This window comes from Capricornis sumatraensis, chromosome 8 (assembly GCF_032405125.1).
Source record: "Capricornis sumatraensis isolate serow.1 chromosome 8, serow.2, whole genome shotgun sequence".
Lineage (NCBI taxonomy): Eukaryota > Metazoa > Chordata > Mammalia > Artiodactyla > Bovidae > Capricornis > Capricornis sumatraensis.
The window spans coordinates 65,876,447-65,946,624 of NC_091076.1; the positions used below are offsets into that span (position 1 = coordinate 65,876,447).

At 54.7% G+C, this 70,178-nt stretch overlaps 1 protein-coding gene across 1 annotated transcript; it reads right to left on the bottom strand.

Moving 5' to 3' along the window:
* Nucleotides 1–2,095: 2,095 nt before the first annotated feature.
* TMEM132E (transmembrane protein 132E) lies at nt 2,096–58,852 on the bottom strand. The gene is made up of 9 exons (XM_068977420.1): nt 58,786–58,852; nt 13,717–14,647; nt 11,553–11,699; nt 11,106–11,298; nt 10,281–10,424; nt 7,194–7,399; nt 5,064–5,349; nt 4,113–4,304; nt 2,096–3,151 (listed from the first exon to the last, which is right to left on the bottom strand). The coding sequence occupies exons 1-9, from the start codon at nt 58,850–58,852 to the stop codon at nt 2,096–2,098; spliced, it is 3,222 nt and encodes a 1,073-aa protein (XP_068833521.1).
* Nucleotides 58,853–70,178: the final 11,326 nt, after the last annotated feature.

Below are 70,178 nucleotides of genomic sequence, written 5' to 3' on the forward strand. Positions count from 1 at the left end.
GCTTTCTGGCGGCTCCCAGCTTCCCTGCTGCTGAGCCACACCTGTTCTTTGTTGCCAGCACATCTGGGGCAGAGCTAGCATTCTTTCAGGCTCACATATTACCTGAACACGAAGACCTGAATGTTGCAGTCTCCGTTTACTGAACATCTCTGCTTGCTAGGATCTGTGCCCACAGCTTTGCCTGCTGCTGGGCACTGTGCACAGCACTTTATAGACATGATCTCATCCAGTCCTCGCCCCAACCCCAGGGCTGCCCCTGTCGGTTGAGCAGAGGATCCTGGCCGGCAGTCTTCCTTTGGTCGTGGGCAACAGCCGTTTGGGGCAGTTGCACACACAGCTCTCGTCCTGCCTCTGATCCCTTCTGGGACAGATGCAACCAGCTGGAGCCACCTGTTCAGGGTGCTGAAGGCTGGCCAGGGCGCCTTGGCTGGGCTCTTGCTCCCCCCAGGCTTCCAGTGGTCCCCAGGGCTGCGGCCTGCACTGGAGAGAGGTCTCACAGGGACAAGGCAGGCCATGAGTAGCTGCAGAGGGGCTCACCCAGCAGCCATTGCTCTCTCCCACGTGGTTTTCTGACCCGGAGTCCCCCAGATTGTCCCATCAATCCCTGGAGAAGAGAGGCTTCCCTGGGAGAGGTTGATGGTGACAAGGAGGGTCACCCTCTGAAAGGTGGACTGAAGGCAGAGGAGGAAACTCGAGTGAGCTCAGCTGTGCACACAGCCCTCTCACCTCTCTCCTTAGTCTTCTGTCTCCCCTACCCCTCTCCGAGAGGAGGCATCTCTTTATAAGGGGACACTTCCGGGTCTAAGAGTCCTCCATCCCCGTGTGAGCATCCCTCCAGCACCAGGGGGTTTAAAGGGACCCGGATGTAGGAGAAGGAGGCGCAGAACCCCAGGCGGCTCAGCCGTGTTTCCGTCTCACGTCATTTAGTGTGACCTCCGTGTGTGTGTACACGCGCGCGTGCACGCACCTGCACGCACCTGCACCGCAAGGAAGGGACACAGAGCCAGCCACCACGCGCTGTCTGTTCTCCGGGAGCTGTTGCCCCACCCCCAGTCTTGTTGCCTCTGTTTATTTAAGAAAAATCCGACACAGTGGTGGGTAGAACCCGAGAGAAGGGCGGCCGTGGGATGAGGTCAGGAAGCCGCGGCTCCCTCTGCCTTGCTCATCCCACAGTCCTTCCCAGCAGTTGGGCGTCTTCTCCCACGGGATGCTGCCCTGTGGGAAGGGGGTGGCCACCGCTGCAGAGAGGAAGGAGGAGTGGGCGGAGCGGGAGGGGCGGCTAAGGCGTGGTGTTGATCTTGCTGAGGGGTGGGCGGGAGGCACCCAGGACTCCTGGGTGCCCAGACCACAGTGCTCTGGGGTGGACCCAGGACTCCTCCCCCTGAGGACCTGCCCACAGCCCTTGGGGGCAGAGGATGGAGTCCTGAGATCTCAGAGAGGGGCCTGGCTTGACCCCAGACTTCTCTATAGAGTCAGCTCCCAGATCCTAGGAAGGGACTTGGGGGGGGGCACCCGGAAGCCAGCAGATGCTACAAACATTCCCTGCCTCCACCCCCGCCCCCCTAAATGTTTTGTCCACAGCAAGATCCTCGGCAGGGCAGGCAGCCGCTGCTTCCCCACCCTGCAGGACAGAAATCCCTGAATAGTGGTTTGAGAAAAGTCTTTGTGCAGCTTGTAACACAAGGCTCCCCCCAGAACCCCTCCCCCTGAATGGGGGAAGCAGGAGATATGGGGGGGCGGGGCCCTCTCGGCCCAAACTTGACTTCCGTACCCCCGACTTGGGGCAGGGGGGTTGTCTAAGATGGGTGGAGGGTTGGAAAGGGGAGAAGGAGGGCTGGGATTGCTTTCCTCTTAGCCAGCTCCAGGAGGAAGGCGCCTCCACCTTTGGGGGCAGAGGAGTGGTAGGGGGAGGCAGGGAAGAAGAACCACCGTGAGGCGGGGCGGCCATCCCCACCCTGGAGGAGCAAAGCTGCAGGGGCCCGACTATAAAATCCACTCGCTCGCGCCAGCCCACATTACATGCGAGCAGGGTCCCGGCTGTGAATCATACAGAGCCCACCCTGCCCTGGTGGGGCAGGGGAGTCGGGACGCACCTCTACGCAATCTCTTTGATTCTGCGCATGTAATTGTGCAGGTCAGAGGGCGGGGCGGGCCGCGTGGTGCCCGTCACATCCGGGCAGCCCCATCCCAGGTCCTCTTCGTCTTCCTCGTCCTCTTCGCCGGCGGGCACCGAGTCATAGGCCAGCTCCTCCGAGGGCAGCGTGGTGAAGGTGGTGAACTTGACCCTCTTGCGCTTGGAGGTGGGCGAACTGGCGGGGTCCTCGGCCTGGTCCCGGGCCGAGCCGCCCGAGGAGCCGTCGCCCCGCCCGTGCACCTGACTCTGGACGCTGGTCTGCGAGCTGCCGCTGCTGTGGTGGTCACCGTGGCAGCAGGCGGGCACGGTCTCCATCGGGTTGCTGGCGGGCGGCGACAGCTCCCCCTGCACCCGCAGTGGCTGCCCGTTACCCAGGAACACCCAGTGGTGAGAGTGGTCCATGCTGGTCTGGCCCTCGGGCGGGATGCGCTTGTGCCGATAGCGCAGCACGAAGACGATGCAGTTGATGAGGAAGACGAGGATGGCCAGGCAGAAGACGCCCAGCAGCGCGTACATGCCGATCTCCAGGTCCGTCAGCCCCCGGGGCATCTGCAGGAAGCCGGTGGGCAGCGGCAGGAAGTCTTCTGTGGGTGGCACAGCCGGGCTGGCAGTGCCAGGGGCCGCGGCCTCGGGTCGCGGTCCCGCCGTGCCCGGCGGGCCAGCTCCCCGGGCCTCGTCCTCGCCCCCGCCGGGCCCTGGCTGGCTGGGGCCCGGGTAGTCATAGGTGGGGTCCTCCTCGTCCCGCCCAAAGTGCACCCGCAGGCCCACGGGGGTCGTGGCCAGCACACTTTTGCGCTTGGTCTTCTGGCAGCTCTCGGCGATGGTGAGCTCCGCGCGGAGCAGCTCTCCGGCCCCCTCGGCTTCCGCCACCACCAGCGGAAAGGCCCGGTCCTGGGTCACCGTGGCCACGCGCTCATCCAGGCTGCTCACCAGCAGCCCGTAGTCCCGGGGGCTGTAGAGGGAGAGTGGGGCCGTGGTTCCATCGCTGTAGGAGAGCCAGAGGCTCAGGAGGGCTTCCTGGAGGTGGAGGAGCAGGAGAGGACAGGAGTCAGGGAACTCCTCGGGCTGGCTTCCCTGCTGGATCCTGAGCTCCCTGAGGGTGGGGCCCAGGTGCTCTGGCTCCCTGCTGTATTCCCAGTGCTGGAACAGAGCCTGGTGGGTGGCCAGTGCTCGGAACCATTATTTGCATGGGAGTTCTCCTTTGGAGGTGGTGGAGAGGGTACATAGAAGTTTATAGACTTGTACCTCCCCGAGGATATCCTCTCCCACTTCACCCTTCTCCCCTGGATGAGCTGATGGTAAATCCCACCTTGGGTCTAACTCGAATCCTCCTTCCTGTTCTAGGAGCCACACCCCATCTCCATGCCTGACTTTGGGATCACCCCCAGCAGACACGTGGACATCGAGAACACAGCATACTCAACTTCAGCCTTGTCCTCTGTGTGTTACACCTCCTGAGAACTGACCTCCTTGTGGATGAAGAAGCAGGGCCCAGACACAAGCCACTGGCCTGGGGTCACAAAGCAAATTAAAGCCGAGAACTCCTGAGTCCTGACTTCTGGCTTGGTGCTCAATACCCACTGTTGCCCTCCCTGTGTCCCCACATGTAACTTTTCACCTTAGACCACGGCCAGTGTCCTGGTATATCTGTGGGGCGGGGCAGCTATAGTTGGGGGGGGGGGTCCAGAGATGGGTGAGGGTGATTCCTGGGGGTGGAGGAAAAGCTAACGGGCCTTCTGAGAATCCAGGAGGGAACCCTCCGCTGGAACGCCTTGAGGCGGCAGGTGCAGGATGTGAAGCCTTGGCCAGACTCCTGTGCAGATGGCAGGGCGATGGGGTGGGGCAGGCTTGCTGGGCATGAAGAGTAAACGGATCTTCCATTATCAGAGCCCCAATCTGGGGGGACCCGCAGCCAGAACCTGCAGGTTCTCCTTCCACACTCCAAGCCCCCAGGCTGGCCAGTTGGGCATCCAGTTACCTGCTTGAGGAAGCTGAGGGTCTGCTGGGCGGCAGCGGTGGCCAGGATGGTGTGGCTGCTCCCAGGGCTGGGTCGCAGGGAGAGGGCGAGGCTGGCCACCACCTGGGCCTGCAGCTGTGTGATGCTGACCTTCTCCTCTGTCACCGTCAGCAGCGTCTCCCCGAGCACGGACTCCGTCAGAGGGGACACCACCTGCAGCAGAGTGGGGTGAGAGTGGGTGACAGGTGAGAGGGGTAGGTTGAGTTTTAAAGAAAACAACAGCCCTTCCCCCGACCCCCACAGTGGTAAATAGCAATTGGTGGTCAGCTTCGATGTCAGGGAGACAAAAAGGAGTGGTGGGGACTGGGGCAGATGGGAGAATTTGTGACCATGTCAAAAAGGCATCAGTACTGACTCCGCCTGCTGACTGCCAGGTCAGAATGCAGACCCAGTGTGGCCAGATTCATAGTATCTAAAATCAGAAATTTACATTAAAAAAAAAGGGGGGGAATCTCCCAATTTTTAAATGGCGGATCCATTGGTTTTTAAACCAAATATGTCCACAAGCATATTCCAGCCCATGGGTCACTATTTATAATCCTTTAGGTGGATGATATCTGCTGAGGCACCCAGTTATCAAGGAGGAAGTTCAAAGTTGAGTTCCTAGATCTCCAAATTCCCTTTCCTGGCCTCTGGGTTGGCTGAGCCCTCCCCCCTGCCCCCATCCCCTCCTCATCCCCATCTACTCTCAGGGACCACATTGAGCCATGCAAGGTTGATGAGTCTGGGAGAGAGAACCTTCGCCAAGGTGAAGTTGACCTTGACCTTCGATGATGGAATTTCCAGCAAAAGGGCAGGCGGGGAAGCAAGTGTGTTTCGGGGGCCGTCTGGGGTTACTCCCTGAGGCTGAGGCCCCAGAAACCCTGTCTTGGGGATATCTGTATCATGGCGAACTCCCTACCCCATGCCTACCTTGAAGGGAGTGGTGCCCGGCTCCAGCCCAGCCAGCGTGCTGCTGTCTACCATGCGTGCCACTCGGGGGTCACCCACCCGCATGAAGTCGCTGACCAGGTCGGTGACCTCCACCAGCCAGTCGGGGCCCAGCATGGTGACCACCTGGTCGGTGCCCTCCGATGACGTCGTGTGGAACTGGGTGAAGACCTGCAGGGTGGCGTGCTGGTACTGCAAGGTGCAGCCACGGCTCGCACTCTGCGGCCGCTCCTCCTCCTCGTCCTCATCCTCGCTTTCCCGGGCTGACCTGGGTGGGCGAGGCTGGAGGTCAGGGCTCCCCACCTGGCTCGGACCTGCACAGGTTCCACTCTCTCCGTTGCCCTGCTGGCCCCTCCCCAGCTCCCATGGGTGGAAGCCTGGGCTCATCCCTTCTGTCTCTGCCAAGCTTGAAGCCCAGAGTCTCAGGCTTTGCTTTCCTAGATGGGTAACTTCTTGACCCTCCCCATCCACCCCAGGTCCCTCTCCACCCCTGCTTGGCTGAATCCACACCTGTGACTAACTGGCATCAAATATCAGCAAATACTGCCTCTTTCTCAGCACTAAGCACGTGCTGGGGCCTGGGCTCAGCTCTAAATTGGAGCAAAGGCGATCCTTGCTCGAGTGCCAGCAGGCTTAGCTGCCTCGTGTCCTACCTACAGCTGTGTGGCAGGCAGAATTTGGATGTTTAGCTGATGAGATTTCCAAGCGGCGTGTGTCCTGGCTTCCTGTGACTGCTCACAGTGAAATGCAAGAGGAGAGGGATAAATGGAGGGAGGAACTGGCAAGCAAAAGGGAACCCAGACTTGACAACTGGGGAAATTCTCAAACTCTCCAGATTGCCAAAAAATGTGAAAATCAGGAGGTTCACCCAGGAAAGCGGGCTTTGGAGAGAGAAGAGGGTGTGGCTAGTGCTTCACAAGGATCAAACCACTGGAAAATGCATTCACATAGAGGGTTCTTTATGCTAACTAATTTAATCCTCACAGCAGTCCTCTGAGTTAAGTGTTAATGTGCCCATTTCAGAGATGAGGAAACCGAGGCACAGTAGCCTTAGGTTGCCCAGTTAGCAAATGGCAGAGTCAGGATTTCAATCCAGGCCATCTGGCTTCAGAATTCTGGTTAATTCTGATAATGAATGAGAGTCTGGCATGCTAACTAGTTATGAGACCCAGGTGGCCAGTGTTCAAATTTTGTAGGGTTAGGGTCCTCACTACTCAAAGCAGCTTCAGCATCACCCAGGACCTGGCCTCAAATGCAGACTTACAAGCCCCGTCCCAGGCTCACAGAATCAGAATCTGCATTTTAACAGCGTCCTCAGGTAATTCATGTGCAAGTTTGAGAGGCTCTGGTCTACACGCCTTGCTTTTCCAAATCTCTGCAGAATAAAGCTGAGCCCAATTCTTACTGTGCCACCTGCTTCTCTCCCCAGCCTCACCCCTCCTGCGCTTAGCTGCCTGTCATTCTGCCTCTCTTCTCTTCTCTGCTGGCTTTTCTCTCCAGCAGTGATGAGTGGGTGAGTGAGCATGCTGAGTACCCATGGGTCTGCCCCACAGATGGGCACACATCCAGGTGTGTGAGCCTGGATCCCAGTGAGGGGGCCTAGTGTGAGTCACTGTGTACCTGGCTGACATACTCACAAGTGTGTCCCTAGTGTGCCCAGGCTGGGGCACGCGTGTACAGCTGTGGGTATGCCTGTGTTGGTGTTTCTACTCCATTCTGTCTGCTCCTTGACGGCTACTGGGCCAACTCCTTTTTCATGTATCCTTTAAAACTTAGCTACAGAGTCACCTCTTCCAGGAAGCCTGCTTTGATTTCTTCTGGAGGAAGAGGTGGTTTTTTCCTTTGTGCCACTTGATTCTCTGCACTTGGGGCTTCCCCCATCCACTGCTCAGCAGCATATATATGACGGCTTCCCTGATGGACCCAGAGCTCGGCTGGGTCAGGCTCTGGCCACACTGACCCCCTCCCCTCATCAGGGCCTTGGCACACAGTAGCTGCTCCATAAAAGTTTGTTGACTGCATAACTGACCTGCCGACTGTGTACACTGAGGGTCATAACACACACATGCAGATGAATCTTCCCAACATCTGTGGTGTGTGGTGGGGCCGTACCTTCGGTCGGGAAGGATAGGAACTCTCCAGCCCTTCACTTGGCTGAGGCGGGCATCCGAGAGCTCGATGTGCAGGGGCAGCTTGGGCACCCAGACGGTCATTTCCAGGGGGGCGTTGAGGACGTCGTAGCGGAAGGTGACCCTGGCGTTCATGGATCCGCGGGATTCCTTTCCGCTAACAAACACATAGTCACAGCTACTGGATACCTGGGGGTTAGGGGGTGGGGAGAGAGCTTGGTTGGCCTATTTTGCCCTACAGGTCATCCCGTGGGCAGAGCAGGGGAGGGACTTAAGTCTAACCCGGAAAGTCAGCCAGAAGCCCATTGGGTAGAGAAAGTGCCAGTCACAAGAGACTGAAGGGGCGGGACCGGGTGGGGGAAGGCTCCTAATTTAACTCCTCTGGCAGGAAGTGAAGTCCAAGTCGATCAGTCGTATCCGACTCTTTGAGACCTCATGGACTGTAGCCCGCTAGGCTTCTCCATCCATGGAATTTTCCAAGCAAGAGTACTGGAGTGGGTTGCCATTTCCTTCTCCTCTGGGAGGAGATGTCAGCTTTCCTCGTCTCCAGAGATCATCTCTTAGTGGCTCCTGTGGGAGGTTTTTTGCTCCCTGGCAAGAAGTCAATGTGCCATTCCTTTGAAAGGGGCTGCCTCTGATGTGCCAGGCCACACCGAGGGCAAGTCTGCATGCTGAGGGTCCCATGCACTGGCTCCCCTCCCCAGCATGACCGTCTGGGCTCTGGAGCAGGTGTCTGATGGGCAGAGGAGTGGTCTGTCCTGAGCAGGACACTCGGGTGTGACTGGGTGGGGAGGAGGTCATGGAGGAGTGGGTGGCGGAGAGGCAAGCCAACAGCTCCTCCGAGGTGCCTCTGGGCCTGAGGCTCCCAGGAGATAGGCCAGCTGGTTAATTTCAGGAGCGGGGCTGTTCCAGCCAGAGGTGGAGGTGAGGGGAAGAGAGAGGGAATTTCAGGACCAGAGAACCCTAAGCACAGACAGGTGGATGACTGCCATCAATGGGAGGAGCTTTTTTGCAAATGCATGCCCACCGGGACACCACCTTGCATTCTTAGAGGTTCCCCGGTGAGCATATGCTCTATGAACACATCTTGGCGGAGAGCTGTGCCCACTCACCGAGGTGCCCGTGCTAGTACTTCAGGGTAGATGCAGTTGGTGCGTGTGGAAATGCCCATGTACACACCTGGAGAGAATCCTGCGTGCGATGCATTTAGGTGCTTCTACCTGTGCACACCCAGGGGTGCCCATCCCTGCATTTGGAGGAGCGTGTACCAGGCAGCCTGTAGGCTGATGACACCTCGAAGTCTCCGGTGGGGGGTGGTGGGGAGGGGGCTGGGATGGCGGATCATCTGTGGAGAAGAGCCCCTGACGGTCCCAAGCTCCTCAAAGCTCTCTTAGTCATCTGGCGGTGGGTGGTGGGTGAAGGGGCGTGGGATGGTGACCCCGCCAGAAATGCTCATTTCCCACTTTGGAAGGCAGAGAATCCAGCTGAAGGCTGACAGATCCCATTTAGAATGTTGGCAAACTCCAGAAAGAACCTGAGCATATTTCGCTGAGAATGGAAACTAATTCCATTTAGAATCTTTGCTAATTCCCTTTGGTGTCTAAGCCATGGTGAGTCTTCTGGTCTACTCTGGGGTGGGCTGGGGGAGTCTGGGTGGCAGGGAAGGTGCTGGGTGAGGGCTCTCGGGGGCAGGCCCACTTCTCCCCATCCCAGCCTGCAAGCAGTGGAGAGCCCACAGACCTGGGCAAAGCTTCTGGTCCTCAGGAGGCTGTGGGGGTGTGGTGCCCAGCCATCTGCTTTGGCTCACTCTGGGGACGTTATTCCTGAATTCGGGGGAAGGAGGAGGTGAGCCTCGGGCACCCCCATTCCAAGAGGGATCTAGTGTAGAGCATGGAGAGAGAGAGCACACATTCCCAGGGAGGGAGAAGGAAACGCACATCCCAGGTGCCCCCACTGAAGGATTTACAGGAACAGAGACAGCTTCTGCTGTCTGATCATTTGATTTTGACACCAGCTGGAGGCTGCCATAGCAAGCAGCTCGCCCACTTCCAGGTACCGGAGCTGGATGCCTCTCATCACTGCCTTCTCCCCACATCTCTCCTCTGAGCACTGTCTAAAGCCAGGGGAAATCTGAAGGTCTTCAGGGATGAGATGGCAAACTGGGTGAGATGGCCCTCACTGGCCATCCATGACCACCATCCATGGAGGATGTTCGGCCCAGATGGGGTCTCTGGGGAGGAGCTCAGAGAGAGGTCTCCGGGAGTTGGAGGGATTGCAGTGGGTGTTCCCAGAGTGGGTCCTTTCATACAACCTTCACTCCTGGCCTAACTCATGAGCTGCTGCTTCTTCATTTTAAAAATATTTGTAATATTTATTTCTTTAAAATAATTTTAATAATATCAAATATAGTATTTAATATTTAAGTTAAAATAATATTTAATTAAAATTTAATTAAAATATTTAAAGTAAACATTTAACAATATTATTAAATGTTTTAATATTTATTTATTTGTTCTCATCAAGTCTTAGTTGTGGTGTGCAGGCTTCTCTAGTTGCTATTCATGGGCGTAGTTGCCCCACAGCATATGGGATCCTAGTTCCCCACCCAGGGATCAAACCTATGTCCCCTATGTTGCAAAGCAGATTCTTAACCAATGGACCACCAGGAAAGTCCCCTAACTCATGCTTTTCTGGAGGCTTCCACCCTGGGCTGGATCTCCATCTGTTTGCCAGCCCCCAGGTTTAGGGCCTGTCTCTGAGTCCCCCCAGGACCCCTCCCCTATTTTCTTACCCAGTGGTTGCCAGACAGCAGGCTCCATAGTGACTTGGGGATTGAATTCAAGTTGTCAACGCTGCCTTCTCCCATCAGCCTGCCAGAAGGGCTCTTCTAGGGCATCCCCTTGCTCAGGCTGGATGTGGGATGCTCTTCCTCCCCCATCCCCTACCACTTCCCTCCTCTTGTCTACCAAGGGAACCTGTCTGAGATGTGAATTCCTGTCTGGATTGGTGTCCTACGCCCCCTGAAGGTCTGAGGCCATTCTCCCAGGGCCCCCACCTCCAGGAAGCCCACCTTGATGATGTCCTCATTGTCAGATTCGCATTCCACCAGGGCGGAGACATCTAGGACAAGGCCAGTCACCTCGATGGCGATGACCTTGACCGGGATGGCCACTGTCCGGCCCGTCAGGATGGCTGTGTTGATGATCTCTGTGTCCTGCAGGGAGGAGAGGAGGGTGGGCTCTGTGAGTTGCCTGAGGCCCCCTGCTCTCCCAGGACCACCAGCCAAGGCCCCCGGCTCCTGGCTGCCCCCACCCCACAGATGCGTGTCCTTGGAAGGACACCGGTACACATGCACAGACAGATGCATCTGCCCAGCCTCATGTGTCTTCTCTGATGCTCTGCTCACGTGGACTCCCATGGGTGCCTTCAGGGTCTCCCCCACTCTGCTGCCAGAAAGCAATGCTTCCCCAATTCTGCACCGTCTTTTCAACGTCTTTGATGCTCATCCAGACTCAGAATAATATCCAGCACATTTGCCTGGCTCTTCCACGTTCCCCTAGGCTGGCTCCACTTCCTCCTGGCCATTCCAGATGCCCCTGGGCTGGTCCCAGACAATCATTCCAGTGCATTCTCCCTAAAACCCATTGCTTCTTTGAATAAACTATTCCCTTCCCCATCGCTGCACATTTGTGCACAAGATCCCCTGCCTAGAGCACCCTCATCATCTTCGCTGTGTGAGTTCTTCTTCCATGAGTCCTTCAAGGCGCCACTGTATGCTCACCTCCTCCAAGAAGCCCCCCATGGTGACATCTCTCACCTCCGTGCCCCTCAGCAGCCACTGTCCCACTCCAGCACCAGGCACAGAACTTGCCTGCCTTCTGCAAGGGCAACTCACCATGGCCAGGGGCAGGATGGCCTGCACGTCCCGCTGGATGACCGTCAGCTCGGTCACGGCCCGCTCCAGGTCCGGCAGGGCTCCGTGGCCCCGGTAGTCAATGTGCCACATGATCCTGCGCTTGACTGACTGGCTGGTGAAATTCTCCATCTCAAAGTCCAGCTGCAGAATCTCCAGGGGCCCCTGGCCCTCCCTGCATGGTGGGGGAAGGGACGAGAGCCCAGGAAGAAGGGCTGGGAGCAGCTCAGGGGCTCCGAAACCCTTGCTGGGGACTCTATCCCTCCTCAACAGCCTGCCCCGGGGCTCTTTGAGCCTTCCCCAGCCTGGGGAGTCCCCAGAAACTAAGCCCCAGCCCTTCTGCCGGCTTGGCCTCCTCCATCAAGACTTTCCCTCCCACTCCCTATGGTGTCCTGCAAAGAGGTGGATAGAGGAGCCACCCTGGCTCACCAGGGGGGCAGCGGTGTGCCCTGGGCCCAGGACACATCCACGGTGGCTGTTGAATGCTTGGCCCCAGTCAGCAGCTCCGAGGTCACGTGCCATTGGCCACTCCGCGACTTGGTTCCTAGAAGGGTCACACCCTTCTTGGCCTTCACCCTGGGACAAAGCAGGAAGAAGAAGAGGGAGAGGGTCAGCCTGGGGTCCCAAGGCTGCCCACCTGGCTACCAGACTTAGGCTGGGGCTGGGAGAAGGGGGAGCAGGTAAGTAAGTTACCCCGAGTTCTCGGCTCAAAGCTTGAAACTAATTTGGGGACTCTGGTATCACATAGCTGCAACCTCTGGCCCTCAGTGGAAGCTGTAGTCCCTTCTGTTATATCTCTACCAGGTCTTGCCATACTTCTATTTGCATACCGTAGTGACAGGGGACTCACTACTTCAGCACACATCACATTGCGTTTTCAGAAAGCCCCTAAAAGGAGAAACCTCTTCCCTATAATTAGCTGAAATAGAACAGTCATGGGCTCTGTTGGGGCAAGAGAGAACAGTTCTCCTCCACCTGAATAGACACCTGGGGAGGTGAGCAGGTATTCTTTTCTTCAGGCCTGAAATCATCAGGGCCTCCAACCGTCAATTTTGGCCATAGTTTCAAGTCACCCACAGCCTAGTCACCCTCCTCTGGACACTCTGAGATATACCTAGTGTCTTCAGCGGTGCTCTAATTAACACTAACTAAAGCAGAGTGATTATCACCTCCCTAATTCTACACTCTCTACTCCTATTAAAGTAGCCTGAGACCTCTGAGGACTGATTTAACTCACATTCACATTCAGGTATTAATCACTGAATTAGGTATCACCCTGGGCATGGCAACCCACTCCAGTACCCCTGCTTAGAGAATCCCATGGACAGAGGAGCCTGGCAGGCTGCAGTCCATAGGTTCGCACAGTGTCGGACACATCTAAAGCAACTAAGCAGCAGCTCTCCAGGAATATCTGTACTTCAGGGTAGTACATTCAGGAGAGAAGGCAATACTCGAAGAAGCTGGAGGTTAATGGTGCTGTTTTGGGCCCCATGTATAGTGTGCTTGGGTTGGTGGGGAGCATTTTGGTGGGACTTTTCTTATATCCTCAGAATCACTCAGTAAGGCTCAAACCATGGATTCTGCTTGTGAGACATCATTATATTTTGTGGGGAGGTGATATGATTGAAGGCAATTCTGAATCTGTGAACTGTATCATTCTCAGGGTATAGAAGAAGCTGGGACTCCCCCCAAGTTTTCTCCTAACCCCAGGATTAACCAAATGTCCTGACACGCGGACGGACACTCTCCTGTTCCTATTTTGGCTTGCAGTCAAGGGGCTGCTCTCTCATGTCCGTTTCTCCTCTTTGGCCTCAGTCTCATTATTTGTAAAATTGGGGAGTTGCACCCACTACTGTTTAAGGGCCCTTCCAGCCCCAGTTCTATCATTTTGGATGTCCTCGCTTGTGAAAATAGATATTCCCTCTCTACCATGACACTAAAGAAAGCTGAGCGCTGAAGAATTGATGCTTTTGAACTGTGGTGTTGGGGAGGACTCTTGAGAGTCCCTTGGACTGCAAGATCAAACCAGTCAATTATTCTAAAGGAAATCAATCCTGAATATTCACTGAAAGGACTGATACTGAAGCTGAAGCTCCAATATTTTGGTCACCTGATGTAAAGAACCAACTCATTGGAAAAGATCCTGATGCTGGGAAAGATTGAAGGCAGGAGGAGAAGGGGACGATAGAGGATGAGATGGTTGGATGGCATCACCGACTCAATGGACATGAGTTTGAGTAAGCTCCGGTAGTTGGTGATGGGCAGGGAAGCCTGGCGTGCTGCAGTGCATGGGGTCACAAAGAGACACGACTGAATGACTGAACTGGCCAACCACGACACTATGTTTGTGAGACAGGGAGGTCAGAGCTGATGTTTTGTGGCCATTAGGCAGATGAGAACACTGAGGCTCAGATCAGTGAGTTGTCTTTCTGAAGTTGCTAAAGTAATAACAGGAAGAATTGAGACTAGGATATTGGAGGAGCGGGTCTGGGCGCGCCCCCTACAAGGTTTTCAGGTGCACCTCAGACCTTGGGAGGAGGCCAGCCAGCCTCCCCCCGCCCCCGCCCCTCACCTCCCAGCCACAGCCCCCTACCTGAGAGTGAAGTGCTCCAGGCCGGGGCTGGAGGGAGAGGAGGAGTTGGGGGCCAGGTAGAGCACAATGCTGAGCACCTCCCCTGGCTTGAGGGGCCGGTCCGGCAGGCGGATCATCAGGTTGCTGTCCAGCCTGTGCTCCTGCAGGGTCCTCCTGGGGGGCGGGCGGAACAGGCTGATGCTTCCGATGCGCAGCAGCGGGTGCTGGGTGGGGCTTTCGGCCCGGGCCCCCGCTCCGGGCCCGGCGCCCCGTCGGGTCCCCCCACACCCACCAGAAGCATCGGGGGCATGAAGTGTGTAGTAGAGCTCGGCTTGCTGACTCTCCCCTGTCGCCTCGGGTTCCAGCCCATCCGGAGACTTGCGGCGGGCACTGGGCGGCACGGCCGGAGCCGGGGGCCCGAACCAGGCCAGGGGCAGCTCGGCCCGCACGAGACAGGTGGCCAGACCCCCGCTGAGGCGGCAGGAGCTCTTGACCTCCCGGGCGTCGCGGAAGGCGTGCAGGCGGACGCAGGGCAGCCGCTCGGTGACGCCGAAGTCATCCCAGTCGCGGCCGGCCACGTAGAACAGCACCTGCGCCACGGGCTGCGAGGCGGGCACGCGGGAGTGGACAATGAAGGCGCGCACTTTCCAGCTGACCGTCAGGCGCTCGGGGATGTCCAGAGTGCTGGACGGCTGCAGGAGCTCCCGGGCCACCACCTGGCTGGTGCTGAAGGGCCCCAGGGAGACGTTGAGGACGGGCAGCTCCTTGGTCTGGAACACCACGAAGGGCTCGGAGCGCTGCAGGGAGCCGTTGGCCACCGTGGGCGGCTGGGGTCGTGCCTCGCGCAGGAAGAAGGCCAGTCGTGTGTGCGACAGGCGGTAGCTGATCGGCAGCACAGGGCTGGCCTGCGGCCCTGGCGGACTGGGGCTGGCCGGGTGGGAGCGGCCAGAGGCTGGGGACAGACAGAAGAAAGACCCCAGAGTGGTCAGGAGAGGGGGCTCTCGGACCCCAGCGCACTCCGGCCTCTCACCTTGACAGGGGGCTGGCCCCTCCCCGCCAGACCGTGCTCCCCATCCTTGCGGCTCCAAGCCTGGCCCCGCCTTTACTGGCGTGTTAATTGCCCTCTTTGCTGATTCCTTCATCCCCGAGGAAAGGGTAAAGCTAATCCCTGAACAAAGCGCTGGGAAGCTTTAAAGAGGCTTTTTCCTCCCGCATCCTCATTTGTAAAATGACTATAAAAATTGTTTCTGCCTCCAAGTGCTACTGTGAGGACTTACCAGAGTCACGTGTGTAGAGGGCCCAGAGCACAGTGTGGTGCTGAGGCAGTGAGTTTTCCTTCTTACTGTTATTAATGGTACAGTGCAGTACATATTACCGGCTTTCCCAGTGGCTCAGCGGTAAAGAATCTGCCTGCAATGTAGGAGCCTCAGGAAATGTGGGTTCGATCCCTGGGTCAGGAAGATCCCCTGGAGGAGGGCATGGCAACCCACTCCAGTACTCTTGCCTGGAGAACGCCATGGACAGAGGAGCCAGGTGGGCCACAGTCCACAGGGTTGCAAAAAGTCAGACACGACTGAAATCACTTAGCATGCACACACAGTACATATTTCATGGTTTAAAATTATTAAAATAAAATGATTATTTGTGTATTATGACAGGCAATGACTTATTTGATCCTCCAATTAAGCCTTTGAACCAAGTATTATGATGATCTCCATTGATTCAACCAGTTTTCTATCAGCAAGTTCTCTTTTTTGAGGGCCTGTACTTAGCTCTTACAAATGAAGGGGCTGGAAGCTTAACTAACTTACTCAAGTCCACTTGAGTGAAAGGGGCCAGCAGTAGGATTCGAACCTGGGGCCACCTGGCTTTCAGACCCAAGGCTTTATGGCTCCGGCTGCCTCCGGTGGCACAGGGTCCCCAGGGCTTCCACGCGGCCCTCCCCACTCCCTTTAAGCTTACATGCAAGCTCAGTTGCTAAGCTGTGACCCCATGTACTATAGTCCACCAGGCTCCTCTGTCCATGGGATTTTTCTAGGCAAGAATACATGAGTGCATTACCATTTCCTTCTCCAGGGGATCTTCCCGACACAAGGATCGAACCCACATCTCCTGCATTGCAGGTGGATTCTTCACCACTGACCCACCTGGGAAGCCCTGCCAGCCCACAGATACACACAGGGAAGTGGATTGCCACTCCCCAAACCCAAGCGGGGGCCTCGGGTTCTTGGGCTTGACTTCTCCCTCCTCTTGGCCCCTCTCCCCATCCTCGCAGGATTGCGCCAGGTTCTAGCAAATCCACCTCTTGGTGCTCTGTTTCTGGGTTTGAAAGCCAGGTGGGCGCAGGTTCAAATCCTACTGCTGGCCCCCTCCCCAGGTTCCTGCTCCAGCTTTGGCTTCCCTCTTGTTGTTATGACAACATAACAGAATCTAACTGGGTCTGTCCTCTCTCCGGCTCTTCTCTCATCCCCTCCCTGCATCACAGCCAGAAGGATTTGTCTCCCCCAGACACCAATTCTTGGCTCCCCATTCCCAGCTCAGCACCTGTTGGACACTGTCAGGGGACAAGAAGGACCAATATGGGGAGGTCTGAGGTTTGAAAGTCAGTTCTGGACCTCCCGACGGACCTCTGAGCTGCGTTCTTCACTCTTGCTGTTGTGTGGTCGTTTTTGAGAATCAAGAAATCCCCCTGTAATTCATGCAACACGACGCACACGTGTGTACTGTGAAAGACTCTCTTCTTCCTTCTTACAGAATAAAATTCAAACTCACGTTGCGCCTGAGCATGGCATTCAGGGTCCTCTAATGGGGCTCTAGGCTTCCCATTCCCCAGCATTCCTCTTCCCAAGCCCCTGCTGCTAGCATAACGAAACAACTTCTGGCTTTAGTGCTTGCTGATGCTGCCTTCCCTGGAGAAGGCCATGGCAACCCACTCCAGTAGTCTAGCCTGGAGAATCCCTTGGACAGAGGAGTCTGGCAGGCTACAGTTCATAGGGCTGCACAGAGCTGGACACGACTGAAGCGACTTAGCATGATGCTGCCTTATCTCACCTCCTATGCGCATGCTGTGCCCTCTGCATTGGATTCTCTCCTTTCCTATCTGCCCACGTCCAAATCCAAACCTTCCTCCAAGGCCCTGCTCAAATGGCGCCTCCTCCACGAAGCCCTCCAAGATATGACCTCCACTCCTGGGAATTTCTTCAGAGTTCTGCCCTTCTCTGTGGGGACCTCTCATCCTGTCTGGTGGGACAGTTATCTGTGAGGCCTTGCACTCAGCAAGCCTTTAACAAATCACGATTGATTTACACCAAGTGGAGGTGGGGGCCGGGTCCCAGATGAGGATGGGAAGGTGTCTGGAGAGATGACAGAGCCTTCCTGGCTGGCGCCTGGAATCCCTGCCCGATGGTTACCACTGGAGTCTCTGAGAAGGTGTGTGTGTGGAGGGGCTGGTCCCAGGCACACAGGTGGGATCTGAGATGGTGACCTGGGCCAGGGCACACAGCCAACCAACTGCTTTGGAAGTAGCAGGAAGCAGTCAGACAGAAGCTTCGAGACTCAAATTCAAGGCTTATCCTCGCCACACTCAAACGGCAACTTGTTTCCTACTTTGAGCCTCAGTTTCCATCTCTAAAATTGAGGTGGTAACATCAAGCCCCTCATGGAGATGTTGAGGGGAGCTGAAAGACCAAGGGGGAGGGGTGGGGCACTGCTCCACGTGATGGGATGTCCAGGGCCTGTGGGTACTGAGCTGAGACGGGGAGAGGCCACCGTCCCCGTCCTGCGGGGCTGGAGCAGGGCAGCGGCTGTCAGGACCATGCTCGGGCTGGGTGGACAGGGCAGGGACATGGATGGCAGAACCACCACCCCTGCCTCGCTTATCATCCCCAGGAGACCCCGAAGGCTGCTAAGTGGCACTTAGTCCCCTTTGACCCGCTCACTGTCCCAACCTGAGGGCTGGCCATCTGGACCCCCTGGAGGCACAGTTGGGGTGGGACCGTCAGATGGGTAGCAGACGCAGAGGGGCATGGAGGAAGGGATTGGAAAAACATGCTTGCCTGCCCTCCTCCACCCTCAACAGATTTTAGTTGGACGAATGCAGTTCTCTGAATGAACCTCTCAGGACCAACTGGAAAACCACGGGCTAATGAGAGCACCCTCAATGGGGCTTCCAGGGGAGACCTGATGGCCAGTGGGCAGAGGGTTGCTGGCCCTAGGCTTGGGACTCCTGACCCTTCCCAGCAACCTTGCAGATAAGGAGACTGTGCTTCTGAAACAGGAAGCAACTTACCTTAAGAAACCAACTAGCATTTAGAAAAGGGAGCCAGGAAAGGTAGTGTTAGGGTACCACAGTGTACTGATGGCATCATGACACACAAACACTGTCCCCCCCCCCCCATCACCACCATGAATCATTCTATCCTCTGGGGCCCTGAGGACTTTCTGTGGGCTGAGCGGGGATGGGGGTGTCCCCGAGACCCCTGCGCTAATCTATGCTCTCCGCTCACTGATTCTGGAGCCTAAAGGAGGTGGCTTGATCTCTCTGGGCCTCAGTTTCCCCAGGGAGGTGGGGAAGGCCCTGAAGCAGTCTGGTGGGGCTGCGGGGAGGAAGGGGAGACCAGTGGAGCTGCCAACAGATCAAGTTTTCAGGGACGCGGTGTGTGAATGTGCGTGCACATGTGCGTGTGCCGACGTGCACACTGGCCTCCAATTCGAGCTAGGTCCTGAGGCGGGAAGGGGTCCTGCAGGGGTGGATGTGCTGGCCTGGATTCACCCTGCCTTGGAAACAGCTCAACTCCCTCCAGTCTAGTGGGAAGCATACACACACACACACACACACACACACACTCGTGCTCACATAGAGCTGGGAACACACCTGTCTGTCAAGCCCCACAGCAGGCACCCCTTGACAGGTTGTTCTGAACCCCTACTGCCCCGGCTCTCATTGGTTCCGCTCGACTTGCCAGACCCCAAACTCCACCAGCTGACTTCTGATTCGGCTCGCCCTGTGGACCAGACGGTATTGTCTTCCTGTCAGTGGCCTCCCCTCCCCGAGCAGCATCACTTGGATTCTCCCCTGCCCACCCCACCATCCACACAGCCTTGGGCCTGCAAAATCTGCTCCTGACCCCGTTGCTGTTTCCCTGGGAAGGCGGTTCTCCCCGTCTCATCATATCTCACCATCAGCATTATCTCACCATCAGCATTACGGGCTGAGTTGTGCCCCCTCCAAGATTCATACGTCCAAGTCCCAACCCCCCGACACCTCACAATGTAACAGTGTTCGGAGATGGCGATCTTTGAAAGAGGTGATTAAATTAAAATGAGGTCATACGGGTGGGCCCTAATCCAGTAGAACCGGTGGACTTAAAGGAGGAGATTAAGACACAGACACACACGAGACGAAGACCCACAGAGAAGGCGGACGTCTACAGGGCACAGCGTGAGGCCTCAGAAGGAACCCACCCTGCCATCACCTTGAGCCCAGACTTCCAGCCTCCCGAACTGCAAGGACGTAAGTTCCTGAGCTTTGCCACCCTGTTCTGGCAGCCCAAGCAGGTTAATGATAGGAGGGATGGGCTATTTCCGCCCCTCACAGTCTCAGTTTCCCCAGTGAGATGTGGAGTCACTGTAAGGGGGGTGGCGGAGGAAGACAGGCTGGAACCATGCAGTTTTTCTTCTTGGATGCTTGGCGTGTGTTCCCCTACCAGGGATCGAACCTGCAGCCCTTGTGTTGGAACTGTGGAGTCTTAACCACCGGACCACCAGGGAAATCCCGGGAATCATGCAGCTTTTTCCTTCGGTGATAATGATGGTACATTCCCAGCCCCCTCCCACGACTGTGCCTGGCCTGGGACCCTTCCCAGCTGAGCTGAGCTCACTCCTTCCTCCCACAGCCCCGGGAGGGTGCATCCAGGTCTTTACCATTTGGGGACTAAGGATGGGGCTTCCCTGGTGGCTCAGACAGTAACTAAGGATGGGGTGTCTGTGAATGTAAGAGGTCTGAACTCCCATCCCCCGACCTCCATCAATCTCCCGCCCCCTCCCCTGGGCTCTGAACCTGCCCAGGCTTGGGGACCCTTGGGAGCACCATCCTTGAGGCCGCTTCAGGACAATGCCCAGCTGGGAGGCAGCAGGCTTCATCCTTCCCCTCTTGTTCCAGAAAGAGACTGAGGCATCACTGGAGCGAGAACGACACTGGACCCCACCAGCACCGAAGAGGAGATTTGCACAGGGTGTGGGGGTGGGGGAGTGAGGACCCCGCATTCTGCCATGCCTGGCTCAGGCATCACCTCCTCCCTGAAGCCTTCCTGATATCTCTGCTGCCACCACCTGGGTGGTTAATTGTTCTGTGCCGCTCCAGCTCCGGCTGATCTGGAGCTTGGCCCTGAAATGCAAAATCGATGTTGTGTTTCATTGGTCACCTCTGTGAATGCTCCCTGGAGGGTGGAGTGGGCAGGATGCTGGTCCACGTGGCTCTTTGTCTCTCAAGTCACCTCCAGGACCAGCGGGCAGGTACTTATTTATGCTTTCACCTTTCCACCTGGCTTGGGATCTGGGCAGACACTGGACTTAACCAGTTTCACATAGTGCATGGCTTGGTACACACGTAGGTGTGTGTATGTGCTTAACGAATGTCAATTCTATCCTTTTCTAAGGCTTGGGGCACCTGCTTAGGGACGTCGGCTGGGACATAGGCCCTCCCTTTTCACCTCAGCCTGGCCCTAGGTGTCTAGGAGGGCAGTAGGGGCCTTTGCTACCCCCAGATATGCGTCATACCTTCTCCCCAGACACAAAGGCCACCTCCTTCCAAATCTATAAATGAATCTGCGTGGAGGCTAGGGCCAGGAGAGGGGGCACCTCTGGCCATCTCCCTGTCTCTAATCAAGATCAGATGCCTCCTGCTTCTATCTCTAATTGTCCCCAAATTAAAACTAATCACTTGCAAATCAGAAAAAAAAAAAGATTGTTATTAGCTTTATAAATTTGAGGCTGTGGGGTCACAGCAGGGCATGTCAGCAAGGCCAGAGGATGCAAGTTTGTGCTGGGAGAGGGCCTGCTCACGTGTGTTTTGGGTGTGTGTGTGTGTATGTAAGCACCACACCCAATGTCTGGTGCTTAGGGATCCTTCAACACTTACTCTTGAACTTGCCTGAATGTAAGACTCAGCCACAGAAAATAAAACAGCCACAGCAAACAGATTCTAGAAGAGCTGGACCCAGGGTGACACAGTCACAGTGTTCAGGGGAGAGATCTGGTCCCTTGTAGCTTATTAAGCCTCCCAGGCATTGCCATTATCATTTGGACCACAGGGCACTAAGCAGGAGGGATTGGGAGATGCTGAAGGGTTGCGACCGGCATGCCATCATGTGGCAGTGCTGACGGTGCAGGATGAAGCATCCAGAGCCTAGAACAGTGCCAGGCACACACTGGTGCCAAATCTACAGGCGGATGAATGACAGAAGAGAGGAAGCAAGAGGCGGGGTTGACGCAGGTGGTGAGAATGCTGGTGAAACTGAGCAGGACCCTGCAGCACCCTTCTGGGTACAAAAGCCTCTCCCTGCCCCCTCGTTTCTTGTCTGTAGGAAAAAGGCTTCAGTCTCCCAGTTGGAACTCGGGGAAATCTTCCCTGAGTTCTAAAGAGCAGGCACAAGCAGTTAATGATTCAGAGAATAGAGTCACAGAGCTCCTGGGTCCTCCTGCAAGGATGAAAATAACAGTCTGATGCATGTTGTTGAATTGTTCTGCAGAAACTAAGACTCCCCTCCTGACCCAGGTGGACGATGGTGACTATATGCTGACCACAAGCACGCAAATCCCAGAGTGGCTAGGACTAGAAGGTTGAGATTCCCAAAACATCACCCTATTACCTCACCATCAACCAATCAGAAGAAGGTCCATGAGCTGATCACCCATCCTCCAAACCTCTCCCTTAAATCATCTTTAAAAATCCTCGCCTGAAAGCCATTCAGGAATTTGGGTCTATTGAGCACAAGCCGCCTATTCTTCTTGCTTGGCCCTAGCAATGAAACTTTCTCTGCCCCAAATGCCAACATTTTAGTTTGTTTGGCCTTACTGGATATTGGGCACATGAACCAGGGTTTGACAATACTGGAGGCCATGTGGTCCAGAATCAAGAGCCCATGGATGGGCTATATCCAGTGACCCCTCCTAACCCTGACCTCCAGGCCCACAGGAGGGGTATGACCTGCAGAGTACACTCCCCTGGCCCAGGAGTTGGCACTGGAGGAAACTCCACTGAGACCCTGAAGAACTAGAAGAGAGAGGAGGGATGCCTGGCTGATGGGTGGATCTGATCCAGTGCAAGCGCGTCATTTCTGCATTCTGAGGCCCTATTTCCCCATCAGCAAAATGATGATTTAGGAACAAATGTACTAGTTACTAGGAGAAGGCAATGGCACCCCACTCCAGTACTCTTGCCTGGAAAATCCCATGGATGGAGGAGCCTGGTAGGCTGCAGTCCACGGGGTCGCACAGAGTCGGACACGACTGAAGCAACTTAGCAGCAGTAGCAGCAGCAGCAGTACTAGTTACCGGGCTTCCCTGGTGGCTCAGACAGTGAAGAATCTGCCTGCAATGCAGGAGACACAGGTTCGATCCCTGGGTCAGGAAGATCCCCTGGTGAAGAGATAGGCTACCCACCCCAGTGTTCTTGCCAGGAGAATTCCATGGACAGAGGAGCCTGGTGGGCTATAGTCCGTGGGGCTGCCAAGAGTCGGACATGACTGAGCAACTAACACATACACACACACGTACTAGTTACTCCAAAGTGAGTGTTGGAGTAGGAAAAACCTACATCTTGAGAAAGACTTTGTTTTTTAAATTAGTGATACGTAGTGTCAGTAAGGGCTTTAACATATAAGATGTTCACATGACCCATTACTGGGGGGTTAACTGGGCAAACTTTCTAGAACGCAATTTCAAAATATGTTTTGAAGGCTTTGAAATCATTCATGCTCCTTGCCCCAGTAACTCTGCCTTTGGGAATCTATTAAGCAGAAACTGGTTCAAAGATTTATGCTGAAAGATATTCACCACAATGCTATGCTTATTAGCAAAAAATTAGAGACAAGCTAAATGCCTAAAAGCAGGGTATCGTTCAATAAAAGCAAGCACCTGAGCATGGAGGTTTTCAAAAAATATTTGCTCAGGTGGGAAAATGCTCCCCTAATAGTTTGAACTAAACAAAGGAGGATGCAAAACTGGCAATATGGCAGCATATCAATTTTTTATAAAAATATGTAGACACTGGGAGGAAATACATCAAAATGCTAATGGTGGTTATCTCTGGGGGTGAGGATTATGCACGATGGTTATTTTTTACTTTATGCTTTTATGTATTTCTAGTTGTCTGCAAAGAACATGTATTGCTTGTAAAATTAGAAAGAAAACAATAAATGTCATTAAAAATGAAGGAAAGTGTTTGAAGCTGTTCCAAGAATTAAAAAAAAAAAATAAGGAAATTAAAAAATAAAAGGGAGAAGAATCTATGTGGTTTGGGAGCCACACAAACTCACATACAAATCCCAGACCTGACACTTCTTGGCTGTGTAAACTTGAGTCTGTTATATAACCTCTCGGAGCCTCTATTGCCACATTTGTAAAATGAGGATGTGCTGTGCTGTGCTTAGTCGTCTCCGACTCTTTTCGACCCCATGGACTATAGCCCTCCAGGCTTCTCTGTCCACGGGAATTGTCCAGGCAAGGATCCTGGAATGAGTCGCCACGCCCTCCTCCAGGGGATCTTCCCAACCCAGGGATCCAACCCAGGTTTCCTGCATTACAGGCGAATTCTTTACAGTCTGAGCCACCAGGGAAGCCCAAGAATACTGGAGTGGGTAGCCGTTCCCTTTTCCAGGGGATCTTCCTGACCCAGGAACTGAACTGGAGTCTCCTGCTTTGCAGGTGGATACTTTACCAGCTGAGCTATCAGGGAAGCCCAAAATGAGTGTAATAGACTCTATTTCATAGAGTTGTCATGACTAAATAAGCAGATTACTTGGCATAGTTTCTGGAACAGAGTCAGTGCTCAGTGCTTATTCATTCATTCATTCATCACTTACTGGTTCTTTGGTTCTGAGAGGAGGGAAGTGCTGACCTGCTTTTTTTAGCTCCTGGCAGGTTCCCTGCCAACATCTGTTAAGTTGAACAGGACAAGTGCTGAGGTGACAGGCACATGGAGCAGAATGTCCCGAGGACCTGGAGAGTGGCATCGAGGCTGGAACGAGGGCTCGGTGTTGGGGTCCCTGGAACCCAGCCCAGGAACCTGACCTTAGCAGCTTCCTCCTCCCTCTGGGCCTCAGTGTCCTCATCTGGGAGAAGAGGCTTAGTCCCTGCCCTGCCTGCCACCTGGGTGACCTCGGGCTGGGCAGGAGCCATGTGTGCAGGGAATCCTGGTGGGTTCTCATCCAGGCAGGGATGGCTGGATAAAAGGGAGGTGACAGCTGGGCCCAGCAGGCCCCAAACACGCCCCCCACCCCCACCCCTACGCTAAGATAGGGCTTCTATGTAATCTAGAGCAGTCTGGGTCTTGCACAAAGATGCTGAAACCCAGCCCCACCCCTGCTCATCAAACCCAGTGCCTAGTGCGAGGCTGCTTCTGTCTCTTTTCAAGTTGACAAAGATGCTTTATAGGCTGGTCCATATAGGCAAGACCCCACTTGAGGTGGGACGGTGATAATCCACCCCTTGGAGAAGGAGTCCAGCAGAGGAGAGGGAGGATCCCTGAGGTGTGGGGCCCGAGACAGATGTCCACCCCCACTCCAAGCACCCCTGCACCTCCCTCCTCCACTTAGCTCTACCCCTTCCCAAAGCAGCGCCCTTGGGGCAGGGCTGTGTGTCCCCCATCAACCTGGAGGCTCCCTGTCCTCTAGCCCCTGTGTCCCCAGCACTGAGGGCCCCTGTGTGCCGGCAGCCTGGGCTGGGCTGGGAGCAGCAGGAGCTGGTGGGGAGGACTTCCATTCAGTGAGTATATGTTAATAACTCACTGCAGGGGCGGGGGCAGGGGCAGGGTCTCCAGTGGCCCCTGTAACCCCCAGGGGCTCCCGCTGCCTCCTTGGAGGCTGCAAATCCTGGGGCAGCAGCTTCCCAATACTGTCCCATCCCCCATGGGGCAGGGGCACAACGCTGGAATAGTGAGCTGGGGGAGGGGCAAGTAGGAGGGGCCCCCTTCCCCCACGTTGGCCTGCTTAGTTCCAACAGCACTGGGTGATTGGCCAGGTCCTTTCCGGCCATCTGCCTGGGAACTCCCGGGAGTCTTAACTGAAGGATGGCAGGGCCCCTTCCCCCGTATTTTACAGATAAAGCAACTGAGGGTCAGACAGGCTCTGTCATTTATAAGTTGTGTGACCTTAGCCAAGAGGCCTAACATCCTTCTATTGGATTTCCTGGCTTCCCTGGTGGCTCAGCTAGTAAAGAATCTGCCTGCGGTGCAGGAGACCTGGGTTTGATCCCTGGGTTGGGAAGATCCCCTGGAGAAGAGAAGGGAAAGGCTACCCACTCCAGGATTCTGGCCTGGAGAATTCCATGAACTATACAGTTCATGGGATTGCAAAGAGGTGGACACGACTGAGTGACTTTTACTTTCACTTTCACTTTCACATTGAAAAACTGCAAAACGAGGTGACAGCAGTCTCTTTTTTAACTTAACTGTTAAAAATATTTACTAATTTCTAGCTGTGCTGGTCTTTGCTGCTACGCATGGGCTTCCTCTACTTGCAGAGAGTGGCGGCTACTCTCTAGCTGCAGTCTTGGGCTTCTTGTTGAGCTGGCTTCTCTCATCCCAGAGTTTGGGCTCGAGGGTGCTTGCGCTTCGTGGTTGTCACCCGTGGGCCTAGTTACCCCGTGGCATGTGTAATCTTCCCGGACCAGGGACTGAACCTGGGTCCCCTGCATAGGCAGGTGGATTCTTAACCCCTGGACCACCAGGAAAGTCAGAGATGCCTCTCTGAGAGGGTTACTTTGATAATTAAATGCTAGTGTTATAGGAAGTAAAGCATTTCAACAGTGCCTGACACCCAGCTGTTGTTGTTTAGTTGCTAAGTCGTGTCTGACTCTTTCGCGACCCTGTGGACTGCAGCCTGCCAGCTCCTCTGTCCATGGGATTTGCCAGGCAAGAAATACTGGAGTGGGCTGCCATTTCCTTCTCCGGGGACCTTCCCAACCCAGGGATTGAATCCACATCTTCGGGATTGCAGGTGGACTCTTTACCGCTGCACCACTTGGGAAGCCTAACACTCAGTTAGGCTTGAAATGTTAGCTATTGTTTGGGTGCTACTATCTTCATCATTAAATGGATCCCCACACAGCCTCCTGAGTCCAGGCCTGGAGATCTTGGAAACTCAGTGACGGGCTCCCCTTCCCCATGCATGGACCCCTACCCTAATCATCTCATGCTTTGACAGGTGGCTGACTGGCATGCCACTAAGGGCGGGTGCCTTGTTGCTTTCTTTCTCCCTGGCACCCTGCACAGAGCCATGAATGAATGAACAATGGCTGGGGTGGCCCTATCCTGGGCTGTCTCTCCTGACCTGGCCATCTCTCCTCTCCTGACCTTTTGCTTTCACAGCCTAAAATCCATCATTCCACTGCACCAGATACTGCAGGAAATCAGAAAGATACAGGTGAAAAAGAGAGGAGGGAAGGAATAGATGCTGGTGGATGAAAGAAGGAACCAAACTCAGCTAAGGTGGGAGGTAGGGATGCTTCCTGAGGGTCAAAAGAGGACCAGGGCACTGGAAGATCAGGCAGCCACGGGCCCCCAAGGAGGTGCTCCTGGGACAGCCCCTGTGTGCTGGATTTTTCCCTGTGTGCTGTCTAGTCCTGCTCCTGGGCCTGGGGGAGGGCACCTGAGGCTCCAGGATGGAAGGAAGATCTGCTGGGTACACAGTAAAGTAGGCCACAGGCCCAGGGGAACAGGGTTCTTATTCCACTGCTTCTCCCAGAAGCATCTTCTTACCGGCCCCAGAGCCTTGATGCTAGACAGAAGCAATCCCAATGGGAGATTGAGGAAATGTCTCCTGGTCCCGAGAGACTGGTTGGGCTGAGATCATTCCTTCCCCTCCAGCTTCTGCTCTCACGGAATCCTGTAAGCTGCTTCCCTGATAGCTCAGTTGGTAAAGAATATGCCTGCAGTGCAGCAGACCCCAGTCTGATCGATCCCTGGGTTGGGAGTATCCCCTGGAGAAGGGAATGGTTACCCACTCCAATGTTCTGGAGAATTTCATGGACTGCATAGTCCATGGGGTTGCAAAGAGTCGGACACGACTGAGTGACTTTTTCACTTTCATACATGACACCGAGGTGCAGAGCCTTGGGACCCACAACATAGAGGGAGGGTGAGAAAGGGCAGCCCAGGAGGTGAGGCTGTGGACTTGCTGGGAGGTGAGCACCTTGAGAAATGGACCACTCAGACGGTGAACCTGGGCTGAGGGTGGCCACCTCCCTCGTGCCTGCTCCGTGAGCCTGCCCTTGTGAGTTGTGAGCACATGTCTGTCTCTTTGTCGGCGTCTGTGACCTCACGATCAGAACCAGAGGCTCAAAACAGGCTCCTGAAGACAAGGAGGCCTGTATTTTCAGGCAAGCATCGCTCACCGCCCCCCTCCCGACCTGGAACAGCTCTTTCATTTACTTCTGAAAATCTGGAGGGACCCCATCCTCACCGCTGGCCCCGGTGACCACCCGCAAGGCCGGGGCACGACCTCGGGCCCCAGACTTCAGTCTGCCCCACCTAGTGGGCCGAATGTGATGCCTTTTCAGTGCCGCAAAAGGCTGTATGGGGACTCAGCCCCGCCTTCACCTCAAACACACTCACCTCTCCTGCAGCCTGGTTGCCCCCACTTCAGAAAGCCCCTCCCTGAGTGAGTGAGGGACGGAGCCTCACTGACGTGGGACGGGCCCTTTCAAGACAAAGGGCTGCCTTTGCCAGTCCAGTCCTTGAGCAAGCAAGCATCAGGGGCCTCGGGCAGGGAAGAGGGGTGGACAGCTGCGGGGCAGGGGCGGGGTACCCTCAAAGGGAGCAAGCCTGAGGGGGGTCACCCCACCCAGGAGGACCAGCCCCACCCCAAGGGCAAGGAAACCCGGCCTTGACCTGCTCACTGACCGACCTAACCAGACCACTGGTCAGGCTGCTAGGGAGGGCTTGGGGAGGGAGAGAGAAAGAGCAGAAATAAGGCAAGGATGGCAGGAGGTGGGAGGGAACAGCGGTGCGGGGAGAGTGGTGGGGGACAGAGAGGAGGTAACTCCATCTGAGTGGGTGGCCAGTGGGTGGAGGAGGAGGTGAGCAGAGGGCAGGGGATAAGGGGTGGGTATAGGACGGAGGCTGGGGGCTGGGGGCCCAGGCCCAGGACCGCCCGCCCCCCACAACCCAGGAACCTGGGCAAACCGGTACAACCCAGCCAGGGGCTGCAGCAGGAGCGGTGGGGGAGGGGAGCCCGGGGGAGGGGGCTGCTCTCCGAGTTTCACTAAATGACTAATGTGCATTATCCTAATTATAGCGGAGCAAGCTGAGCCTTCCCACTGGCGCAGCCGCCTGCATCTCCTAATAAACAATTAGCCGCAAACAACAGAAAAAGAAAGTGTGTGTGTGTGAGAGAGAGAGAGGGAGAGTGTTCCTGAGTGCGCCTGCGGTGAGTGGGGGTGGGTTTGGAGCTGGGCCTCCCTCTTCACACACACACTCTCCTCCCCCTGCTGCTCCTGTGGGGAAGGCTCTAGGGGAAGCTGGAGAACCACATCACTGTTCTAGCTCATTCCATCAGGTCGGGGGTCAGGGCTGTAGCCAACAGCAGCCCCCCACACACACTCTGGAGGTGGAGGGTGGTGGAGGGTGGTGGAGGGTGGTGGAGGGTGGTGGAAGGTGGGCCCAGGGTTCATATTTAGAGGCTGCTTATGGAGAGGAGGCACTTGGACTGGGTCCCAGATTCCTCACTGATAACCCTGGGGACTAGCATCCGTGCTTTTGCCTATGAAGGAACCCAAAGCTCAGAGAGGCTAAGGGGCTTGCCCAGGGACACACAGCTGGGGTGAGGCCCCACCGGCCCCTCTGAGTTCCCTGACCTCATTGAGAAGGAGCATTGGAGCCTGGAGGTTGGAGACCAGGCGATCAAATAAACTGTGTTCTCAGACTGGCACTGCAGGTGGGCATGACTGTTGCTGTTGCTCAGTTGCTAAGTCGTGTCCGACTCTTTGCGGCCTCATGAACCACAGCACGCCAGGCTTCCCTGTCCTTCACTCTCTTCCAGCTTGCTCAAAGCCATGTCAACTGAGTCAGTGATGCCATCCACCCATCTCATCCTCTGTCGCCCCCTTCTCCTCCTGCCCTCAATCTTTCCCAGCATCAGGGTCTTTTCTAATGAGTTGGCTCTTCTCATCAGGTGGCCAAAGTATTGGAGCTTCAGGCACGATTATGAAGTAAGATTTTGTTGCTGGTCCACAGAACCATCCCAAATGTCTTGACAGCAGTCCTGAGATGGAAGCCTTTTCCCTTGCACTTAGGCAGTTGGGAAGGAGGAAAGGGTGTGTGTGTGTGTGTGTGTTGGAAGAAACTCAAGGACCAGGGAACCACCACCTGCAAGGAGAGACCTGGGCTCCCATTCACCTTCTGCAGAATGCCCAGGGCACCAGTCTGTCTTGGTTTGCTCAAGACCGTCACGGTCTAATAGGCTTCCCTGATGGCTCAGGGGTAAAGACCCGCCTGCCTACATCGTGCTGGACTTTTCTTCCCCTTTGTACTGTTCATTTACAGGTTTTGCTTTCTCTTAGTTTTTCCTAAATAACTTATTTAGGCTGCACTGGGTCTTGGTTGCTGTGTGTGGGCTTTCTCTAGTTGTGGTGAGCAGGGGCTGCTCTCCAGCTGCGGTGCATAGGATTTTCCCTGAGGTGGTTTCTCTTGTTGAGCAGCATGGGTTCTAGGCACGCGGGCTTCAGTAGTTGTGGCGCGGGGCTCAGTTGCTCCACAGTGCTAACTCCTGGACCACCAGGCGAGTCCTCTGCTTTCTCGTAGACTGAAGCCTTGCTGCGGGCAGGCAGCGGGCCCTTCACTCTGCAGCCTGACTGCCTAGTACCGTATAGTAACCAACCCTCGATAAAGATAGTCAACAAATAAATATTTATTCAGCCCTTTCTCCGCGCAAGACCCTGCTGGGAACTGCCCAGGGAGACAGAGATAAAGAAGATGGTTTCTGCCCTTAAGGAATTTGCTGGCTAACAGCGAGGCCAGACAAGTACATAAATAACCATGCTACAAGGTAGGAAGTGCTGTAAGGCTTCCCAGAAGAGAAGAGCTCCCTGGGCATGGGAAGAAGGGTCAGATGCCTACACAAGCAATGCAGGAAGGAGGAGGAGGAGAAGGGATGGGACCATAGGGTCTTGAAGAATAAGCGGGAATTCAACAGCTGCCTGGATGTGTTGGGGACCTTTCAGGTGGAGAGAAGAGCGTGGCAAAGGGGCCAGGGGGGTTAACGGCCGCTTTGGATTGAGTGCCATGTCCCAGGGAGAGCTGAGACTGGGTGGGCATCAGGGAGCACAGGGTTTCGAATGCCAGGCAGAGGCATCTGTGGATTTCATCCTAGGGATTTTCAAACTGTATTCTGTGGAGCTCTGAGGCTCCATGGAAGCATCCAGGCCCAGCACAGGGAGGATTCACAGGCATCACCATCAGCTTTGGTAGTCGCGAATTTCCACCTAGGAAATAATGGCTCCTACGCCTTTGAACGTCTGTCCACCATGCCATGGATGATGGGGAGCCGCTAGGGTTCTTGAGCAGCGGGGAGAGACATCAGGAGGTGGTGCCTGGCCCTGTCTCCCTATCCCCTCCCTGCCATATACCCTCAAGATAGCGGGGCAAAAGCAGGGGAGATGGATAAAGCTGCTGCCGCAAGGGGCTGATACACAGCGTTGAGAAGCAAGCACTATGATTAATTTCCTGAGCTTCTGTTATCTCAACAACCTAGCAGGTTGGCCTGGGCTCCCTGCCCCGGGCTCAACTCCTGACCAGCAGACCCCTTCCCCAGCTCACCCCCCATTTCTGCTCACAGTCGCCTTCCCCTTCCTCCTTCTCCCATCCCCATTTCACCCTGCTTTAATCCATCCCCTCCTCTGTCCTTGCCCAGCACCTGTTATGAGAGTGCTGAGACAGCAGAGAGGCTGGTCCCCCAGCCCATGTGCAAAACCGAGCACAGGACGCTCCCCAGACATCCCCCCAAACTCCACGTCCAGATCACGCTTTCCCCACTTCCACTCACTGTGATTCACCCACCAATTTAAAAGATGCTGAAATCCCACCTCTTCCAGGAAGACTGTCTGGGCTGCTATAATAGAACCTGAGCTGAGAGTGGTTCGGAATCTGAGCCCTCACTCAGGGAAAAAGAGAGCGACAATCAGTGAATGACGTCTGCTCTGAGTGCCGGATGGGAACAGCGGTTTCAATGTCACATCTTCACAGTCTTCACCCTCCTGGCTCCTGGCATCAGATGGGCATACCCACCTAGACATTTCTGAAGTCCCTACAGCCCTAGATTCCAGAAGAGGCTGTATAAGCACAGAAGATATCCTCTTCAATGCTGAGTCCATTTGCTCCTCTGTTGGCCCCCTCCTCTCCTCCCCTCAGTTTTTCCTGAGAGGCAGAGCCAAACCAGAGCCCTGCGTGCCCAGCTCTGCCTAGCATCTGCTATGTGACATGGGCCCCTCCCCTCCCCTCCTGGGGCCTCAGCTTCTGTACCTGTGACCTCTCGGGCCCTTTCCACTTCGGACTCTGGACCACTCTCTCCCTGCCTGGTAGACAGAATTATCGTCTCTATTCGTCTGGGCTTTGCAATAATATGACACAGCCATGCCCCTGCCCCAGCCTGTGGGGAGTGGATTTACTTCCCCAAGTCCTGATTCGGGGCTTTGCCATGGGATTTGTCTAGGCCAATGAGATTTTAGCAAATGACACACACAAAGAGGCTTGAAATGTGCTTGCACAGTTGGGCCTTTTCATTAGAATAATAAGCCTCAAGTCGCACACAGTCCAAAGAAGCAAGAAACATGGACAAAAGGAGTAAACATCAGCTTGGAGTCCTGCCAGCCAATCCCAGTCCTGAACAGCCAAACCCCAGACAGCAGAAGTCTTGCAAGAAATAAATGTGTAGTATTTTATGCCATTGAATTTTGGGGGCAGTATGTTATGTGGCGTTATCATGGTCATAGCTGACTAATACATCTTTCCTAGGCGCATGGAATCCTGGTGCTGAGGGGAGGCTTTGAGGGGTTGGCTCAGCCCTTCTGCCTGTAGAGAAGGCCACAGCCTGTTGGAGGCACAGAGCGGCTCCCTGCAGCCCAAGGGGGACAGCAGGACAGGGCCAGGCTGCTCTGAGGCTGGGGGTGTCTTTGGGGAGCCTGGCCCACTGGAGCCTATTCTGGATAATGCAGAAGGGGCCGCTAACCCCACCACCGAGGCCCCTCTCATTCCAAAAGGAGGCATCTTTGCTGGGCTGAGCTTTGAAGAGCCACGTGGTTCTGGAGCCGTGCTGTCTCATCATACAGTTCATGCTCCGAGGGCCTCAATTGCCCGTGTGACAGTCAGGGACGAGGGACCTGAGTCTGCTCACTTAGGGCTTCGCGGCTGATTACATAAGGAAATGCAAGCAGCTCTTTAGGCAGCGGGGGACAGGCACATCTCTCTCAGTGCTGCCTAAGCATTCGCTGGCCCTCCGCCTTGGTATTCTGGGCAGCTAGGTTGCAGGCAGCAGAAGTCTGCAGCTTAGCTTCCAGACTCAGATAAACCTGGCTTTGAATACCTGTCCTACTTCTTTCCAGCTGTGTGACCCTGAGCAAGCAGCTCACCCTCGCTAAGCCTCTGCCATCTCTCCTCTAAAGGGCTCCTCTACAGTAGCAGACACTCCATGGGTTGCCTTGAGGACGAATGCAGGTCCTGTGCGTGAAGCTGGGCACAGAAGTGCTTGGTGATACATGTCAGCAAGGGCTATTAATAATATGCCAGGAACTTTCCTGGTGGTCCAGTGGTTAAGAATCTGCCTTGCAATGGAGGGGTCATGGGTTCGATCCCTGGTTGGGGAACTAAGATTCCATGTGGCATGGAGCAACTAAGCTGATGCCGCAATTATACAGTCCAAGCGCCACAATGAAAGAACTCGAATCCTGCAATGACAGTCCCCTGTGCTGCAATAAAGTCCTGACGCTGCCAAATAAATAAACATTAAAAATAACAAATCATCATTATTCAATAATTTTATAATAATTCAGTTCAGTTCAGTCACTCAGTTGTGTCCGACTCTTTGTGACCCCATGGACTACAGCACGTCAGGCTACCCGGTCCATCACCAACCCCTGAGGCTTGCTCAAACTCGTGTCCGTCAAGTCAGTGATGTCATCCCACCATCCCATCCTCTGTCGTCCCCTCCTCCTCCTTCCTTCAATCTTTCCCAGCATCAGGGTCTTTTCGATGAGTCAGTTCTTCACATCAGGTGGCCAAAGTAATGGAGTTTCAGCTTCAGCATCTGTCCTTCCAGTGACTATTCAGGGCTGATTTCCTTTAGGATGGACTGGTTGGATCTCCTTGCAGTCTTATTTAATTTATAATAATTAAAAAATAATAAATCATTGTCACTAGACTTGGGAATTTATCTTCCCCAAGAAGCATTCATTCCTTTACTTGGTCCTTTAAAGGCTTCCCATGGGCCGGGTGGGACACAGAGAGGTCACGGTTAGCCTCCGAGGGGGACGGATCCACAGGCAGCTAAGATGCTGAAGGTGTGCAGAGCGAGGAATGATGGAATTGGCCTGGAGAGTCAGCAGAGCCCTCAGCTGGGAAGGTGAGTAGGGCTCTGCCAGGAGGAGCAAGGGATGAGCGGGGCAGGGTGACAGCTCGGTACGTTCAGGCACTAGTGTGGGAGGAGCACTTTGAGTGTGTGTTTGGAGGGGAGAAGGCAGAGATGGGTGATGACACAGGAGAATAGGCAAGGCCAGATCATGGGGCATCAGGTATCACTAAGGCGAGCTCGGAGGAGCCATCCAAAACACACGCAACGGGAGATAGGAGCTATTAAAGGTGGAAGGGCAGTGGTGACCTAGTCAGATTTTCAATTTGAAAAGAAGCACTCTTGAGTTCCCTGATGGCCTAGTGGTTAACATTCTCAGCTTTCACAGCTACATCCTGGATTCCAGTCCCTAAGATCCTGCAAGCTGCGAGGCAAGGGAAAAAAGAAGAAGAGAAAAACTGACGTTCTCCAGGAGGGTGGTCCCAGGGGAGAGCTTGGGACCAGGCAGAGCACTGTGGATGTGACTGCAGTGGTCCAGGGGAGAGATGGGGGGCCTGAGCGGCATGGTGACAGTGAGGAAGGAGAGGACCCTTTGCGTAAAGCCATTCATTCTGAAGAGCACAGACTCCAGGGCCTGTCTGCCTGAGCCAGGTCTTGGCTCCACACTTAACTGCTGCTGTGTGACCTTTGGCAGGTTACCACCCTCTCTGGGCCTGCTTCCTTGTCTGCCAAGTGGAGACAGCACCGGGACCCACCTTGGAGGGCTGTTGTGAGGATTAAATGAGCTAATGTGCAAAGCCCTTAAAAAGATGCTTGGAAGTGGGTAAGCACAAGCTAGTGACAACTACTTTTGCTGTTACTTTAAAGCAGCACAGGGCTTCCCTGATAGCTCAGTTGGTAAAGAATCCGCCTGCAATGCAGGAGACCCCGGGTTGATTCCTGGGTCAGGAAGATCCGCTACAGAAGAGATAGGCTACCCACTCCTGTATTTTTGGGCTTCCCTTGTGGCTCAGCTGGTGAAGAATCCGCCTGCAAGGTGGGAGACCTGGGTTCGATTCCTGGGGTTGGGAAGGTCCCCTGGAGAATGGAAAGGCTACCCACTCCAGTGTCCTGGCTTGGAGAATTCCACGGACTGTATAGTCCACGGGGTTGCAAAGCGTTGGACATGACTGAGCGACTTTCACTTTCACTAAAGCAGCACAATCGACCAGATCCAAGGCCAGGCGTGGGGAGGGAGGAAGGGGGAGAGGGAGAGAGCGGGGGTGACGGGCAAGTGTCCCACTTTGACCTCTGGATGGAAGGAGGGCAGCTCCACCGGGTGAGATGGGGGAACAGCAGGGGGACCAGGCCTGGGGAAGTCATGGGAACCCAAAGGAGATGGTGGATGGGGCCAGGCCTGGCACTCGGGGCTCTGAGCATGGCTGAGATGCCACAGGGCAGGGCTGCCCAGAGAGGCCCATGGCTGAGACTGGTGGGCACTGAAGAGGAGCCACAGTGGGGCTAAGAAGGCAGGGTCAGAGGGCATGGAGACACCCAGAGGGAAGAGCTGGCCAGAGGAGGAGCATGCTACAGACCACACCAGGGAAGGACTGGCCCCTGAGGGCTCCCTCTGGGGTCCTGGCCAAGGTCCGCTCAGCATCACCACCTGCGCTGTCCACTGCATGTCCTGTCCACTTTATGCCCATGCAGAGGCAGGCGGGACAGGACACATCCCCGTTTCCCACGGAATCTGGCATGACGTGGTCGTGTCTGACTCTTTGCGACGCCATGGACTGTAGCACACCAGGCTTCCCTGTCCTTCAGCATCTCCCAGAGCTTGCTCAAATTCATGTCTTTTGAGTTGTTGATGCCATCCAACCATCTCATCCTCTGTTGTCCCCTCCAGGAAGATCCTGGAGGAAGGAAAACAGCCTCAGGGTGTTTTCTAATAAGTCAGCTCTTCGCATCAGGTGGCCAAATTATTGGAGCTTCAGCTTCAGCATCAGTCCTTCCAATGAATATTCAGGATTGATTTCCTTTAGGATTGACTGGTTTGATCTCCTTGCAGTCCAAGGAACTCTCGAGAGTTCTCCAAGCCATGGTTCAAAAGTATCAGTTCTTCAGCACTCAGCTTTCTTCATAGTCCAACTCTCACATCCAGACATGACTACTGGAAAAACCATAGCCTTGACTAGATGGACCTTTGTTGACAAAGTAATGTCTCTGTTTTTTAATATGCTGTCTACATTGGTCACAGCTTTTCTTCCAAGGAGCAAGTGTTTTTTAACTTCATGATTACAGTCACTGTCTGCAGTGATTTTGGAGCCCCCCAAAATAAAATCTGTCACTGTTTTCATTGTTTCTCTATCTATTTGCCTTGAAGTGATGGGACCAGATGCTATAATCTTAGTTTTTTGAATGTTGAATTTTAAGCCAGCTTTTTCACTCTCCTCTTTCACTTTTATTAAGAGGCTCTTTAGTTCCTTTTCACTTTCTGCCATAAGGGTGGTGTCATCTGCATGTCTGAGGTTATTGATATTTCTCCCAACAATCTTGATTCCAGTTTGTGCTTCATCCAGCCCAGCATTTCACATGATGTACTTACTCTGCATTTAAGTTAAATAAGCAGGGTGACAACATACAGCCTTGACATACTCCTTTCTCAATTTGAAACCAGTCCATTGTGGCATGGCGTGGAGGCTTATGAAATATGATTAAGAGAGCAACACTTGACTGAGCCTTGGGGTCATGAGCTGGCCTCCAGGGAGCACCTCTGTATGGTGTGACCTCAGACAGGCTGTGTACCATCTGGGCCTCAGTCTCCCCACCAGTAATAATAGGAGGGGGTTCCCTGAAAACCCGTCCAGCCCTGATGACCTCTGTCCTCGGGCTCTGAGTGGTCTGTCACCCTGAAGCCTCTTTCCATGGTGGCCCCCGTACCCATCGGCTGGGGACTCTGTGTTCACACAGGGTTGAGATGCAGCACTGGCTTATCCTCAAAGGGAATAAACCAGGAGACGATAAACAGGAGGGAACGGTCTCCTCCATTCGTCACCATCCTGCACCCTGACCCTCCCGATCCCACTCTCTATCAGCCAAGATGCAGCCACAGAGATGAATTAATCTAAGAACTTAACCCTCAGAAACTACCTCTGGGCCCTGCACAGACCATCCGGTCCATCTCCATCACATGCAAGCCAGGCCTCGGCCAGGGGGCCACATCTTGCAGGAGGACCCCCCGCCCCGGGAGGCAGTACTCCCGCCCTGCCTCCTGCAGCTGCTGCTGGTGTTTTGCATCAGCATTTCCCAAAAGATCTCCTGAGGGGTGGCTCTTTTCTCTCTGCGGACAGTCCGATTACTTCCATCCCGCTTAGACCCTGCTTCCCCACCTTCCGCTCTTGATGTACATGATTCTGGTCGCAAGATGGGTTAAAGGCAGCCAACTGGCAGGGTCTGAAAGGGAAGCTTAGCCAATTCCATAGTGGACGCTGGCCCCGCTGGTGCACGGTTCCCAGACTCTCTTCCCTGGATGACCTCCTCAGAAACCACTGCCTGGTTCGTGCCCTCCCTCTGCAATGAGAGTTAGGTTCTAACTGGTTCCACGGGGCTGAAACTTGAACTCAGGCTCCTGAAAGGGACACTGGAAAGCTCTGGATCTTCTTCATCCCTGCCGGTCTCCCAAGGTGACACGTGTCCCCCCTGCTCACACCTGTCGGGAATGGACATAGAGAGGGAGCACTTCACTTCCTAGCCTCTTCTCCCCCTCACCCCACCACCTGATGGGGTAGGGGAGTGGTTCCCAAACTGCGTTCCTGGGAACCCTCCGGGGCCAGGACTCCCCAGGGACCACAGACGGAGCACCTGGAGGTGATCTTGGAGCCCAAATGACGCAGCGAGGGGAGGACCAACCCAGGGTACAGGGCGCCGGGCTCAGATCTTTTCTCGTTCGCTAACCTAGAGATGCTTCCTCCCTGGAGGACCCTCAATTGCTCATCTGCCTGAGGAGGATTAACCCTGCCTGACCTGCCTTACAGGGCGGTTGCAGGGAGGAGAGCTGTGGAGTCTCCTGGGCAGTGTCACAGAAGGGGTCACAGGTTCAGGAATGTCCCTGAACCTAGGGCTTTGGGACAGGAAGGGGGAGAGAGGCAGCCGTGTAGCCAGGGCACTGCCCCCTCCTTCCCTCCTTCCCTTCTCGGAGGCCCCAGAGGGGACAGAGCCATTACTTGAGGAGGGACTTCAAGTCGACAAAGACAAATTGGCTTAATTGACCCAAATTAGCAGCAGGGAGGGCCCCGATGGACCAGCTGCCGGTACATTTAATCACTGTCACCCTGTGTGGTCGGGGCTGGCCCCCTCCCCCAAGGCCATCAGGGTCATCTTCCCTAATGAAAGCCACCTCTCTGGAGTGTCCTCCGTCAACAGGAAGTAGGGCTGGGACTTTGAGGACAAAGACAGCCTTAGTGGCCAGCGGTTGGCGCACCCTGCAGAGCGGAGCCTGGCTTCAGGAGAGAGAGCCTGATCTGAGACGGGGCAGCCCTGGGAGCTGGGGCTTCTTCCCAAACCCCTCATTCTGAGCTCCACGGCCACCCCTTGGAGCGAGAGGGCTCCCCTGGGGCCAGCTGACCAGCGCATCTTCTCCAAGATGCTGCCCAACGCATGCTCCTTGCAGAAGCTCACGGAAGGGCAGGTGGCCCGGGCCTCCAGACCGGCTTCACTTCTCTCCTTCTGCTTTCCACCATAATGGCCGGGGTGATGCTGGGGCGATGATCAAACTGGAGTCTCCTGCAAACCCTTAGAAGGCTTAGAGCTGGAGCCCTCCTTGGCCTCTGGTGACACTGTCACCAGGATCACTTTTGGCTATTACTGCCCAAGTCCCATATCACAAGAAGGCCGGCAGGACACTTCCCCCTCTCCCCCAAACCCCTCCTGGTGTCTACCTGCTGCTTGATGGGGACTGTCCCTCCTCCCTTCCCTTCCCACGGCACCCACGGGGGGCTGGGCCTGAGCTCAGCTGGCCCCACGACCGGGTCACTGGTCTTGGGACCTCAGGGCCTCCAGCTCACAGCTGCCCTCTCAGCTGCACGTGTCTTTCTCTTGCTGGGAATCTCTGATCTGCCAGGACTGTCCTTGCATCGCTGGCAGAGGCTGTGTGGAAAGTACCCCGATACTCTGTCCACTTCACAGATCCTTCCTGGGCTCCCACTCTAGCCCCTGCCCCTCCCTTCCACAGGTCTGCCTTCCTGTAAGGACCAACCCTTCCCTGGCTCTTCCCTCATGCTTCCCTCCCCAGCCATCGTTCAGGCCCACCTCCCTCTGGCTGTATTCCTCTTTTCATCTCCATAAACACTGTCGGGTTCAATCTGGGTGCCGGTATTACAAAGCACAGACCCCCAAGGGTGGAGTCCATGCTAGGTTCAATGAGGCCAGAACATTCTCTCTCACCCTCTCTCCAACTTGTCCATGGGCCACTTGAAAATTGGCTGTTAGAATTTGGAAACACATTTCCACCCCTTTCTCTATAGAGACAATATTATCAATAGCAGCTACCTCCCAGGGTAGTCCACCAAAGAGCTGTTACTTATCATCCATCCCATAAATATTTATGGAGCACCTACTATGCATTATCATGAGACTGAACAGTGGTTCTACACTGGTCTGGGTCCCAGGGCAGAGGCCTAAGTGAGGGAGAGAAAAGGAAAGAGAGAGAAAGAAGTTTCCCTGCAAATCATTTAAAAATAGGACAAGTCCAATCATCAACACCTTTTCCACATGCCTCCTCCTTCCCAGGGCCCTCTCCTCTGGTGCTTCCGAGTCCCCCCTCCCCAGTGGAACCCCCAGCATTGGGATGGCCCCTCTAGGATCATCCCAGTTTCAGAGAGCTTTATAAAATGCAGGTTCCCATGCTCCTCCCCAGCCGAATTAATCCAGAATTTCTGGGGGGGTCCTGAGAGGGGACTCCTACTCCATTTCCACTCCCCCTACCACATTTGGAGGGTCTTGCTCTAGCTGTTGCTGTTGCTCAGTCGCCAAGTCATGCCTGACAATTCGAGACCCCGTGAACTGCAGCATGACAGGCTTCCCTGTCCTTTACCATCTCCTGGAGTTTGCCCAAGTGCATGTCCTTTGGAATAGTTCTAAAAGTTTCATATTTAGGGAGGAAAAAAACCCTGAGTAGCTTGCTAATACAGAGCTATTTTTTTGAAACAGACTTTAGGATTTTTTAAAAATTAATTAATTTGGCTGTGCTGGGTCTTAGTTTTGGTGCCAGGGTTCTTTGGTCTTCGTTTTGGCATGGGCCCTTTAGTTGAGGCATGTGGGATCTAGTTCCTTGACTAGGGATCAAACCCGGGCCCCCTGCATTGGGGGTGCAGAGTCTTAGCCACTGGACCACCAGGGATGTCCCTAGGCTTTAGTTTTTAGACCAGTTTTAAGTTCACAGCAAAACCAAGTGGAAGGGAAGTCCATATACCCTCTGCCCCTACACTTGTTCAGCTCTAGTAGCGAGCCTCAATCATGGCTTCCCTTTAGAATCACCCAGGAGACCAGACTGTACCCCAGACTAGTGAATCCAGAATCCCTGGGGCTGGGATCCAAGGCACATGCATTTATTAGAAAACCGAATATTGTATATTGACACGTGTGTGGAATCTAGAACAATAGTACAGAGCCTAGTTCCAGGGCAGGAACAGAGTGTGGACACGTTGGGGGAAAGAGAGTGAAGGATAAATTGGGAGATTAGGCTTGACATATACACGCTACCACGTGCAAAACGGATAGCTTGTGGGAAGCCGCTGTGGAGCACAGGGAGCTCAGCTCGGTGCTCCGTGATGGCCCAGAGTGGGGATGGGGGTGTGTGAGGGAGGCCCAGAGGGAGGGGAATACGTAGAGACTAGCTGATTCACTTCGTTGTACAGCAGAAACTAACACAACCTTATAAAGCAACTATGAGAAAGCAAAAGCGTTAGTTGCTCAGTTGTGTCCGACTCTTGGCTCCTTGGCTCCTCCGTCCATGGAATTCTCCAGGCAAGAATACTGGAGTGGGTTGCTATTCCCTTCTCCAGGGGGTTTTCCTGACCCAGGGATCGAGTCCGGGTCTCCTGCATCTCAGGAGGATTCTTTGCCCTCTGAGCCACCAGGGTAAGCCCAAAGCAACTATACTCCAAAAAGAGGCAAAACCTGACTGTGTAGGCAACCCTGAGAATCACTTCTTGGGTTGTTCTATTTTTCACAGAAGCTTTTCCTTCCCTACCTCCGCATCCACAGATGACCAAAACTCATCCCTGCCCTCTCTGCCTACTCCCCTCCACCTCTCTCTTTCCCCTTGGGGCTCAGGTCCGTGCCTCCACGATGACCCTATTTCCATCTGCTGGGACCTGGGAGGGCAGGTCCACACCTTGGGTCAATACCGTGTGGCTCAGTGTGGTTACCAGAGGCTGGGGGCCCAAGGCTGTGTTCCAGCAGCAGGGGCTGGACTGGATTGCTCTGAAGCTCTTCCCATGGGGTGGTGTGGTCAGGAGTTCTGTAGGTCACCCCGTGGAAACCGTCAACTGCTGGGCCAGGGCCGGGTCCCAGCCTGGGTCCCACAGGCTCACGCTGAGCATGGGCTTCCATCCTCAGGTGGCTGGAAGGTGATTTCACATTTGTAACAATTACTCACTTAATTGGGTTCCCATTAAATCAGAGAGGGAGTGGAGGGCTATGTCTGTGTTTGTTCCCCCCCTTCCTCCTTCTGCACATCAAAGAGGGTGCAGGGAGGATGCCAAACAGGGCTTCGTGAATCTGAAACAGTCCTGCCTTCTTTTGGGGTGGGCGGGGCTGTCCTGGGGTGGGGCCCCCTGCCCCTTGCTGAGAGACTCTCAGGCCTGCATTTCTAACTGGTTGCTGGACTCATTCAACGGTCCTAGCGGGTGCTGGGTGCCCAGGCAAGAGCCGATTCTTCTTATGGGCTCCCTGCCCCCCAAACTGAGTAGGGTCCTAAAGAATCAGCGGCCAAAGTGAAGGGACCTCCCCCCATCAAGCAGCACCATCCAGATTCCTTGAATGGCAGAGCATCAGGGCCCCAGGGACAGGTTACAGCTGGGCTCACCGCGGTCTCCAGGGCTGCCACAGGGTGACAGCGTGGGACAGATAATAGGGAGACACTGCTGCTCTCCATCCAACCAGCGGCTCTGCTCTGATCTACATTATATATCACCTATATCACAAAGACCCTTTGCGATCCTGTGGACTGTAGCCCTCCAGCCTTCTCTGTCCATGGGATTTTCCAGGCAAGAATACTGAAGTGGGTTGCTCTGCCCTCCTCCAGGGGATCCTCCCGACACAGGGATCGAACCTGAGTCTCCTGCATTGCAGGTGGATTCTTTACTGCTGAGCCACCTGGGAAGCCCAATATGTTGTATAGTATAATGTATTATATGTTCTATGTACTATGCATTTTTCTGGTTAAAAAAAGAAAATCAATGATTGAGTGCGATGCTATCACATCTCAGAAAAGGAAACAGACCCAGAAAGTGGAAGGGACTTGTTCATGTCCACACACCACCACCATTTTAGAGGTTAGGCTGCTTGGATCAAGGTCTGCTGGCCCTGATCTCACTCCCTAGTGGCCAGGAGAGGTGGCGCTCCAGGGGCAGGAGGTGAGATGGGGATCGGATGAAAGGGTGAGCCGGGCTGGGGCCTACCTCTCACCTCTGGCCTCTGCCCTCCAAGAGGGACCCCTCTCTGGTCCACCCTGAAAAGAGGCCAGGAGGTCATGGGTGGTGACCAGGGGCTGAGGCTGGACTCATGCCCACAGGGCCCTTTGGCTGGATGCCCTACTCCATGGAGAACCAGGTCATGTCTGGGGGCTCTGGTCACAGGAGCACCTCAAAGGGGCCCCATCTACAGAAGGACATATGTCTGATGAGCATTTGGAACACAGCAAGTATTAAGGAAAGCTTTGCAGAATGAATGAATGAAGGAAGGAATAAACAAGGCAGATCTCAGTCTAGGAATCAAGACCTAGATTTCTAATCCAGAATGAAAGAAATGAGGCCCTGTTAGGGAGCAGGTTGCAGAACCAGGAAAGTTAGAATCAGAGGGGCTGCTGAATGCCCCCTGCAGCCCTGCCCAGAGAGAATCCCCTGGCAGGCACAGTCTCTCCTGGGGAAGCCCCTAGTAAGATGAGAGAGGCACAGCATTCTCTGGAGGTGCCCCAGAGTGATGATGGAACCCAGCTGTCTCCTGGGAGAGTCTGCAGTCTGGTGGGGGTGAGGGAAAGGAAGAGAAAGATGCTGCTGCCTGGGGGGAGCTCCTCGTCTAATGAGAGACGCACATGGGCAGCCTCCTGCCTCAGGGAGGAGGTGAGGCTGGGGCTCAGAGGCCATGCACCCCTTCCTGGGTTTGGAGCGGAGGAGCATGCATCTGGGTGCCTGGCAGCAAGGCGCTGGGAGCTGTGGCCAGGCAGGAGGGGAGCCATCAACATTCCGGTCAGGCAGCCAGTGGCTGAGTTATTATTATTTCTTTTTTTTTTTGGAGCTACTTAGAGCAATTTACAGAAATCATTTAGGGGCCGTTTAGGGAGAAGAGAAAAGATGAAGACTTTTAAAGGCAGGGCCTGGGGATGGCTTTATGCAGATGGGTTTTTCAGGGATATGGAGAAGGAAGGAGAGTCTGGATTCTTAAAGGTGTGGGAAGGAGGGGAGGACTCCAGTCTGATAAATCTTGCTGGGAGCACTCCCCACCCCCACCCCACCCTGCCCCCGCCCTAGGCAGCTGCCAGGGACCGAGGAAAAGGGATGAGTGGTGAGGGTGCCTTGAGCAGAGACTCAGGAGGAGGGGGAAGGGGGGTCACAGGTGGGTGAGCCAGCCACTCTGCCTCAGTTTCCTCCTCTGTAATCAGGACACCTGCAGGTGTGAACGAACCACACGGGGACCAAGCTGAAGGGGTGTGTCACTTCTAGGACATTGGGGCCCAGAGAAGGGGCCCTGGGACCTAGAGCTGCAGACTCAGGAGATTAGGGCCCAAGGGGAGTGGGAGACAGTCTCTCCGCCTCCTCTCTTCTGAGACCCGAGCCCATCACTTCCCCTCTCGAAGCCGCAGTTTCCTCGTCCATCCACATGACGGGCATGTCAGCCTCACAGGTGAGGCTTACCTGTGATAAGGTCGTAAAGTGTAGCCAGTTTTTCAACTGCCAGTGGCTCCAGGAGCCTTGGTCATGGTGGAGAACAGGGGGAAACTTCAGGGTTGAGGACCTCATTTCTTTCATCCTGGATTAGAAATCTAGGTCAAATACCCGCTCCTCGAGCCCACCCCCAAGATGGAGAACTCACACTCCTAGGCTGGATTAGGACAAAACTGGCCTTCCCCGAGCCGGGATCAGAGGCCTGATGGGGCTGCCTTGGGAATGCAGGGGTGTGGGTGTGTGTGTCCACACGCATGTGATATGGAAGAGGAGTGAGATCCTAGGGAGGGAGACGGAGGGAAAGTGAGAAAACCGGCCAATCATTTATCAAAGTCTTCCCTGCAGTTTATATTCAGGCTGCTTGTGATGTGATTATTGGCTATGGAATCTGGTTACGCCATGTAAACAGCATCCCGGCTGGCTCATCCCTTGGAAACGCCCCTGGGGAAGCGGAAGGTGGGGAGGGGGTGGTGCTCTGATCTGTGACCAATTAGTTTCCTCTAGTGGTGGCTGGCCCTGCTGACTCCTCAACCTCAAACACCCTCATGTAAAACCTCTGAAAACACTGGCTGGGAGAAGAGACCTGGGCCTCAGGTCTGGCTCTGCCACTTCTGACTGCTGTGTGTGTGGGGCTAAGATCAGTCCCCTCTCTGAACCTTAGTTTCCCCACCTTCCAAATACGGATGTTTCCAGGACGAGAGGTGCTGGAAGCTCCCATCTATCTCCCCCCACCACTGAGCAGCCCCTGTGTGCCACAGTCTAGAGAGGATTTCAGGGTGCAAGTCAGCTTCTAGTGCATCCAACAGGCGCTGATGGAGGGCCAGCTGCACGCAGGCGCTGCCCACAGAGGTTCACACACTCTCTTCCCTTTGGCCAGTACTTCTGCAGGGAGGGGACTGATAGCACCTCCTGTCTATCCAGCCTCTAGGCAGTGCTGGGCACTCTACGCACATCGGCTCATTGAATTCCCGTGATCTGAGATGCAGGTGGTATTTGCTGTCCTCCCACTTTACAGATAAGAAGCCTGAGGCTTAGGGAACAGAAGCAACTCCCTCTGGGTTGGTGGCAGAGTGGGGGTTCCTGGCTGCCGTACTGTGGACTTTTCACTGCTGTAGCAGGTGGACAAAGGTCACCCCATGTGGCTGCTGGAACTCATCACACCAGATCACAGAGATTTTGGCACTGGTTGCATCTCTCTGAAGTCCAGGTTAGCCAGTCTCTGGTTGCCTTCGCCTCTCCCCGCTTGCACTGGAGTTACTTGCATCCTCCACCCACATCAGCCAGTAACCATATCGCCCTGCCACGTGACTGGTATTTGTCACAGTGCTCGGCATGGAGCAGATACTCAAACACCCACGCTGAGTCAACCTGAAGCTACTTTTTATTGAGCACGTACTACAAGCCAGGCTCCGCTCCAAGCACACTCCATGAATTAATTATTTGTTCATTACTACAATCCTATGAGGAAAGAACTCTTATTATCCCACTTTATAGGTATGGAAACTAAGCCACGGCGTTGTAAAGTCATTTTCATGAGACCTCAAAGCCAAGACACAGCAGCTGAATGTTTGACTGAAGGCAGGCAGGTGGGGGGGGGGCGGTGCTTCCCAGGTGGTGCTAGTAATAAAGAATTTGTCTACAATGCAGGAGATGCAAGAGATGAGGGTTTGATCCCTGGGTCAGGAAGATACCCTGTAGTAGGGAATGGCAACCCACTCCAGTATTCTTGCCTGGAAAACTCCATGGATAGAGAGGAGCCTGGCAGGCTTCAGTCCATGGGATCCCAAAGCGTTGGACATGACTGAGTGAGCACAAGCAGGGGGAAAGAAATAAACATCACCCCTCTGGTCCCTGTCGTCCACTCAGTACCCAGATGTTTCTTCCTGGTGGTCCCCTGGGAAGAAACGCTGAGAGGAGGGGAAGGAGCAACCTTTCTGTTCATTCATTCCACACAATAGATGCTGAGCATCTCCTCTGGGTGAGGCGCCAGTCCAGGTGGTGGGGGTACAGCTGTGAACAGATGCTGCCCTGTTCGCGGGGGCTTCCATTCCAAGGGGAGTGGGTGTCAGTTATGAACAAGCAGAGACATAACTGTATCGTATGTCAGAACGAGGAAAATAGCGCAGGGTCGGGGCAGAGGAAGGTGTGAGCAGGGCTGTTTTATATAGAGGGTGGCCGGGGAGAGCCATTCTGGTAAGATGCACTCGAGCACACACGTGAGAGAGGGAGGGGGTGGTGAGTCATGCTTCTGTGGGGCAAAAGGCCAGGTGGAGGGGTAGCAAGGACCTGGGGCTTGGTGCCTGGCATGGGTATGGACTGCAAAAGGGACAGTGCAGCTGGAGCTGAGCGGGAGAGAGGAAGATACAGCAGAGAAGCATTGTCGGGGAAAGGGACAATCGAGTGGCCTTGTCTGCCCCGAAGGACTCAGGCTTTCACTCTCAGTGAGCTCAAGGGTTCTGAGCAGGAGGGTGACTTGATCAGACCTACGGTCTACAGGTCTACAGAATCTCCTGGTAGGAGGGGAAGCAGCTGAGAGCTGCTGCCTGCCTGAATGGGAGCCCCCAAGGCCAGCAGGCACCATGCCAGGGCTGGGGAGGAGCTGAGTGAGCTCCAGGCTGGGCAGGGAATCTCCGAGAAGGACCGCAGAGAGTCCCCAGGGCTCACAGGTCCCCAGAGCACTGAATCCTCACTCCCAAAATTACTTCTCAAGGGAAAGAAGGTGGTAGGGCCCTTGGGGATCACCCAGGCCTGCAACTTCCATGATGGCAGCCACTTGCCACGTGTGGCTACTGAGCAGCTGAAACGGGGCTAATTTGGAATTGCAATGTGTAAAAGGCATGGGGGATTTCAAAGGTGTAACACAAAGGGGAAAAAAAAAAAGAATGTAAAAATCTTTGCATATTGAAATGATCACCTTTTGAATATTCTGGTTGAAATATACTGTTAAAATTCATTTCACCTGTTTCTTTTTACTTTTTTATGTGATAACTAGAAAAACTGAAATTATATATGAGGCTCATGGTACATTTCTGTTGAACAGCACCGGCCCAGCATGGCAACCCTGGTCTCATGGGCAGGGAAGCTAAACTCCAAAAGAAGGGAAGGACTTGTCCAAAGACAAGTAATTGGCTGAGAGAACACCCGAGGCAGAGGAAGAACCTGGTAGGACACTGGGGAGACCAGGGCCCGCTGGGTGGATCGGGACATTTGAGGACTCCTAAGGGTTCATGACGAATTATAAATGGTTACAGAGACTGAGTTCTAACTATTTTCTCCTGTTATTCAATAACTAAGTTGTGTCCAACTCTTTGCAACCCCATGGACTGCAACCTTCCAGGCTCCTCTGTCCTTCACTGTCTCCCAGAATTGGCTCAAATTCATGTCCATTGAGTCAGTGTTGCTATCTAACCGTCTCATCCTCTGTCACCCCCTTCTCCTTTTGCCTTCAATCTTCCCCAGCATCAGGGTCTTTTCCAATGAGTTGGCTCTTCACATTAGCTGTCAAAAGTACTGGAGCTTCAGCTTCAGCATTAGTCCCTCTAATGAATATTCAGAGTTTATTTCCTTTAAGATTGACTGGTTGGCTCTCCTTGCAGTCCAAGGGACTCTCAAGAATCTTCTCTAGCACCACAATTCGAAAGCATCAGTTCTTTGGTGCTCAGCCTTCTTTATGTTCCAACACTCACATCTGTACATGACTACTGGAAAACCATAGCTTTGACTATATGGACCTTTGTCGGCAAGGTGATGTCTGCTTCCAGGCCCCAATAACCGTAGAGGATGCTTTTGTTTTTCTTCCCGCTTGCAGATGAGGAATCTGGAGACTGAAAAGCAGGAGGAGTCAGCTCTGGGATCGGGGTCTCCACAAGCTTTCAGGCTGCAGGAGGCACCAGAGGAAGAAGTTCAGGGGCCCCTGGGCTCTGTCAGAAACTTCTTACACCCCTAGATCTTATTTCTGGCAATGGCACTGGCTGCCTGCGATGATGGTATACAGGCAGCTTTTACACCCAGCTTGGGGCTGCTGTGGAGAAGATGCAAATATTAAGATGCCGTGGCCTTGAGGGCCAGGTACCACCTTGGCATTGCGTGGGCAGGGGCTAGCTGCGTTCCCAGGAAGGCCTCCTCCACTCAGGGATGCAGAGGTCCCGAGAAGGTGGGGCGAGACTGGAGACTGCTTTTCTAGGAAGGGAAGCCCTTCTGCTCTCTGGACTTTGGCTGCTAAAATAATAATAATAAACAAAAAAGCTCCAACTACTGAGCCACATGCTAGACTCCCCATTTGCCATCCAATGTGCTAAGTCACTTCAGTCGTGTCTGACTCTTTGTGACCCCATGGACTGTAGCCCGCCAGGCTCCTCTGTCCGTGGGATTCTCCAGGCAAGAATACTGGAGTGGGTTGCCATTTCCTTCTCCAGGGGATTGTCCCAATCCAGTGATCAATATCTTTTACTTTTCCTGCGTTGGCAGGTGGATTCTTTACCACTCACAGTAGCTGGGAAGCCCACCGTCCAGTCTCACAGAGGCAGAAACCAAGGAGTAGAAAAGAGGTCAGGCTGAAGCTAAGAGGCAGAGCCAGCTCTCAGATCCACCTCCCTGCTTCTCAGAGGGGGCCTTCTGCCACGTGGTGGCACCTCTGATGACTTCCAATGGCCATCGCCATCCCAAGAGCCCTTACTCTCAGCCCCGGAGATCGGCTCCTGGAACACCTTCCTTAGCATTGCTACCATCTGCAAACTGCCCCCAGTCAAGTCACTGTTGTTTGAGTTCTGCTTTGATCAAGCCACTCCCTCGCTCCACAAAGCTCCACAGCTCCCTAGTGCTCCATGGAACACAGGGCCAAAGTTCCGAGAAATCTGAAGAGATCATCCAGGTAGCCCTGCACTTAGCCCCCGGCCTGCTGCTCCCTCACAGGCGGCTGCGGCTCTTCCCATGCTGGACTCAGAGCCGGTAAGCCGGGGACCACTTTTGTCCTATGTTTCTGTCTCCCTCAGGGTCTTGAATACACAGTGGGTGCTGATCGATTAGTCTTGAGAGGCAGGATTCCTGAACTTGGTAAAGCCATCTGCAGCGGCATCTCCTCCCTGAAGCCTCCTCCGATTTCTCCAGCAGATTCAAGATTTCTCCCTTCACGCACTCTGTATCCCTTCCAGCACATCCGTGGCAGAATTTCATCACAGCCTGCACAGAAACGGCTCATCTCCTCGGGACACCACCTTAGAAGCTCCTCGTGGGACAGGCCTCATCTTGTCTTCATTGTCGCATTTTGAACACAGTGCCTGGCAGGCGCTGATAATATCAGTAACAATAATACTGAGAACTATCATTTTCGGACACTCTGTGCCAGGGACTATTCTAAATATTTGGCTTGGAATAATGACTCAATCGGAGAAGGCAATGGCATCCCACTCCAGTACTCTTGCCTGGAAAATCCCATGGACGGAGGAGCCTGGAAGGCTGCAGTCCATGGGGTCGCTGAGGGTCGGACATGACTGAGCGACTTCACTTTCACTTTTCACTTTCATGCATTGGAGAAGGAAATGGCAACCCACTCCAGTGTTCTTGCCTGGAGAATCCCAGGGATGGGGGAGCCTGGTGGGCTGCCGTCTGTGGGGTCGCACAGAGTCGGACACGACTAAAGTGACTTACCAGCAATGACTCAATCGTCACAACAGCCCTCTAAGCTGGATGTTTTTATAATCATTTTCAGATGAGGGAATCAGGCATAGTGGTTAAGCAACTGGCCCAGAAATCACAAGGGGATGGACAAAGCCAGGCAGTTTGGTGTGAGAGCTCAGTACAGGGAGAGGGTGGGGGTGGAAAAAGAGAATTTTGAGCGTCAGGAGAAACCGGACAGCCGACTGCTGGCTCCAAGGGTGCCCAGCACAGGCCATGGCACGTATTAGGCGCTCTGCTAGTAGTGAGTGACTGTGAAGGTAGCTAGATAGTCTGATAGCTGCTCAGACCCATGTGTGTGGTCAGTGGGGCTGGGTGGGGAAGGGCTTCCCAGACAGGAGGGTTGCAGCGAAGTGGAGAGCCCGGTCCTTTGTGCCAAGCAAGCCTGGCCCTTACCCCTGCTTCTCATCTGACCACTCCCTCCAGTTCCAGCCCCCTTTCCCCAGCATCAGGCCTCATGGAAGGAGCTGGTGGCTGGCAGTTTTTCTCCCGCAGAGAATAGCCACAGAAAATTTGAGATCATTTCTCTGCTGTGTTGGCAGCTGAGAAAATGGCAAATTTTCCTATTTCCTATCCAAGAGTTTCTTCCTATTGGACAAAGGCCCCACATGCCTCTCTCTTCCCAGGGGAGGCAGGGCAAGGGAGAGTGTAGGTCAGCCCGGGGGCAGTTCACCGTGTTGGCTAAGAGGCGTGGGCTGCTGTGGTCTTGCGGCGGCAGGGGGCTGGACGTGGGAGGAGGAGGTGACCAACCGGACCCTGGCAGACATGCAACAGGGACAGGCAGAGGGGGTCAAAGCAACAGGTAATCTGGAGTCGCCCGTGGGACTTCTCAGAGATCTGGACAGACTGGGTTTGGCTGCAGCCCCATTTTACAGACAGGAGGCCTGAGCCCACAAAATAGGCCTGTATGGCCGCTGCCAATTTGGCCGGACATGTCTGGAAGCCAGCCTTGTCAATCATTGGGTGGTCTCTGCAGCAGCCTGCCCCCTGCACACCGTGGTCCTGCCTCTGACAGGATGGCTGCAGGATGGCAGGAAAGACAGTCACAGCCAGGATGGTGAGGGGCAAGGGGTTATAAAGAGAGCAGAGGAAGGTCCCTCTCTGTGGCGCCAGGGGTAGGGTCTCCACCCTCGCTCTGCAAGCTTGCAGCTCCCAGCAGCTCAGGTCACTCCCGCTCCAAATCCTGCTGTCTCCCCATTTCACTCAGCTTACCAGTTCATCTTCTCCCAAGGGCCTCCCCGCTCCCCTAACCTCCCTGCACCCTCCCCAGCCCACAACACCTCCCCTGTGCTCAGCCCCTCTGGCTCCTTGCTGTCTGCAGTGGTACTCAGCCCTGCCCTAAGACGGGCCCCAGTGTGATATTCAGGCATTCGCTTAGTTTGTCCTCTTGCCTCGTTCATGTCTGCTTAATGACACTGAATCAAGTGACCATTCGTTTAAATACTGCACAACCCCTTCCCACAGACTCACACACACTGGAATCCCCAATTCCCATACCCTACCTTTTTCTTATTTTCCTTGGTTCTCATTGCCTTCTAACACATCATATAATTCATTTATCGTATGTGTTTATTACTTGGGTTTCCCTTGTGGCTCAGCTGGTAAAGAATCTGCCTGCAATGCGGGAGATCTGGGTTCAATCCCTGGGTTGGGAAGATCCCCTGAAGAAGGGAAAGGCTACCCACAACTCCAGCATCTTGGCCTGGGAATTCCATGAACTGTACAGTCCATGGGGTCACAAAGAGTCGAACGCGACTGAGTGACTAGCACTTTCACATGTATTACTTACTATCTGCCTCCCTTGCACCTGCACAGGAATAAGGCTCCAGGAGTACAGGACTTTTTGCTATATTCATGGATTAAGACCAAGTACCTAGAACAGTGGCCACTAGCTGAATACTTGCTGAGAGACAAGGAAGAGGTCTCTACCACATGTATTTGAGTGACTGACTGTATGTTCAGTGACTCATCTGACACACCGTTAAATGCCTACTTTATTCCTAACATCTTGATAGACCCCAGGGGATATAGCAGCAGGCAAGTGGTCCGTATTTTCCAGGTCCATCCAAGTTTACAGCCAGCAGGGAGGCTAGGCTGTGCAGTTTACAAAGAAGGCAAAGCGAAAGGGTGGGAGGGGATGGTGGGTGTGTGTTCAACTCAGAATCTGGCGGGCTTCCAGGAGGAAGTGTGGATACACTTGGGCCTGAAGGCTAAGTAGGAGATGGGGTGGGAGAGTGTTCTGGTCAGAGGGAACAGGATGTACAGAGGCTCTGACATAAAAAAGAATGTGATTCATTTAAAGGACTGGTGAGCTGAGTGGGGTGGGATAGGTGGGCCTCACTCAGGTACGTGGGCATGTGGCTGTCGGTCCCTGTCTGGGCTGATTCCCTGTATGCATGAAACAGAGAGGTAGGGCAAGAAGACCTCCATATTCAGGGTCAGAAAACCTGACGGCAAGAACTGGTATGGCCAGGACTCTGTTGGGCCTCAGCTTTGCCCTCTGTAAAATAGGATCATAGTTGCTGCCTTTACCTGGCGGCTGCTGGGAGAATCAAATGAGATCATGAAGCTAAACTCCAAAGGACTGTTGGGACCCTCAAGCGACCGGGTGAGTGCCCGTGACTGTGGGCGCGCGTTTGAGCGCATTGTACTGCCAGCTCCCACCGACACCGTTCTCCTGCCGTGACAAGTCTGTGGCATCATCTGTCCCAAGATGCCAAAAATACACTTGCTTCTGGCCCCAAGCCAGGCTCCTCAACAGCCCTGGAGGCTGGGGGGAAGGAGAAGAGAAGCCTGAAGAGTGGGGTCCTACAACTGCTGGGCCAACGAGGCCATCTTGTTTCTCACCATTGGACCCCCAACGTGCAGGAGGACAAAGGCCACCCTTGAGGGCTGGGGCAGTGCCTCTCCTGTCATACGGGGGCCTCTCTCGTCAGACTGGGGCCTCCCTCATCAGACTGGGGCCTCTCTGAAGATGAGACTGCCTCCCTTGCCATAGGAGGCCCTCCCCGTGGGCAGGAATCATTTCCCCTCTTCCCTCAGAATAGCAGTGAGGTTGTCACTCAATGTGACTCTGGCTGATTCTGTTTAAGGGCTGACCACCTCTGGGGTAGTGTCCTTGGGAAGGAGGTCAGGCTTAAGGGTGCCCTGGCTGCCTGTTCTCTCCCAGAGTGAGGGGCCCGTCCTATAGGGTCTGATGATGTTCAGACCTGGATCCTTGGATGAGATGCTTCTGAGAACCTGGACCATTTTGAGCATCATCCTCTATCCAGGTGACTCTCCTAGCCCCAAGGATCCTAAATGGTGGGCTCAGGAAACAGACACAAACTGAGAAATTCCTCCAGCAAGCACACAGCCTGCCCACTGCCCTACAGCTTGAACGGCCCAGGAAGTCACACAAGAGAAGAGAGTAACCAGTTGTCCACCCTCATGGGCCAAAAAAAGTGTGGGCAAGAATGAAGCAGAAAGGACTCAAGTTTGATAAAAAGCAGAACTTTGCAAAAGCAGATAATTATCTAGATAATTTGGACAAAAAATTTTTTTTCTTCAATTACCTTTTCTATCTTTTTTTTTTGCACTGAATTATTCATTCTTGCATTCATTCATTTGTGTAACAAGCATTGAATAATCCAGGTAATTGCTTCCATTTTCCACTTCATCCTGCTGGGTTGTCTGCCAGCCAGCAGGGCCTGGGGTGGAGGTGTGGGAAGGCGGAGCTGGGAGGTGGTGGTGGATCAGAAAGGGGTGAACACATCAGAGGAAAGGAGATAATGACTTTCGAACCCTCAGCTTGTCTCCCACGAGGCCACATCTGTCTTAGGGCACGCTTCCCCACCCTGGCAGCCTCGTGATCCTCTGGAGATGGATGCGGTAGCTGACAGAGCGTTGGCACTCCCTGATACACTGCCCCATCCTTGGGAACTGCTGGAGTATGGCATCGCCAGCTGAACTGATGATAAGGAGGCCCACTTTTCGTTTAAAAAGACAGAACAGGAAAAAAAAAGATTATTTTCAAGAAAAAAAAAACACAACAAACCCACAACTGGTTCATTCATCTCTTATTAAAATTCTGTGCTGAGCACTGGCAAAGAAGAAGTAAAGAAGACCTGGGGAGGAGACAAAGAGGAAGAGTCGTATCCAGTCATTAGCATCTGTGGCTGGTCTCCAAGGATGGGCAGACCAGGGAGGTGATCAGAGGCTTCTCCGTGGCACAGCCTATGAACTGGAAGGGGGCAGGCTGGGCATCACCCGCTCTCACTTGGCAGGGGAGAAAAGCAAGACTTGGAGAGGGAGTGACTGTCCTGTGGCACACAGCAGGTGATGACCAAGTCCGGATTTGAAGCCCTATCTGTTGGATCCTGGGGACTCTGATTCCAGACTGCCTCGAACATCAGAATCAGAGTTTTTTTTCTCCTCTCCCCAACTGGACTTCAAGTTCATGAAAAGGAGTTGACGACTAGGTTTTGAGCCCATCCACGTGCCCTCTGGAGTACTTGGCAAGGTTTGTTAACACTACTGGTGATTGATTATCTTGACTGTGTGGGACCCGAGGCTAGCTTGAGGCCGGAAGTGTATCTTTGCACGAAGCCGAAGCCGCAGACAGAGGGTATGACAGAGGAGGTGGAACCTCTGCCGCGGGGCCAGGAGCAGACTGCCAGTCTCAAAGGCTGGACTCCGGTGCTAGTTCTGCTTCCAGAATGAACTGGCAGGATGACCTTGGCTGGTCCTTCCCCGAGTGTCCATTTCCACCTCCACACGAGGGCTGGATTGAAGCTTCTGTGATCTCTTTTAGTTTCAGGGTTGTGAATGGACATCACTGTGGGCAGGGCAACAAAGAGAGACCCCTCTCCCCCGGTCACTCCATCCCTCTGCCCTGGTGCCTCTCTGGGTCTCAGTCTGCAGCATCACAAGTACTTAAGACTGATCTCAGGCTTGGGGGATCTTGGGGTTTCAGACAGGCCCCCACTGAGGACCTAGGAGACACCCAGGCCCTGCCCTGGTATTCCAAAGTGGCCTTACCTCCCGCAGCCAAGCATTGAGCTATCTTCAGAATGGATTCCAATAAAGCTCATTTTCTGCCACCAAGTTTATAACACATCCCCACCTACTGGTCTTAAACATTAACAAGGCTGTGTTGTGTAGGGCTCCATGTGGCCTGGAAGATGGGTGTGTGTGTTGGGGGGTGCGGGGGAGCATCATTTCTCACTTCCAGCAGCGAAGGAGCCTCCCAAGGCCAGCAGTGACCCTGTCCTCCTGCCATGTCCTTCCTGCATCTCCAAAGGAGCCCGGAGCTTGGGCGATCAGTGGGGTGGGGAGAGCACAGGCCTGGAAGAGAAGCCAGGCTGGTGACCACAAAGGTGAGGACACAGACACTTGAGGGCACGTACTCGGAGCATCATGAGACATTACCTTCACGTCTGTGTTATGTAACATGTCACCCCAGACACGTGTATCCTGTGTATGCCACTTAAGGGGTGTGGTACAGCCCTGGCCCACCCCCTTGCTCTCTTCCTGGTGTCTCTGTCCCTTCCCTCTGCCCTCTTATGCTCCACACCCCAGAGCTCCCTTCTCAATTAATACTGTGAGGGCCCCACAATAGAGTTGTCTTCCCACACCATTCATCTCTTCTGAGTGCCTACTATGTGTCAAGAACTGGAGAGTGGGGCAAAAACAAGACATGGCTCTTGTCCCAAATGCAGGTATGTGGGGATCTGGAGGGGTACATATATAAATATTACTGTAAATATGCCCACACATACCCTTCACACACACACTGCTGTCCCTGAGGAGTGCTGAGAAGGCAGCATGGGGGGCCAAAGCCTCACCAGAAAGAGACCAATTATTTCTGTTGGGGGTTTGATGCTGCTGCTGAGAAGCCAAGGAGTAATCTAGGCAGACTCCCTGGAGGAGGTGACATTTCAGCTGGGCTTTGAAGGCAATGTAAGGATTTCTGGAGGCAAGGTATTCCAGATAGAGAGGGGCTGGTGGGTGCAAAAGCAGAAAGGCAGAAAGGTGAGAAAAATGATATCTCATAAGATGCACGGAGGATGAAGAGAGGACAGTACCACAGAAGTGAAGATGTAAATTGAGACATAAACAGAAAAGGCTTTGTATGTTAAGAAAGCAAAGGGTATATCCTTGATCGTACAGGGAGTGGGGAACCAGTGAGGGCTACTCAGTGGGAAGCTGACATAATCAGTCCTTGAATAGGTTAAACCACCACCAGGCCTCACTAAACTCCTATCCAAACTAAAAATGGAGCAGAAGGCCTCCCCAGAGACCAGATGCAGGGAAGTGGCCTTCTCAGATGGCTTCTGGCAGAAGCCTTGCCGGTGACAGCAGCGTCGGGACTGCCACCCCCGGGGCGAGCTGGGCCCTGAAAGGTAGCAGGACTCTGTTCCCAGACGCCATTGGCTCAGGAGTCTTGACAGACAGTGAGGAGGGATGGGCCAGAGGGCACTCTGCTTGGGAAAGATGGGGAACATGAGGGAGGCAGCCCAAGGTCACCCCACCCGATGGCGCCAGAGTCAGAAACCCAGGCTATTTGGCTCCCAGTCTGGCTGTGTGGTCAGATCCCTGCGGCCTCAGGAGCCTGCCAGGCATGAAAAGCTGCAACTGCACCCCCACCTCCACCCCAGCATCTTCGAAGAGCCCAGAACCCAATGAAGAGTGAGCTTGAAATGAGACTAAATCCATGTATCCTTTTCCTGATAGAGGCATGCTTCCGGTGGGTGGGTGTTAGGTATTCCTGAAGAAGGAAGGCCCAGGGGAGATGATATTTTGGGGGGAGGAACTTCTTTGGCCTTATCCATCTGGGGGTGGTTCCCAAGCTTTGAACATCTGCTGGTACCTTCCCCTAGGGAAGTGAAGACTGAGGCATGGGATGGGGATTCAGGGAAGAAACTTGGAAAGGGAGACATAAAACCAGGAGGGGGAAATGCCTGCTCGATGGGGGTGGGGGGGGGACCCTGCTCCATCTCCTCAAATTGCTTCCTTCTGACCACCCGTCTAGGGTCTCCCTGGTGGCAGTGGGAAAGAACCCACCTGCCAAGGCAGGACACTAGGGTTTGATCCCCGGGTTGGGAAGATGCCCTGGAGAAGGAAGTGGGAACCCACTGCAGTATTCTTTTCTTTTTTTAGCAAAATGTGTCCACGTTACAGTTTTCTCTTTTTTAAAATCTATTTTTAGTTGAAGGATAATTACAATATTGTGATAGTTTCTGCCATACATCAACACGGATCAGCCACAGGTATATATATGTCCCCTCCCTCTTGAGCCTTGCGCCCCATCTCCCACTCCCTCCCACCCCTCTAGGTTGTCACAGAGCCCAGGTTTGAGTTCCCTGAGTCTCACAGCAAGTTTCCCCTGGCTATCTATTTTACATATGTTAGTGTATATGTTTCCACTCCAGTATTCTTGCCTGGAGAATCCCAAGGGCAGAGGAGCCTGGCAGGCTACAGTCCATGGGGTTGCGAAGAGTCGGACATGACTTAGAGACTGGAAACAACAAATCACCTGTCCACCCAGGGCCCCAAGTGTCCCGGGCACTGTGCTAAGCCCTGGCGGTGTGGGGGACAGAGCAGAAAAAGGCCACCACCTGCCTGCACTACTCAGAACTAACTGAGCACAGAGAAGACACCGATATCCAAGGAGAAGGCAAGGTAGATAGATTTACTCCAAGAGAAGCAAAGCCAGGACACCGAGGCCCTACTGGAGCTGGGTTTTAGGAAGCAGGTGAGATTCTAGCCGGTGAGGGAGGCCAAAGGATCCTTAATAGGAGGCTCAGAGGTAGGAGGGTGCACCGTGGGAACCTATTGAGAATGTCTGAGCTGCCTGGAGGTGGGACCCTCGCTTGGCTTTTGGAAGGGAATTCTGGTAGCAAGACACAGTGGGTGGGGGCAGAACCATGCCTAGACCCAGCCTTGAGCTGTGTTTCCTTCCTACTGTACCCCAAAGGCCCTGGGAACGGGCCACAAGCACAGCCCCTGCGGGTCCAGTGCTCAGGCATCCAGGGCCCCCCTCCCCAGCTCCCCCCCAACCCGCAGTCTTGCATGCAGAGCCCCGGATTTCTTGTTCCCACCTGCGTTCCCCCAGCCCATTCTTCTGATAAAGCACCGAGGTTGGCTGTTCTTGGTGAAATGAACGCAAAATAGCCCCCCACCCTGAGCCACCCCCTTCCCCTGAAGCCGGGGAGAATCAATCTTCTAGTAGAGGGAAGTCGACCGTTCCCCACCCACTCCTAGCCTCAGGACCCTAGATTCCCAGAGCCTATTCCTGTTTTTCTTTCAGGGTAAGAGAGGCCGCCGGTTAGAGACCTTGACCGCGCTCACGGCCTGCCTGGTCAGGTTCCTAAGAACCCGGTCGACGTGGGCAAAAGCTGAGCGTGGCACATGGATTTTCCTCCCCCCATGCGGAGAGCCCTCTGCCCCCTCTATCCTAGCCCCCCTCCAGGTTGGCCAGGCTCACCCCTCGGTGTGGGGCAACCAGGTCCCCCACCCCCTTGAGGGTTGGCTAAAGGTGTCCCAGCTCCGCTCGTCTCCCGCTGGAAGGGGTCGGAGGCTCTCTTCATTCTTCCTCCCCAACCCCAGCTCTCTCCCTCCCTGCTTGGTCAGCGCCCCCGACCCCCTGGAGCGCCTCCAGCTTGCGTAAGGCCCGCTGCAGCCTCCTTCCGTCGGATCTGAGTTCCCACTCCGGGGGTGAGGGGTGCTCTTCCGCGACCCTCGGGCCCCCATCCGTATCCCTGCTGTCCCACTGCCAAAGCGCGCCAACCCCGGCTCCTCCCTCTCCCACCCGCTTTACCGCGGAGCCCGAGGCGAGCCTGGGGAGCAGACGCAACAGATTGCAGAACCCGAGCGAGAGAGAACACGGAGCCCGCTCCCTCCGCTCGCCGCCCCGGCCTGCGCCCGCGGCCCAGACCCCCGCCCTCCGGCTGGGCTCAGCCGGCCATTTATATGCAGCTCACAGGACGGCGGGCGGGCGAGTCGCCGCGGCTCCCCGGGCCCCTGTCAGTCCACTCCCCTTCTCCAACACCGCCGCAGGGAGCGAGGCAGTGGGCGGCGCGGCAGCGGCGGGCTAGACACGATCCCCGCGGACCCCAGCAGCTCCCCGGGGCCCCGCCGGTTGCCAGGTTGGGAGCGACAGGAGGGGTGGCCCGAACGCGATCCGCCGGATCCCTCGGGTCCCTTTAGATTTCCGTGGGTGGACACGCCCCCAAGACTCCCGGGTTTGGACCTTTCTTTCTAATCCGGGGAGGGTTGAAGGGATACCCCCCCCCACCCTCCCGCCCTTTTCCGGGGCCGTATTCGGCTCCCCAGGGCGGGGCTCGCAGCCAAAGGGTTTGCGGGGGCCAGAGGTAACTCGAGCTGCAGCCCGAGATGCTAAGCCGGGAGCGGCGGCTGCGAGTCCAGGGGGTGGGGGTTCGTCTTCTCCAGGCTCCTGTCTGCCGGCTCCAGCGGTACCCGCCGCATCTTCACTCCCGAGTCCGCGCCGCGACACTTACCGTGGGCGAGCAGCGCCGAGAGGCAGAGCAGGGCGGCGCCGCCGCGGCCCGGCATCCCTGGGGCCATGGCCGGCCGAGGAGGGGGCGGCAGGGGGCAGCGGTCGACGACGACTTGGTCCCAGGCTGGGCTTGTTCACATCCAACTTCAGGTGGCCGTGGGCGCCCGGCTGTCTCTGCTGAGGCTCCGGGGGCCAGGGAGTGCAATTTGGGGGCACTTTGAGGGGAGGGGGCGTCCCAGGCGCCGCCGGCTACACCCTCAGAACTGGTGGGGGCGCCGCTCGGGGCGGGAGGAGCCTCTAACTACCCCCGTCTGGTGCCCCCTGCAGGATCAGTGCGGCTAGTAGAGGGGGGAGTCGCACGTGCGGTCCCCGGGCCGGGTGGCCACTAGCGTCTCGCAGGCTTGCCTAAAGCCCAGTGTCCGTTTCCCCAGCCCCGCGGCCCAGCTCGAATCCGAACTCGCTGGAGGGTGTAGATTTCCAAAGCAAGCCCCAGTTTCTTCGGCTTCGGTAGTAACCCCACATGGATGGCTCGGCTTTCTTCCTCCCGAACAGCCTGCAACAGCAGCAGGAGCTCCAGCATAAAAATCCCAGGTTAGGCGCAAATGAATAATTTCTTTCGCAATGAAAGAGAAAATCCAAGCAACTTTAATCCATCTAGAGAAGGAAAAGTTTCCGTGCAGAGACCGGCGGCGCGGGTCGCCACGACCCTAGACAACGCCCGCACCGAGGGCCCCGGGGTGGGCGGCCAGTGGCTGGTCCCCTCGCCGAGCTCCCTTGCTTGGCTCGCTCTCCAGTCTCGACCAGGGCCCGGGCTCCAAACGGGCAGGCTCAGCGCCGCCTGCCCGGGCAGCGGCACCGCGGCTGGGGCGAGGGTGGGGCGGCCGGAACGAGCTGCCCCATGAAGATGGGGTTTGGAGAAGCTACGGAGCGGGAAGGCGGGCTACATCGCCCGAGCCTATCCTTTCCTGCCCCGGGCTCCGACTCCAGCCTCCTGGCCGCGAGAGTAGTGGGATGGAGAGGGGTTCGGTCAGCCCGCGGCAACCCCGGGAAGCCTCCCTCTCCTCCTGGGTCTCGCTGTCTCAGCCGAGGGGCGCGCTGCTCCGCCGCGCTCCTCGCCTTCCCCGCGGGAGCCTGCACAAACCTTGAACTTTTCCGGGGTTCAGAGTCTTCGACGCCTCCTTCTCCCCGCCGCCCCCGCCCTGCCCCCGGACGCCCGAGGTCTCGGTGCAGCCGGGCATCCGCTCGTGCTCTCTCTTCCTCTCGCGGAGTCAGTTTGGGTGAGCGGAGCGCCGCGCCAGCCTGGGCTGCAGGCGGCGAGACCCGGGCGCCACGCCAGGGGCCGGGGCACCGGGCGCCGGCGCAGCCCGCGGCCGGGGAGGCGGCAGCTGGTGCCTACCGGGCCAAGCGGAGAGGAGGTGCCGGCAGGAGGGCCGGCTCCCCATGGACGAATGTGGTGGGGGGGGGGGGAGAAGAAAAATCAAGGAGCAAAAAGGAAGAGGAGGTGGGGGGGGCACAGTTGCACGAAGCAGCCGCCGCCGCCGCCGCCGCCACCTCCTCGGAGATCGCGCCGGCTGCTCCGCCGTAAATGACTCGAGAGAGACACACACACTAGCGCTCTCCCGCCCTCCTCCCCCGTCCGGGATCGAGCGCCCACCCCGGCGGCGGCAGCGGGCGCCGAGCCGGGCGCGCTCGCTCTGCTGCCCTCCCCTCCCAGATTCCCCGTGGTCACGTGGCCTCGGAGCGCGCGGCCCACGACTCGCGCGCCACGGAGACCCCCCCTCCCCCGCCCGGACTCCCCCTCCCCAGTCCACGTGTCCATTCCGCATTCCCAGCCTGGGGGCGCGCGCGGTTCCTTAATGAGACTTGGGCGAGGGCCGACCTCGCGATTCCGCGAGCCCCTGTTTTTTTCCTCCCCAGTGTAGGCTAGCGCTGGGGCCCGAGTGGGGCCCGCCGGCCGGCTGCGGCGGCCGCGTTTCGCCCCGGGTGGACGCCAACCGCAGCCTCCCGCTGTTCCTTTTCAAAGGATGCTCGCTCTTCGCCGGGCGTCAGAGCCGTTTTGCAGCCTCTCGACCAGAGGCGCGGGGCGAGGGTACCCTATCCACACCCCCAGCTCTCCAGAGCTCCGGATGGCAATCAGCCTGGCCGCGCCCAGCTTCGTTTGGGGATGGGGTCTGGGGCGCCGGTCCCCGGAAAACCTCTAGGTTGCTGGCGATGGAGGGGGCGCGGAGAGGAGGGAATGTGCCTTCCCACAAGTTGTTTTGCAAACCTTTAAAGGGACGTGGCGTGGGGGTGGGGAACTGCCCTCCTGCACACTCACCCAGGCACCTGCTGATAGTGGGTGGGGAGAGGGGCTAGGGTGGCGTTCTCTCCCACCAACAGGCCCGTTCCATTAGAGCGCAACCCAGATCAGACCAGACAAGTCAACCGTCAGCTGTCAGCCAGGCATCGGATCAACAGAAATGATTTTACAGCCTCGTTGGGTATCAAGCCCCAACACTCCAAGGACTGGGTCTCAATCCCACTCTAATTTGGAGGAAGAGGGTCTTTAGTCCTATGGACATAGCTCTTTTGGGGGTGGGCCGGTGGTGTATGGACCTTTAGGGTCACCCCCCAAAACTTCTTCACCCATCCTGACTGAGAATGTGGGTAGAGGCAGGTCAGAGCAAGGCCCCCTGGGGTGCTTCCTCTCTGTCCCTCAGTCTGCTTGACTGATCCTAGATCTCTGACACGGTGAGTTTCCTTTTCATCTAGAAAAGCGACATCTCCTGTTTGGAAAATAGGCTTGGATCATTCTCAGAAGCCTCCCTCCTCCCAGCCCGCTGGCTGTGGCTCCTCAGCTCGGTACTGGGGCCTGCAGAGAGCGGCTCTGCACCGCTCCCCCAACACCCAACATCTGTCTGGAGCTCCGAGGTGCAGCCTAGGGCCGGCTGGCCTGGCCCTTGGAGGCCCTGGGGATGGAAGGTGCTGGAGTCGTCAAGGCAGACGATTCTCATTAGGCCCCTAATGCCTGCTGGCAATTAATGTCACCCAAGGGCTTATTAACCATCCCACTGAGAGGCAAGCCAGCAATCAGGCTCTGTGTGGGAGAAAGGGGGAAACAAACTACCTCCTGAGACCCTGCTGGGGTAGAGGAATTAGGGGGTAGGGAGGTCTCCCACCTCTGCCCACCTCCCCTTAAGGAAGGGGCCCAGTCCAGAGGACAGACACATTTGCTTTTCTGAGCTGAGGACCCACTTTCCCCAGGATGTGGATCAGCAACGTCAGCCCACTCTCCTGGCCTCCTCTGGAGACTGGGCACTGAGCTTGGTATTCTGGTTCTTCTCTCCACTCCCTGCCACCTACAGCCCTTAGGTAACAAGAAGCTCGTCTTCCTTGGCCCGCTCAGTTTCCCCTCCTCTCTGCTTCCCTCCCTCTGTCCCTACAAGAGATGGTGCATATTTATGGTGTCAAGCCCCTGCTCAAAACAGTGAGCAAGACAGACCTAGCCTGTCCTCATGGAACTTCCATTCTGGGGGTGGGGGGAAGGCAGACACTAAGCATGGGATTGATTACAGCTGTGATAAGATATGCTGCATAAAAACGTGAGCATTTCTTGCTCATCTTACGGAGAAGACTGAGGCCCAGAGTCAGGAAGTGTTGTGGGGAGGCAACTTGCTGTCATCAGAGAATGTAACTTCAGCCTCAGATTCTTCCAGTTACTTTCTATGTGGATCCACCTTCATGGGCCCAGGAATAGTCCCAGCCTCCTGCCAGGCACCTGGGCTGAGGATGGCCCCGGTGCCCTGCATGGATGCCCACCAGGGACCCACACAGAATCTGGCCCCTACTTCCTCTTCTGCCTGACTTGCCACTATGGTGGACCTAGTGACATCCACCCCTGTTTTTCAGGACTCCTGCCCATAGAAGAGGACTTCCCAGGTGGCACTAGTGGTAAAGAGCCTGCCTGCCAATACAGGTAGACATAACAGACATGGGTCCCATCCCTGGGCTGGCAAGATCCCCTGGAGGAGGGCACAACAACCCACTCCAGTATTCATGCCTGGAAAATCCCATGGACAGAGGAGCCAGGTGGGCTAAGGTCCATAGGGTCACGTAGAGTCAGAAGCGACTTAGCGTGCATGCATGCCCATAGAGGAAGATAGGACAGGCCAGTGTGGGCCTGAGGGAGCTCACCATTTGCGCGGGGCTCCTGGGATCCCCCTGGAATCCTAGTCTAGCTCAGCTGGGGAGGAGCTCAGGGATTTTCTAAGCTAGCTCTCTCATTTTACAGCTGCAAATACCTTCATCTTCTTAAATACCTTGACTTTTTTTTAATTGAGCTCTAAATTGTATGTGCAGCATTGTGCTAGGTAGCAGAATATATAGGTTGAATAGACAGACAAGACCCCAGTGGGGAAGTTCAAGGGCTTAATTCCACAAACCCACATTGAACGCCGAGTCCTATTAATAGCTAACATTTACTGAGTGCTTTTTACGTGTCTGGTGGCTCAGATAGTAAAGAATCTGCTTGCAATGCAGGAGACCTGTGTTCAATCCCTGGATCGGGAAGATTCCCTGGAGAAGGAAATGGCAACCCACTCCAGTATTCTTGCCTGGAGAATTCTATGGACAGAGGAGCCTGGTGGGCTACAGTCCATAGGGCCCCAAAGAGTTGGACATGACTAAAGGACTAACACTTTCACTTTCACTTTTTACTTGCCAGGCACTGTGCTGGGCATTTTGCATGTATTATCTGGACCCTGTTCTTACTGCTGTTTTTCAGATGAGAAAGCTGAGATTCAGAACAGGTAAGTTTCTTGCCTAAGGTCACACAGCTGGAAAGTAGCTGAGCCACAGCTCAGGTATGTAACCCACTGAATCACTGTACTATGAGGTGTAAGATCCCAGGATTACATAGATGACAAAGCTACCACTCCTGGCTTGAGGGGCTACAGTGAATAGCCCTCCTCTGTGACTCCAGCATCCACAAGTCATTCAGTGTGGGGAGGGGGCAGTGCTGTGGAGGCCAGCACGGGGGTCTAGGGGCGCAGGAGCCTGCGGTGAAAGGATTGCGCTCTCTCCGCAGCCTCTCCTTCCTCAGCACCCAGACTCAAACCTACATGCTCTTAGATATGCACCCAGTTGGGACTTCTCTGGAGGTCCAGTGGTTAAAACTCCACACTTCCAATGCAGGAGGTTCGGGTTTGATCCCTGGTCAGGAAGCTAAGATCCCACATGCCACCTGGTGTGGCTAACAATTAATTTTAAAAAAGATATACACCCGGTTGATACACAGTCTTGCATGTGTGTAGCTATTACAATAATCTCTTGCCTCAGCCCTGCAAGCTGATCTCCCAGGTCAGATTCCAGGACCAGTACCAATCCTCAAGGCTTCCCAGGTGGCACTAGGGGTAAAGAATCGCCTGCCAGTGCAAGAGATATAAGAGACATGGGTTCAGTCCTTGCATCGGGAAGATCCCCTGGAGGAGGGCATGGCAACCCACTCCAGTATTCTTGCCTGGAGAATCTCACGGACAGAGGAGCCTGGTGGGCTACAGTCCATGGGGTCGCAGAGAGTTGGACACAACTGAAGCAGCTTTGCACACACACATGCACACACTGATGCGTGCATCAAGCCGGGAAACTGTCAGCAGCTAAGAGCAAATGCTCAGGGCCTCACATCTCCAAGCCTCGGTTTGTTTCTTCATTGGTTAAACGTGGATAATCATAGCAAGCCCTAGTCACTTACCACCTAATGCATACTGATTGCCCAGTAGTACTGGGCAAAACGCATGCTCTGCAACGTTGACTGTTACTGTTATTGAAATCACACAACTCACTATGGTCTATGAAGCCCTAGATAATTTGACCCCTAGCTGCTTTCCCAAACTCATTTTACCACTCTCCTTCTATTTTATTACACTGGAGCCACAAAGGACTCCCTGCAGTAATATGAAACATATCCCAGCCTCAGGGCCTTTCCGCTTCCCGTTACCTCCACCTGGCACGCCTTTCCCCTGGAACTTGCATCTTGCTCTTTTACTTCGTTCAGGTACTACCCAACTATCACCTCCTCTGAGACACCTCCCCTGGCCACTTGATTTAAAATAACACAACTCTCACTCTGCCCCATCGCGCTATCTTCATGCCGTGCCCTAGTTTTGTTTCGTTTTGGCCGTACCCCGTGGCATGTGGGAATCCAAGGACCGAACCCATATGGTCTGCGTTGGAATCGCAGAGTCTTGACCACTGGACCACCCAGGAAGTCTCACCCTGTTATAGTTTGATCCACTGCAGTTAACATTTAATTTTATAATTTGTTTAATCTGTCTCCTGTGATAGAATGTAAGCTCTTATGAACTGTTCATCAGTGTACCCCGGTGCCCAGAATGCCTGGCATATGCATTCAAAAAATAGGTGGGATTATTTATCCATATTCATTGATTTCTGTACTCAGATCATTGATCATACCCAGTCTTTATAGTCAGGTTTGGGGCCGAGTTCACTTGAGGGCTCTGCCTGGAACCTTACTTCCCAGACTTTCCTGAGCCTAGGAGGCCACTGCCCTGGCCACCTTTGTTCCTGATGTTGCTTGTGGTTTTCCCAGCTCCTACTGTGCCCTAGTCCCTGCTGAGGCTGGAGTTCCTTCAGCTGTCATGCCAACCTCACCCTGACTAGTGGGTGCTTGGGCTATGACACGAGAACCATCTCCGTCTCCTACTATTCCCCAGCCTGAATCCTCTGCCCCGGCCGGGCCAGGCTGGCCACCAGCACCACCAGGCGTGTCCCTCTTCCTGCCGGACCCATCCCTCCCTCTGCACTTCTGCTTGTGCTGTACTCCCCGCTTCACTGGTGTTCTTCTCCGCCGACTGAAATCCCACCCATCTTAACTTTCCAGCTCGAGAGTCTTCCCAGACTCAGTGTGATAGTGTTACATGACCTCATGGAGAAAAAGGAATGAACAGAGTCTGGGAAATCAGTCAGCGTTCAAGTCTCGATCTCGTTGCCTCTGCTCCAGTTTTCTCTGCATCTTGAGCACCCAGTCATCAGTTCAGTTCAGTTCAGTCGCTCAGTCATCTCCGACTGTTTGCAACCCCATGGACTGCAGCACGCCAGGCCTCCCTGTCCATCACCAACTCCCCGAGTTTGCTCAAAGGCATGTCCATCGAGTCGGTGATGCCATCCAACCATCTCATCCTCTGTCGTCCCCTTCTCCTTTTGCCTTCAGTCTTTCCCAGCATCACGGTCTTTTCAAATGAGTCAGTTCTTTGCATCAGGTAGCCAAAATATTGAAGCTTTGGCTTCAGCATCAGTCCTTCGCATGAATATTCAGGACTGATTTCCTTTAGGATTGACCCAGTCATCACTACACAGTAAATCCCCTCTGGGATGAGGTCATGTTCTTGATTAGGACTGTAGGTCAGAATTTACACTCCTCCTATTTGATACATTGAAAAAAACACAGGGCCCAGAGAGAGCTAGTGACTGGCCCAAGGACACAGACAGGAGTATACCCCCAGGCAAGGGCGGGCCCGGCTCCCTCCCCACAGTGTTCCCATCCCCGGAGTTTCAGTACCTGGCTCAGTTCCACCATGGACTTAGGAACCAATCTTCCATTTGATGGAGGGGGTGAGGCTCCCCAGGTCATTATTTTGGGAGTTCAATCCTGATTCAGCGTGGCTGCTGCTGTAGCTCAAATCTTGGACTCCAGTTTTAGTTCTTGCCTTTACATCCTCATTCACTCATTCCATTTCACTGTGGACATTTCTCCTTCTCTGAAGCCTTCCTCGACACCGCCCACATCCCATCCCTGTCTCTAAGGCCCCGATTCCTGCGTCTAAGCACACATCAGAGCGTGTTGCTTTGTCTGTCCCCTCTTTTAAAGAGTGTCCCTATGGCGTGCCCCTCACCTGACATCCGCTTGTTGTTGTTGTTCAGTTGCCAAGTCATGTCCGACTCTTTGCAACCCCATGGATCGCAGCACACCAGGGTCCTCTGTCTGTTCACTATTTCCCAGAGTTTGCACAAATTCATGTCCATTGAGTCAGTGATGCTATCTAACCATCTCATCCTCTTTTGCCTTCAATCTTTTCCAGTATCAGTCTTTTCCAGTGAGTTGGCTCTTCGCATCAGCTGTCCAAAGTCCTGGCGCTTCCGCTTTAGCATCAGTCCTTCCAATGAATATTCAGGGATGATTTCCTTTAGGATGGACTAGTTTGATCTCCAAAGGACTCTCAAGACATCAGTTAATGGTTATTGAATAAATAAATTATTAACCAGCTACTATGTATCTGGAGCTATGCTAGCTAAATAAAATCGTCTCTGTCTTCAAGGACCTCACCACTGTGTGAAAGAGGTAAGTGGGCAGACACATGGGATTATGACACGAAGGTGGCTGTGAGGGAAGCTGTGGAGGGAGCATAGGCTCTGCGGGGCCTGGAAAGAGGGGCATCTAGCCTAGGTCCTGGGTGTTGCAGGGAAAGGAAGGACTTCCTGGAGGAGGTGAGCTTTGAGCTGCATTAAAGCAAAGACAAGTCAGTGTGGGCCAGGGAGATGGGGAGGAGAGGGGAGAGAAGAGGCTGTTGCAGGAAGAAGGAGCAGATTATTTATAAAGTGCCAAAGTGGAGGGGGGAATACAGTGTGATCAGGAAACAGAAGTCTGGAGCGTGGAGAGCTGAGGGTCAGGCGCTGGGGAGGGAGGCTGGCGAGATGAGCGGGTGCACAGCCTCTGCACACAAAGGTATGCGCCTGTGATGACACGTGCCCCTGGGTTATGATGTTCAGTTGCACCAAACTTCACATGTACACTGGTCAAAGACTCAGAGATGCTTGTAAAGCATCTTAGCGCCTACGTGCGCAGACACACACACACACACACACACACACACACTCACGCACACATCCCAACTCTTTACAAGATGAGCTGCCCCCTGAACTGTCTGTTTACAGGGTTTCTACTCTCATTTCCCTGGAGCACCCCACCTTGATTTCCTCAGCAGGCAGTGCACTCTGTGCCACCCTACCCCCTACCAAACCCCGATCTAGCCATCCATCCCCCGTCCCTCCTCCCTCTGGCACATGAAGACAGTGAGCTAGCACCACCCCCCCCCACCCCCACCCCCAGGCACCCAGCCAAGGGAGGATTTGGACTCAGGCCATGCGGGTTGGGCTGTGCTCTCCCGTCTTTTCCTCCCCGCCCCCACGCAGCTCTGCTTAATTCCAGGGCAGAGCTCTGATCAAATGTGCAGCGGAGACGTACTGAGCCAGAGCCAGAGGGAGAGAGAGGGAAAGATACAGATTGAGCAAGCACGCACTCTCTTTGCCACAGCCCAGCAGCTAAATGGTAGTCAACTTGTGATGTTCCTACAACTTACTCAGCTTCTCTTTCATTCACCAACTTGGCTGCCAGATGCAGGGGGAAGAGGAAGGACTCAGGGACCCAACTTCTCCCCAGAGCCTCCCCAGCCATCGTCTGCACCCCCACAGAATTGTTGAACCAGCTCTGCCCAGCTCCTGGGGTTGGCAGCACCCAGGATTCTTGCTTTGGGTAGAGATCGCCGGGCTGGCCTGCTGGGGAAGATGAGAGGGGGGCCACGACTGGGAGGAAGTCCTTGCACCGTAGACGTGTGTGATTGTTAGAGGCCATCCAGGAAATCAATGAGTGTTACAGGCGGGAAGGAGAGCAAAGCAGTGAGTGATCCCTCTGCTGGACAGAGGGAACTCATTTCAGGGTTTGGATCAAAATCCAGGTTCTGCTTCCTGTTCCCTTAAAATGGGAATCCTCGTTTTAGCTTCCCACCCCACCTCTCAGATCTGATTCTCAGTTTCCTCCTGTCTCACTCTTGTTACCAAAACATTTATGGCGACCTCCCTGATGGTCCAGTGGTTAAGCATCTGTCTGCCAATGCAGGGGGGGCACCGGTTTGATCCTTGGCCTGGGAAGACCCCACATGCCTCAGAGCAACTTAGCTCATCTATTGAGAGCTAAGGAACGAGAGCCTGTGCTCCACAAAAAGCCCTTGCACCGCAATGAAGCGTAGCCCTTGCCACAACTAGAGAAAGCCTGTGCACAAAACTGAAGGCCCAGGGCAGCCAAATATAAAGAAACATTAAATTACAAAATAGCTATGGCACCCCACTGCCTAGAGGATTAATCCCCAGTTCTTCAGATTTTCATTTAGTGCTTGCTGCATACCTTCTCCCTCTTTGAGCATACTCAGGCTACATCGCTCAGTCGTGTCCGACTCTGTGACCCCGTGGACTATAGCCCTCCAGGCTTCTCTGTCCATGGAATTCTCCAGGCAGAAACACTGCAGCGGGCTGCTGTGGCCTTCTCCAGGGGGATCTTCCAGGCTCAGGGACTGAACCCTTGTTTCCCGCGTCTCCTGTACTGCAGATGGATTCTTTACAGCTCAGCCATTGGAGAAGCTCCCCACTCCCCGCCCGCCTTTGACCACTTTTTCCTAAACAAGCTGAATGCTTCTTTGCCTTGGTGCGTTTTGCCTGCCATAATCTCTGCTCAGAATACCTGTTCCTCCTTTCCAACCTCCTTGTGGAGCCTTTTCTGCAAAGCCTTATTCATCACTCCAGACGGAATCAATCACTGTCTGCCTTGTAGTTGGAATTCACCTGCTCTCTTAGCTTCTGCGTATAAAATCCTTAAGGACAAAGCTTATATCTTATTCATCCTTCAATCTCCCACAACACTGAATGCAGTCCCATACAAGCCTTTAAGTGTTTAATAAATCTCTACTGAGTGAACGAATGAATGAAGGGCAAAAAAGGCAATGTTCTGGACACCAGAGTCCTGCAATGTCTCAGGTACTTCCTATCTGTTACCTTTTTGAATCTTCAGTATAATTCTGACCAGTATACAAATATTATCTCCCTTGAGGGGTGAGGAAGCTGAGGATCAGAGAGACAAAGCAACTTGCTCAGAGTCACACAGCTTGAAAGTGAGAGAGCTGGGATTCGATGCTGTCTGCCCCAAAGCCTGTGCTCTTTTCACCTGATCAGAGCACACAGGATTGTAACTACCCTCTCAAATGGTCTCCCCAGGACTCCTCAAGCCCACCTCAGAATCAAGCAGCGGGGGAATCCCAGAAAGAGTCTGAAGTGACTACAACGTTTTCCTTGGAGGTTGCCCCCATCCTCAGGCTAATTGGAAGGCATCTCGGTTTCCACCTCACCGCCTGTCTCTCAGAAACTCATGGGCAGTTACCAGGGGCTGTCTAGTGGGGAAAGTGAAAGCGTTAGTCGTTCAGTCATGTCCAGCTTTTTGCAGTCCCATGGACTGTAGCCCACCAGGCTCCTCCGTCCATGGAATTCTCCAGGGAAGAGCACTGGAGTGGGGAGCTATCCCCTTCTCCAGGGGGATCTTCCCGACCCAGGGATCGAACCCAGGTCTCCTGCACT

What these genes read in the sequence shown, in the direction of transcription:
- TMEM132E (XM_068977420.1), bottom strand. Translation starts at nt 58,852, where the DNA reads ATGGCCCCAGGGATGCCGGGCCGCGGCGGCGCCGCCCTGCTCTGCCTC. An exon ending in CCTATCCTTCCCGACCGAAG is followed by an intron (nt 5,350 to 7,193) that starts GTACGGCCCCAC and finishes TCGCCCACCCAG; the next exon opens with GTCAGCCCGGGAAAGCGAGG. An exon ending in CCCTCAGCTTCCTCAAGCAG is followed by an intron (nt 3,152 to 4,112) that starts GTAACTGGATGC and finishes CTCCACCTCCAG; the next exon opens with GAAGCCCTCCTGAGCCTCTG.